At 52.2% G+C, this 69,150-nt stretch overlaps 3 protein-coding genes across 5 annotated transcripts; 2 read left to right on the plus strand and 1 right to left on the minus strand.

Annotated features, from left to right (window-relative positions):
* Positions 1-19,919: 19,919 nt before the first annotated feature.
* Positions 19,920-28,447, minus strand: ZSWIM9 (zinc finger SWIM-type containing 9). Of its 2 annotated transcripts, none has more exons than XM_056135837.1 (4): positions 28,325-28,447; positions 26,921-27,205; positions 23,579-23,891; positions 19,920-22,340 (listed from the first exon to the last, which is right to left on the minus strand). In XM_056135837.1, exons 2-4 carry the CDS (start codon positions 27,193-27,195, stop codon positions 20,184-20,186), a joined length of 2,745 nt encoding a protein of 914 aa, XP_055991812.1. In that variant the 5' UTR covers positions 27,196-27,205; positions 28,325-28,447; the 3' UTR covers positions 19,920-20,183. The 2 variants fall into 2 exon arrangements, with proteins under 2 accessions (XP_055991812.1, XP_055991813.1); XM_056135838.1 differs by having other exon boundaries at positions 28,321-28,419.
* A 201-nt stretch (positions 28,448-28,648) lies between these two features.
* On the plus strand, positions 28,649-48,304 carry LIG1 (DNA ligase 1). 2 transcript variants are annotated; one of them, XM_056136045.1, is made up of 28 exons: positions 28,649-28,764; positions 29,377-29,440; positions 30,276-30,356; positions 31,602-31,737; positions 32,995-33,178; positions 34,436-34,534; positions 35,877-35,951; positions 36,505-36,624; positions 36,759-36,834; positions 37,169-37,249; positions 37,399-37,455; positions 38,023-38,195; positions 38,522-38,688; positions 38,855-38,931; positions 39,399-39,490; positions 39,679-39,778; positions 41,486-41,571; positions 42,056-42,171; positions 42,609-42,704; positions 43,715-43,825; positions 44,238-44,309; positions 44,420-44,564; positions 44,665-44,747; positions 45,597-45,749; positions 46,722-46,775; positions 47,138-47,281; positions 47,906-47,998; positions 48,094-48,304. In XM_056136045.1, exons 1-28 carry the CDS (start codon positions 28,731-28,733, stop codon positions 48,175-48,177), a joined length of 2,853 nt encoding a protein of 950 aa, XP_055992020.1. In that variant the 5' UTR covers positions 28,649-28,730; the 3' UTR covers positions 48,178-48,304. The 2 variants fall into 2 exon arrangements, with proteins under 2 accessions (XP_055992020.1, XP_055992021.1); XM_056136046.1 differs by having other exon boundaries at positions 31,605-31,737.
* A 2,653-nt stretch (positions 48,305-50,957) lies between these two features.
* CABP5 (calcium binding protein 5) lies at positions 50,958-55,820 on the plus strand. The gene is made up of 6 exons (XM_056136873.1): positions 50,958-51,091; positions 52,186-52,216; positions 52,856-52,999; positions 54,057-54,166; positions 54,433-54,580; positions 55,748-55,820. The coding sequence occupies exons 1-6, from the start codon at positions 51,029-51,031 to the stop codon at positions 55,771-55,773; spliced, it is 522 nt and encodes a 173-aa protein (XP_055992848.1). The 5' UTR covers positions 50,958-51,028; the 3' UTR covers positions 55,774-55,820.
* The last annotated feature ends 13,330 nt before the right edge of the window (positions 55,821-69,150 follow it).

The following is a 69,150-nucleotide window of genomic DNA, read 5'->3' on the forward strand; positions in this document are numbered from 1 at the left end:
CTTCATGAAATCTAGGGCCTTGTGCACCAGTCAATGGTTTTGATCTCATGGTTCTGACACTCAGAGTCATTGCAGTTTCCTTTTGCTTTACTTATCCTGGTTTATTTATTTATTTATTTATTGAATCACCATGAGATACACGTTACAAAACTGGTCATGATCGGTAGGGGTTCAGTCACACAGTGTAAAAACACCCATCCCTCCGCCAGTGCACATTTTCCACCACCAATGTCCCCGGTTTCCCTCCCGCCACCACAGCCGCACCCCTCCCCCCCAGTCTGTCTCTATGACAGGTACTTTTCTTCTCTCTCTATCTTTCTCTCCCCCTCTCCCTCTACCTCTCTCTCTCTCTCTCTCTCTCTCTATCTATCTCACGTGTGTGCACCTTTTGGGCATGCAATGTAGATATTGAGTTATCATGTTTGTTCCTTTGCCTACTTTCAGCACACAGTCCTTATCCAGAGTGATCATTTCCAAATATCTTTGTCATGGTGGTCCCTTCTCTATCCCAATCCCAATTGCTTTTGCCCTCAGCACTTGAGGCAGGCTTCCAAAGGTGGGCCAATCCTCCTGCCTGGCTCTTCTTTCAACTGTCCTTGGGTAATATGAGTTTTAGTCTCATATTATGGTTTTGTTTTTTTAAATATATATCTCACAAATGAGTGCATGCATACCATGTATGTTCCTTTTCTTTTTTCTTTTTGGGTCATGCCCAGCAATGCACAGGATTTACTCCTGGCTTTGCACTCAGAAATTACTCCTGACGGTGCTTGGGGGACCATATGGGATGCTGGGAATTGAACTCAGGTCAGCTGTGTGCAAAGCAAATGCCCTAAACGCTGTGCTATCACTCCAGCCCCATATGTATGTCCCTTTTCTAACTCATTTCAATCAGCATAATACTCTTCATGTCCATCAATTTATAAATTACTTTCATGACTTCATTTTTTCCAAGAGCTACAGAATATTCCATTGTGTAGATGTAACAATTTCTTTAACCAGTTGTCTGTTCACTTGGATTATTTCCAGATTTTGGCTGTTGTGAATAGTGCTGCAATGAACATAAAAATGTGTATGACATTTCTGCTGTGTTTTGGGGGCCTCGGGGTATATTCCCAGAAGTGGTATTGATGGCTCATATGGAAGTTCAATTTTTAGCTTTTTGATGAACGCCCATACTGTTTTTCAAAAAGGCTGGACCAGGGGTTGGAGCGATAGCACAGTGGGTAGGGTGTTTGCCTTGCACGTGGTCATCCCAGCATCCCATATAGTCCCCTGAGCACTGCCAGTAGTACTTCCTGAGTGTGTGAGGCAGGAATATCTCCTGTGCATCGCCAGGTGTGACCCAATAAGTGGAAAAAAAGGCTGGACCAGTCAGCGTTCCCACCAAAAATGAAGGAGGGTCCTTTTCTCCCTATATTCCGTGGTATATGTTTTCACCTCTGTCAACGTTGGCCTTCATAGACTTCCAATATAATGGATTTGTTAGCATATTTTTGGGACATGAACAATTTGAGTCTCAAATTCTCTGCCCTGTATCTGCTGCTTCTGTGAATGACTGTTTTTATTCACTAGTTACCTGGCAAGAGGTAACCTTGTGCTTACTGATCTTCTCTTTCTTAATTGCCATTTTTCAGTTTTTCTGTTGTGTAGTATGTTGAGTATTGGTGGTTAAGGTAGAAAGCAATCATGAAATCATGCAGAGGGTCTTCCTAGCACTTACTCCCTGACCCCAAGGTTGGGCTTCTTCACAATGGATTAAGGATGTGCCTAGATGGGGGACATGTCTGCCCTTCGGTGTGTCTATGAGGAACAGAATGAGCTGACCTGAGCTTTGGTATGTTCTTGGGGTCCCTTGAATATCCTAAGTGAACTGCCACACAAAATGACACAAAATTAAATCACCAAAGGGAGTTGCTTGTCTATCTTGGAATAGTTCCAAAACCAAGCCTGGTCAGAGTGATCAATTCCAGAGAACTTTCTGAGGGAACATTAATTGATCATGGGGTCCATCTAAGTGATGTAAATGTGGAGACTTCAAACACCCTACAAACACCCTACTTGATTTATCCAGAATGGAAAATCCATATTAGAAAAACTGTATGATGACCCATATCTCTCTCCAAAGTTGTTTTTACCTCAGCCAGAGAGAGAATTTTACCATCCTGAGTCACTCGAAGGGATGAAATCCATCTTGTTCCTGAGGAAGAAAGCAGACACACCGACTAACATTTATTATTTAAGTTTCCCCCTTTCTCTCCTTCCAAGGTGATTGTTTTGTTTTGGGTGAAGCAAAAAAAAGAAACCCACACATTTCAGTAGCTAATTGGCACTGATTCCCACTAGTCATGGGGCAGCAACATACCACTATGGTCCCCATCGGTGAAGGTTTTATTGGAAAGACCTTATGGAGTCCACGGATTCATTCACCCATGGATATTAGTCCAGTTCCTTATTTTATGGCTGTAATAAACAGACATCGCTCACAGACTCTTCCAGTTGCTGTTTAGATAAAGCCTATTCTGGTCAAAAAAAGGTCAAATGGAGTTCCCTCCAGTTGTATTCACGTAATCAATAATGAACCGGAATCAATCCTTGTTCTCAGAGTCATTTTACATGAGCCATTTCCCTTTGGAGGGTTTGGAGGACACCTGGGCAATGGGTCTACACACATCCCTGCCCAATTCTTGTCTTGATTCCATCTAGAAGACAATTGCATTTTGGGAAAAAACATAATTATCTGGAGAACAGAGATGACGAGGGAATTCTCTTCATTGGGATGGGGCAGGGAGAGGGGTTTTCAAAACCATAAGTGGTTTTCAGAAGGCTGGGGTCCCCTCTTATAGATTCTGAGTGACTTGGAGCATTTAATATGAGAGCTGGAGGTAGTTAGGTGAAATGTGGCCTGGGGGAAGAGACAAGAACCCATTCGATTCCTATTGGAATCGAACTTTTGTAAGCAAAACTTATTTTGTCAAGAGCTTAACACTGGTCAAGAGCTCCTGGAAAAAGTTCTCTGAAAATGTCTGCATGGGGTCTCTGAGACAAGGAAGAGGTGACGGTCTCAATAGCCTGTCCCAAGATGCTGCTACTGAACATGCTGTGTGCCCTGCTTTACATGTTCATTCACCTTAGAATCAGCTTATGCTTCACATGAGGCCTGGGGGACTTGAGTAAGACTTTAGAGCATCATGAAGTCAGTGCTACCAACTGATGTTGGGGGTACTTCCTCATATCTCATGTTTGTGCTGGCTTCCTGGGGAACCTGCTTGTCATCATGTTGAGTTTGTCCATGTTCTTCGCTGAGCTGTGCCTGACCCAGTCTGTAGACTTGATATTCATGATGTTGAAATTGGTCAATGTCTTGGTCAATACATTCAGGTTGATACCTGTTGTCATGTCTTCTTTGGGAAGAAAACATTTCCTGGATGATGATGGTTGCAAGACAGTTATATACATATTCTGCATTATCTAGGGCCTTACCATCACTACCACTTTGTTCCTGAGTCTATGTCAAGCCATCACCATCAGTCCCAGACATTCGAAGGGGACAAGGCTCAAATCTCAAACTCTCCATATGCATTTGCCCTTCTTTCCTAGCCTTTGGGATCACCCACATGCTTATCTACATCACTATTATTACAAGCCTTTGTGCCACTGCTAATATCACATGGCCATAATAAGATATGATCAAATATATTGACAAAGCCAGTATTGTGGATTTCCTAATTCAGTGGCATTTCCAAGTCCTATGATTATTCATGATGGGATCTTTGTGTTCTTCAAGGTGTGGTCCAGGCTCTACATGGTGATTCTCCTCTACAGAAACCACAAAGAGTCAGGTGCATTTTCAGCCCCAACCATTCTTCCCTGTCATCTTTGAAGATCAAAATCACCCAGAAGGGCCAATCTCCACACACTTGGGCCAAGCCTCACCCATGAGTAAATCTCAAAAAAAAAAAAACCAACCGAAAAATAAAACAAAACCCAGGTATGCAGGACTTTGTGACTGAGAACTCTGGGCTCAACGGGACTGGGAATGGAGATCCTCTGCCTGTATCCCCGTCTCTGGCAACTCAGCAGTCACATCCATAAGTCACCTCTGCTGGCACCAGATAATCCCATCATCAGCAACCATCCAGATTGCATGTCCTTCTCTCTTGGAAGGGAGCATAACATGATGTTCGCCATAACCGTGCCGCCAGATCCTGCACCAGGCTGTTTTACTAGGGGGTCCCCAGAGGGGTCCGGTGAGACCTTTTCCTGCCCCAAGGGATCCAGCCCCAGCAGCCGAAAACCTCCAAAACCCAGTCCAAAACCCATGCTCACAGCTGCTCTCCACACGCTCAGGCGAAGCATCACCTGTGAGTGAATCTACTCCTGGACCAATACTTCAAGCCACACACCCTACTATACTCCAAGATTACTGCACCACATATGATAGAGTTCAAAGTAGGAGGCAACCAATCTTAGAGGGAAATATACATTTTTTTACAGATGCATATATAAAAAGCACACAAGTCACAACCTTTAAGAACCTGTTAGTGATCTCTTATAGAAGGACTTGATGGTCTCTGGGTGAAATAAAACAATCTTCACACTCTTTCCTATAAGGATACTTTTTTTTGTAGCATTTTCAGCGGTTTTTCCTAACAAACAATATAAAACATATTATTTTGGTTCTGCTTTGGGGCAGGGATTGGGATTGGGATGGAAACACCTGAAATATGGTGATGGGAAGGTGTAATGGTGGTGGGATTTGTGTTTGAATATTAAATGTAACCAAATATTGTGAACTACTTTATAAAATAAAACTATTTAAAAATATAACCACCCAGAGGATAGTTCTTCTGGTCAGCTGCTTTGTATTCTTTTATTGCACAGACTTTATATTTGACTTTTGGAACTGACAAAACTCTGAGACTGGAGAGAGATGGTGGGAGCTCCTTATCTTGCTACCCAAACATCTGCCGATCTATACTGCTGGAAAACAATAAAATGATTTCTAATTTTTGGCCTTGTCTTCCAAAAGTTAGAAAGGTCTTCTGTAATGAGCACTTAGTGACTGATCTGGTCTCCACAAATTCATTTTGTGATAGCAGGTGGTCCATAATGGAGGTTAACCAATGTTAAGTAGTGATTAATTAACCAACTTGATCAGTTATTTCAAGGCACGGTGAGAAGCCTAAGAAGAAATCATATATGCTACCAAGTTCATCTATAAAAAAATGCACAGTAATCTTTTGCATACTTTCATAGGAAAGCTGGCACATTGTTAAGGAGGTTGGAAAAGAATCAAGATGATCTATGCATATAACCCAAGGCTTAGTGGTTACTTTTTGGAAAAGGTGCTTTTGGGGATCTTTTGTTTGTGTTTTGGATCATACCTAGTAATGCTCAGGGGTTACTTCTGACTCTGTACTCAGGAATCACTCCTGGTGGTACTTGGGGGATACTATAGGATGCCTGAGATTGAATCCGGATTGGTCGCAGGCAAGGCAAATGCCCTCCCCTCTGTACTAACTCTCTGGCCCCTACTTTACCTTATTTGTGATGTGTTAGACCCTAAGGTAAGATCTGGGGCATCCATCATCACTTCATTATTTATATGATTTTTTTTTATTTTTTGGGTCACACTCTGTGATGCTCAGGGTTACCCCTGGCTCTTCACTCAGGAATTACTCCTGGTGGTGCTGGGGGACCATATGGGATACCGGGGATAGAACCTGGGTCAGCCGCATGCAAGGCAAATGTCCTACCCGCTGTGCTATCACTTCAGTCCCTGTTTATATGAATTTTAAACAGGCATGTCTGATGCTGGCTTTAGAAGACTAAAATTCTATTTGTGGGATATTTTCTCCAGTTACATTCAGGGATGACTTACAAATAAATATGCATTGAAAAGCCTGATTTGATGTCTAGCTCATGAAACAATCATTAGGCTCAGTTACTGCATCTGTCCTCATGCATAACTCAGGTACCTGGCATGTGACGAGAAGACTTTGGAGTCGCTCTCTTCACGGATTCCAAATGTTTGAGCTGGAGCCATAATATAGCAGGGAGAGTGTTTGCCTTGCACGCCCTGACCCAGGTTTGAGCCCCGACAGGTTTGACCCAAAACCAAACACTCAAAGCCCTCCACCAGAACAAAAACAAAGTGCCTCACAGTTCTGCTAACTGCAAACACTATGCTTACATCTCACCTTCTGATTTACTCTTTATGATTTTTTTCCTTTTATTTTCTGCCACACCCAGCCATACTCAGGGATTACTTCCTGGTTCTGGGATCAGGGATCACTCCTGGTGAGGCTCAGGGGATCCTCTGGGGTGGCAGGGACGGAACCTGTTACATACAAAAAGAAAAAATCTATCCTGTACCAGTTGAAATTTCCCAGTTCAAGGTTTTCCCAATTCAAACATCCCCCTTTCAATATGGGTTAGGTACTATGAATGAATGAACAAGTCATAGAGGTCTCTTAGAAAATGACAGTTCATTGTGGTTTGATGGGGAAATGCATGTTTGTGTGTTTGAGGCCCAGGATTCTGTCCTCAGCCACAGATGAGCAGAAGAGAAGATGCACTCATATAAAAGAAGTAAGGCACCAGGTTGTTTCAAACCCAAGACCCAATGCAGGTATTTATGCATGTATATCATTCTTTTTTTGGTTTTGTTTTGTTGCCCCACCCCCTCCACCAGCAGTACTGGGGCTTACTCCTGGCTCTGCGTTCAGGTATCACTCCTGGCAGTGTCCTCTGCAGTGCAAGGCAAGCATCTACCCCTTGTACTATGGTTCCAGTCATTCCACATCGTTCTGAACTAAAGAGATAGACTTCAAGTGCATTGAAACAACAGAACTGCCAAAATAATCAGAGTTACAAAAATTATTTGTGGGGGGGTGCAGAGTCATAGTACAGTGGAAAGGGCGTTTTTTAATACTTAATATCCCTTTTATTAAGAAATAGTGATGTCTTACTAATTTTTATTGAACTAGACAAAATAAACTTTTGAAAATTAACATACTAAAAGGTTTGTTATACAAAATGTTTTGTTTTACTTTTTTTTTCTTTTTTTATTAGTGAAACACCATGAGGTACAGTTATAGGCTTACAAATTTTGTGCTTGGGTTTCAGTTATACAATGATCAAGTGCCCATCCTTCCACCAGTGCCCGTCATCCATCACCATGGGTCCCAGCATTCCCCCCCCATCACCCCCACCCCTGTCCCATCCTGCCTCTGTGGCAGGGTATTCCCCCTTGTTCTCTCTCTCTTCTTTTGGATACTGTGTTTTGCAAGAGAGGCATTGAGTGACAATCATGTTTGGTCTATAGACTACTTTTAGCATGCTTCTCTCACCCTGGGAGGGTCCTCACAACACCCTTCATTTGGTGCTCTCTTCTCTATCTGAGCTTCCTTTTCACCTAGCATGTGTGGCTGGCCTTCAAGTCATGGAGCAAAATTCCTGGTACTAATCTCAGCCATTCCTGGGTGTTAGTCTCCCTTTTTGTTGCTTTATGTTCCCCAGATGAATGCAATCTTTCTGTGTCTATCCCGCTCTTTCTGACTCATTTCGCTTTGTTTGTTCATTGCAGCACTCTTTACAATAGCCAGAATCTGGAAAAAACCTGAGTGCCCAAGAGCAGATGAGTGGTTAAAGAAACTTTGGTACATTTACACGATGGAATACTATGTAGCTGTTAGAAAAGATGAAGTTATGAAATTTACATACAAGTGGTACTACATGGAAAGTATCATGTTTTACTTTTTTAAAAAAAATTTTTATTAGTGAAACACCATGAGGTACAGTTGTAGACTTACACATTTTTGTGCTTGGGTTTCAGTTATACAATGATCGAGTACCCATCCCTCCGCCAGTGCCCATTCTCCACTACCACTGATTCCAGTATCCTTCCCACCCCCCATACCCTCCTTCCCACCCTGCCTCTGTGGCAGGGCATTCCCTTTTGTTCTCTCTCTCATTTTGGGTGCTATGGTTTGCAAAAGAGGCATTGAGTGGCAATCATGTTCGATCTGTAATCTACTTTCAGCATGCATCTCCCATTCTGGGAGGATCTTCTCAACATCCTTTATTTGGTGCTCCCTTCTCTATCTGAGCTGCCTTTTCTCCTAGCGTGTGCGGCTGGCCTCCAAGCCATGGAGTAACCCCCCTGGTACTTATCTCGGCTATTCTTGGGTGTTAGTCTCCTATTTTGTTACTTTATGTTCCCCAGATGAATGCAATCTTTCTATGTCTGTCCCTCTAAAGGGCATTTTTTTTGTTTTTCCATGCTAATTTTTTATTAGTGAAACACCATGAGGTACAGTTGTAGACTTACAAATTTTTGTGCGTGGGCTTCGATTATACAATGATCAAATACCCATCCCTCCACCAGTGCCCATTTTCCACCACCACGGATCCCAGTATCCCTCCCACACCCATCCCCCCCATCCCACCCTGCCTCTGTGGCAGGGCATTCCCTTTTGTTCTCTCTCTCCTTTTGGGTGTTGTGGTCTGCAAAAGAGGCATTGATTGGCAATCATGTTCGGTCCATAGTCTACTTTCAGCATGCATCTCCCATCCTGGGAGGATCTTCCAAACACCCTTTATTTGGTGCTCCCTTCTCTATCTGAGCTGCCCTTTCCCCTAGAATGTCCGGCTGGCTTCTAAGCCATGGAGTAATCCTCCTGGTACTGATCTCAGCCAGTCTTGGGTATTAATCTCCTATTTTGTTACTTTATGTCCCCCGGATGAATGCAATCTTTTTATGTCTATCCCTCTCTTTCTGACTCATTTCGCTTTGCATGATATTTTCCATGTAGTACCACTTGTATGTAAATTTCATGACTTCGTCTTTTCTAACAGCTACATAGTACTCCATTGTGTAGATGTACCAAAGTTTCTTTAACCAGTCATCTGTTTTTGGGCACTCAGGTTTATTTCCAGATTCTGGCTATTGTAAAGAGTGCTGCAATGAACAAACAAGTGCAGATGTCACTTAGATTATACATTTTTGACTCTCTGGGATATATTCCCAGGAGTGGTATTGCTGGGTCAAATGGGAGCTCAATTTCTAATTTTTGGAGAATCGTCCAGAGTATTTCTTTCATCATGTTTCTTTACCCCTCAACAGTCAAATGATGGCATTTAAAAATGTCTTCAGTAGATTTTTCATATTTCCTTTTATGTTCATTTCTTAATGTTTTTTCTTTATGAGCTATTATAAATAGGTCTTTTCTTCTGTTGTTGTATTACTCCTTTTTATATGGAAATTGTATGTGCAAGATATATAAGTATCAGTATATTTATCTCATATTTAGCTATTCACTATATTAATTTTCCTATTGTTTTAAATAATTTTAGTCACTTTGAATATTTAGGTATAAAACTGCAGATGCAAATAATGTTTAAATTCTGCATTCCAGTTTATATCTATTCTCTCTTTTATTTTCATTTGTATTGCCAGACAATATCAAGTTATATCAATTATAGTATGCATCTTTTTTTCATTTTGCATTTTAACAAGAGTGACTATGTTAAGGTAAAAGGTAAAGGCCCTCCCGTTGATCGTCGATTTGCTCGAGCGGGCCCAGTAACGTCTCCATTGGAGACTTTTGTTGTTACTGTGTCTGGCATATCGAATACTCTCGGTAGCTTGCTGGGCTCTCCGAGAGGGGCGGAGGAATCGAACTCTGGTCGGCCATGTTGGCCGCTTGTAAGGCGAACGCCCTACCCGCTGTGCTATCGCTCCAGCCCTTAACTATCCTAAGACTATTTAATTTTCCAATATCTAGTGGGCCTTTTGTCTAAGTCAAAAAAGTCAAATATCAGCAATTTCATAATGTTCAGTTTAGGGGTATTTTGTGATAGGGCATGAAAAGTTTTTTTTTTCTACAAAATTTTATTTATTTTTATTTTATTTTTTAAATTTTTATTTTTAAAATTTTTTTATTAGTGAAACACCATGAAGTACTGTTATAAATTTTTGTGCTTGGGTTTCAGTTATACAATGATCAAGTACCCATCCCTCCACCAATGCCCATCCTCCACCACCACAGGTCCCAGCATCCCCCCCCATACCCCCCCATCCCACCCTGCCTCTGTGGCAGGGTATTCCCCCTTGTTCTCTCTCTCTTCTTTTGGGTACTGTGTTTTTCAACAGAGGCATTGAGTAGCAATCATGTTTGGTCTATAGACTACTTTTAGCATGCTTCTCCCACCCTGAGAGGGACCTCACAACACCCTTTATTTGGTGCTCTCTTCTCTATCTGAGCTTCCTTTTCACCTAGCACGTGTGGCTGGCCTTCAAGTCATGGAGCAAAATTCCTGGTACTAATCTCAGCCATTCCTGGGTGTTAGTCTCCCTTTTTGTTGCTTTATGTTCCCCAAATGAATGCAATCTTTCTGTGTCTATCCCGCTAAAGGGCATTGTTTTTTCACTTTTTAAAAACATTGTTTTATTGAAGTTTAGGTAACGTGATTATAATAGTGTTAACATTAATGTTTTTTTAAATCACCATAAGATACAGTTACAAAGCGTTTATGTTTGAGCTTCAGTCATACAATGATTGAAAACCCATCCCTTCACCAGTGTACATTTTCTACCATCAGTGTCTCCAGTATCCACCCTGCCCCCCATCCCACCTCTCCCTCTGCCTCTATGGCAGACAACTCCCTCATACTCTCTACTTTTGGGCATTATGGTTTGCAATACAGATACTGAGAGGTTATCATGTTTGGTCCTTTATCTACTTTCAGCACACATCTCCCACCCTGAACTATCCCTCCAACCATCATTGATTTAGTGATCCCAGCTGCCTTCTCCCCCACCTCATGAGGCAGGCTTCCAACTGTGGAGCAATCTTCCTGGCCCTTGTCTCTACTGTCCTTGGGTGTTAGTCTCATATTATGTTATTTTATATTCCACGAATGAGTGCAGTCATTCTATATCTGTTGCTCTCTTTGATGCTCTCCATGTCCATCCACTTATAAACAAATTTCATGACTTCATCTTTCCTAACACCTGCATAGTATCCCATTGTGTAGATGTATCAACGTTTCTTTAACCAGTTGTCTGTTCTCAGGCACTCAGTTGTTTCCAGGTTTTGGCTATTGTGAGCAGTGCTGCAATGAACATACAGGTGCGGATGTCATTTCTACTGTGCTTTTATTGCAACCCCGGGATATATTCCCAGAAGTGATATTGCTGGGTAATATGGAAGCTCAGTTTCTAGTATTTTTGAGGAATACCAATATTGTTTTCCAGAAAGACTGGACCAGTCGGCATTCCCACCAACAGTGAAAGAGAGTTCCTTTCTCCCCACATCCATTCCAACACTGGTTGTTCTTGTTCTTTTTGATGTGTGCCAGTCAGTGTGGTGTGAGATGATATCTCATTGTTATTTTGATTTGCATCTCCCTGATGATTAGTGATGTGGAGCGTTTTCTCAAGTGCCTTTTGGCCATTTTTTTTTGAGGAAGTTTCTGTTCATTTTTTCTCCCCATTTTTTGATGGGGTTGGAGTTTTTTAAAAAATTTTTTTATTAGTGAATCACCGTGAGGTACAGTTACAGACTTACAAACTTTCGTGCTTGTGTTTCAGTCATACAATGCTCGAGTACCAATCCCTCCACCAGTGTCCATTCTCCACCACTGATGATCCCAGTATCCCTCCCACCCCCCAACCTCATCCCCCAACACCCCGCCTCTGTGGAGGGCATTTCCTTTTTTTTTCCTCTCTCCTTTTGGGTGTTGTGGTTTGCAATAGAGGTACTGAGTGGCCATCTTGTTTGATCTATGGTCTATTTTGGGCACGCATCTCCCATCCCAAGCGGGTCCTTGGGGTTGGAGGTTTTTATCTTGTACAGTCTACTAATCCTGGGTATTAACCCCTTATTTGATGGGTAAACAATCTTTCCCATTCTGTGGGCTCGGAGAGGGTATTTGCCTTGCACACAGATGGCCCAGGTTTCACCCCTGGAACTACATAGGATCTCCCAAGGCTTGCCAGGAGTGATCTCTGAGCACAGAGTCAGGAGTAAATTCTGAGTACCACTGGGTGCAGCACTCAACCCCAATTCTGTTTGAAAGCTACTTTAGATAACAGGATTGCAGTAGTATCCAGCTTTCTGGTCCTGATGATGTACAGAGTTCCCACCCACCTACTACCAAAGAGTCCCTGACCCTGCGTCCATCCTTAGGTCCATCCCTATGTCCAGGGGGTCATGTGCCTTCCCTTCCAGCCCCGCCCCTACTGGTGATTGACAGCCCTGGATTTGGTGCCTCCCTGGCAGTTTAATCATCCCCCCTCCCGCCCCCCTCCGCTGCCCACCAACCAGGATACTCCCTGTATTATAAATTCTTCTTTCCTATGCCCTTGACTTGTTTCTCTCAGGCCACAGCTGAACAATAGTTAATTATGATCTCATTGGTTAACACAGATCCTCCAGCTCCCACGGAGCAGATCCCACTAGAAATAAAAATGTATTTCGACTGCTGGGCAGACTTAGGGGACGAATACGATCTTAACCCCATTTTTACCAGTGAGGAAATAGAAATCCTGGGAGAATTTAGCAATGAAAATGAATTCTGCAGACCCCCACCCCAAGTCGCCCCTCCTTTATTCTCCATTGTCCTGAAACATCCCCCCTCCTCGCACTTTGTGCCCCAATTCTTCCTTTATCACCCTGAGTCCTAGCACCGATTTCTCCCCAGCTGCCTTACCACCCCCATCCGCGCTGTCTCATCTCTGCCCTGGAATCCTGACTTGCTCCCAATTCATTTAATTAACAAACGATCCAGCTGAGCGGCTGCAGCAGGCAGATTCCGCCAGGGATTTTCCACTGTGAGCGGGCCAACGTTGCCCTCTAGTGGCTAAATGGACAATTACAAGGCGAATGAGAAACGCCTGTGATTTCAACTGCCACTCTACCAGCTCCCATCCCCCCCACACCCCCAATTGAGGGATGGTTGTTTACAACAATAGGTCTGTACTCAGAGAGAGTGCTTCACGTTTCATCCGCCCTTACCCCACAGCCCGAGATAATTTAGGTCAGATTTACATCATTTATTTTATGTTTTTCTGGCTTTATGAGTCACACCCCACGATGCTCAGGGGTTAACTCCTGTCTCTGCATTCAGGAATTATTCCTGGCGGTGTTCAGAAGACCATATGGGATGCTGGGGATCAAACTCAGGTTGGCCGCATGCAAGGCAAACAAACGCCCTACCCACTGTACTATTGCTCCAGCCAGAAAATTTAAATAATTTCACATCTGAGGCTGGCAACCGTTCACAGACTAGCACTAAGGCTGGAGACCAGGTCTCACCGTGCCTACACCAGCAGGCCAACATGAGTGCTGACTTAGGACTGAGATGTTTCCTGACCTGAAAGAAATACTGCTGGGAGGGGAGGTTGGGGGGCCACCAGAGCGAGAATAGGGATTAAGGTGCTGCTTGCTTTGCACATGGCTAACCTAGGCCTGAATCCCAACACCACATAGGATCCCACAAGCCCTACCAAGAGTGACCCCTGAGCACAGAGCCAGCCTTGACCACTGCCAGGTGTGATGCCCCTCTCCCCGCCAAAAAATAAAACCCCAAAATCCAAAATCTGGAGCAGGCAGCTGGTGTTGGTGGATCAGGGCACCAGCAGAGAGGCAGAAAAGCAGGAGGGAAGAGACAGCATTCCTATTCAGTTACGCCCTGTCTCCTAAAACTTCTGCAGCAAGGGAATATTGTAGATCCTGGCAAGTGAGTGTGTGTAACTTAAATCATTGAAATGTGGTGAGTGTAGAGGAACTGAATTCTCCTCTTTCTTTTTCATCAACCTGGTCCTGCCCCCTGGAGCTCCCTGTTGCTGCTATATGGGTGGACATAGCTACAAACAGGCTCCTTGGCTCACCCTGTGTCTTCTGTCTGGAAATAGGGTTGATCCAGAGCAAAATGATGTTGGGGCTGGAGTGATAGTACGGGGGGGGGGAGGGTGTTTGTTTGCTAAGCAAGTAGGGGGCCCGTGTTTGATCCCTGCCATCTCATAGGGTCCCCTGAGCACCTTCAGAAGTAACCCCTGAACATTGCTGAGCCTGATCCAAAAGTCCCAAAACAAAGAAGAACAATAAAATGATGTTGTTGCAAGTATGCTTTAAGGTGTTTGTCTTGCACATGGCTGACCTAGGTTTGATTGTTGGCACCCCATAAGCACATAGCCAGGAGTAAGGCCCCGAGCAGCCAACTGTGACCCAAAAATGAAAAAAAAAATGAGCTGGAAATTTTCTTTTTCTTTCTTTTTTGTTTGGTGGGGTGTACCTGGTGATGCTCAGGAGTTACTCCTAGCTCTGCTTGGGGGACTATATGGGATGCCAAGGATCAAACCTGGGTCGGCTGTGTGCAAGGCAAGTGCTCTCCTGCTGTGCCATTGCGCCAGTCTCCAGCTGGAGGTTTTATTAAGAGTCTATGCATAAAGATAAAAAAGACACTGAAATCAGTCTCAGAAATGTGATGAGACGTAATCCCTGGCCAATACAGGGGGAATGCCAGCTGGATCGGCCTCTCTGGTGGAACAGTTTGGAGATTTCTCATAAGATGAGGGCACCTGCAGGACCCACGGATTTCATTTATTGGCACCAACTCCCACCACACACACACACACACACACACACACATACACACACACGCATGAACTCTGAAGGCTGTTGGCATCCTTCTGTGTGGTGCAGCAAAGCAGCAGAAAAAAACCTCAGTGTTCAGGAAGAGGGAAACAGACGAAGGAGCTGTGGTCTAGAGACCAATGTGATGTTCTACAGCTCAAGCGAAAGATGAAGTTCATGCTCGCTGCGACTTGGTTGGAAGTGGAGGGGATCAGACTGTGGGAAGGCAGCCAGGCTGACAGAGACAAATGCCAGAGAATCTCACTCATCTTCAGAGCACACTTCCGAGACAGAGCAAGGGAAAAAGAAACTATCAGCCACAACCTTGGCTAACAATACTGATTACCAAGGCCAGGGGGGTGGGGACAAGGGAATAATGGGGGGACCAGAGGTGACCTAGGGCATGGTGGAGGGTTGAAGACAAGTTGGCAGTAGAAGGGTCCAGTCAAGTGGTACATAAATACCACATACTTAACCCAAACTATAATAAAACCACAAAGAGTATTATACATAACCATGCTCCTGCTATTTATAGACACCAGCTCAGAACTAGTCTGGACCGGCCCTGGGGTTTTGTAGCAGATAAAGCATTAGAAGTTGGATCACCAGTTTTAAGAGAAAGCAGGGCACTGAGAGACTTAGCTGTCCAGTAAACACCTCGTCCCTTTGGAGGTAGTCGTCATTTCTCTGAAATTCAGCTCTCACAAGGCATCCTGTATTTTCATTTGGAAACCCAATTCTGAGGGGAGATGAGGCATATGGAAAGAATGGATTATTAAGGGCACAGCGGGGAGGCGCTTGACTTGTATGCACCTGGGCTGGATCCCCAGCACCCCATATGGTCCCCTGAGCATCGCCAGGAGTAATTCCTGAGTGCAGAGCCAGGACTAACCCCTGAGCATCACTGGGTATAATCCAGAAAACTAAAAAAAATTAAGTGCAAAGTGAGGGAGCAGAGCAACAAGAGGGTTTGAAGTGACCTGGTGAACGGCACAGGAGGGGTCCAGCTAAGGACAAGGTGACTGAGAAGCCCGATAGAGGTTTTCAAGCTCATCTCTGCCTTGCAGGGAAAATCCTGAGTATCATATGCTCCACTGTGGTGTTACCACCTGGCTCCAGGAAACTTTGACTTTAAGTAAAACGATAGCAGTCAATTTTGGGGGATGCGGGTGGAAGACTCATGCACTCAACAGTGCTTGGAGCCACCCCTGGCTCATCTGTGGTGCAGAGACAAAGTAAAGGAATGGCGTTCATGGAAAGATGGCAAAGCCTTGCCTCCGGATTATAAAACAGAGAACGTCAAATTGCGGCGGGGAGGGTTGATGTGCGGAGAGGAATGACTAACTGAATTAAAAATAATACTAGAACATTGGCGGAGGGGCTCGTGCACCTTGAAGATGGTGGGGTGCAGTAATCGTACCTACCAAGATCATAAATGTTAATTCTATTAAAAACAAGTTACCCAGACTATGAACAGAGAAAGACTACATAATACCTATTCTCAGAGCCCTTTGAGAAGGAAAAGAAATTCATATGTCTAACATGGTTTTATGTTTCACTCCGTCCAAATCTCTGTGACTGAGTTCATGTCATTGATTGTTGGATGACACTGGTTTGTCCTTTCTCCCCCCCACAGGGGAGCTTAGGTTTATTGAGTTACTCCCATCACAGTGCTCCCGAGGCATACCAATTCTATCAGGAACTCTCATTTCTCTGTGTATCTTTTTTTTTCCTTTTTGGGTCACACCCGGTGATGCACAGGAGTTACTCCTGGCTTATGCACCTAGGAATTACCCCTGGCCATGCTCGAGGGACCATATGGGATGCTGGGAATAGAACCTGGGTCGGCTGTGTGCAAGGCAAATGCCCTACCCTCTGTGCTATCGCTCCAGCCCCTGTGTTTATCTTTAACCTCTCCTTAGTGCTCTTCTTCCCCTGTTAATTACTACATCCCAAAATCAGACTCTGTGACTTGTAAAGTCAAATTCTTCTGAGGACTCTAGATTTTTGTATATGTAAATGAAATATTGCTTTTCTCTTTCCTTTATTTTTGAAGACAGGCTTTTTTTGTGGCTTTCTCTCTCTTGGTGTTCCTCGCACTATCATGGAGGTGCTGAATTAGTTGATCGTATTCCTCGTCAATGTTGTCAACAATGGCATCTTCCGATGTTGCCGCAATAGTGCCAAAGAGCTCCCAGTTGGTGGTCGTTCTGGGAGTTCTCTTAAACTTTGCAGCCCTTTCTCCCCACTCTGTGAAGTAGAATTTTGCACGAAGGAGACAGTGGTCTGATCCCGTTTGGAATTTTGGGACAACAGCGACATTGGTCAGGCAAAACCGTCGATTGAATATGATGTGGTCTATTTCATTGTGGAATCGTCCACCAGGAGACTCCCATATCCAACGTTTAGATTCAGCCTTCTGGAACCTTGAGTTACCATGGATGGTCTTGGTCGACTCAGACAGTCTCTCACCCTGTTCGTTCCATTCTAGGCCATGGGTCCGGATGTGAAGTTCTTTGGCTGATCTTCTTGGTCTTATCTTGGCATTAAAATCACCCACAATGATCTTGTAGAAGGTGTGGTCTTCTTTATAGAACTTCTCCAGCTCCATGTAGAACTTCTCAAATTCTCCTTCATCATAATTGGATGTTGGTGTGTAGACAACGAAGATAGAAACTGCCGGCAGTGAGCCACATCTATTCAAATGTAAACATCCGATTCGGGTTGTTAAGCATTCGAATGAATCAATGCTCATGGCCAAGTTTGTATTGGCAAGGACACCGACGCCTCCGATACCTCTTTTATCACATGTTCCAAGGAACAATTCTTCTCCAGTGTAGAAAATGGCGTGATGAGATTGGTGCCATCTTGTCTTAGTCAAACCAATGATGTTGTACTTGATCTTTCGCGCTTGTACCATCAGGTCCTCCATGGATGCATCTGATGCTAGCATACGTGCATTGAAAGTACAGATGATCATTTTTGTCTTCCTTCGTTGTGGCAGCCTAGTTCGGCCTTGAGATTTTCGGCAGTTTTCTTTAGAGCAATGTCCTTTTTGTATAGACACAGGAAGACAGTTAAGCTATGCTTTTGTAATTTGGGAGTTAATTAACTCTGAATAATATCTATTTCTGGATGTCTATTATATTTACTTAAGCCTTAGTTGCCCTCAGTTCCTAACACCCCCAAAAGAGGTTCCTGGCTAGGGTGGACCCAGAGCAAGTCATAAGCTACCCTGGCATCGAAAAGAGAGAGGCTAAGTGCCATAAGAAGTATAATAAGTTAAGAGCACAGTCGTGGAAAAAATCTGTCATGACCCAAAAAGAAGTAACTGAATAGGGACCCTGCTGGGGTTAGGAAAGACTAACCTGGCCTGAGGACTATAGTCTGGGATGTATAGCGAGGTGTCCCCAGGAAGGGCCACCCCTCAAGTTTAATATATCTCTTACTGTGTTCATACAAAATGACTAGAAATAAAAGGATTACTAGCTAAGGAAAGGAGAAAGCAATATGCCCTTGTTGGAATCCTGACCTTGAGCAGATCTAGTAACTAGAGTGCTCAACCCCAGACGAAATTTTGTCTCTTGAGTTAATCTCCTAGAAGGACTTCCCTGGAAGGAGGGGCTCTACATCTGTTTATTGTTATGATAATGTTCAACTGCACCTAAGGGTACCCCCACCCTTCCTGATTTCTATATAACTAATGCTCTGAGACTTGAATAAACAGTCATCACTGATTACCAACTAGCCTGTGACTCCGTTCCTTCCTTTGTCTGTTGCTGGCTGGGGGAATGGTTCTTGGCCACAGAATGCACCTATTCTTGAACTCACAATTGACAGTTTTCTGCAGAGATCCAGGCTCAGAATGTTGCTGGAGGCAAACAGACACGTAGATGCATGCTCACACACATTCTCTCTCTGTCTCTCTCTGTCTCTCTCTCTCACACACACACATGCATGCACACGTGCACACATTTTGTCGCTTTTGGTATCTCCAGAGCTCAATTCCAAGAGAGCCCTGAGCAGGAAAGAGAAAAGACTAAAAATGACACAAAGGCTGGAGGGGCTGTGCTTTGTCCTGCTGCCTCGTTGCTATGGTGACCATCTGTGGAACCCCCATCCAACTCACTCATGGGCCACCTGTGTCTGCACCAGAAAACTACAAGTCCCAGAGGGCTGAGTGCCGCCAGTGCTTTGCCCGGGAGCCCCCCTGGCTTGGGTATCTAAAAATTTTAGGCACCGGGGTTCATAATGCTGCCAGTTACAGGCTCTGCATGCCACAACTCCACAGGGTGTCTGCTGCCCTCCAATTTTGCTCTTCGCCTCCCTAATCACTGCTCTAGTGACCACAGCATTCCCAAGGAGCATCCTAGTATTGCATGGAGGGAACATTCTAGAATGTTCCTACTGACTCGAACTCTAAAGTGTGGCACTGGTGCCTCCTATTCACATTGTTTGAGAAGTGCTGAACTTTTGTGACCTGCATTTCTTGCCCCTGCAGTGAGGCATCAACTGAAGCCCCTCTAGGTGCTTTGCCAGGTCTAGGCTGGCTGCTTCCTGGAGCTGAAAACCTTCCCTTTTCCCAGGCACTGGGGTGATCTGGGGCGAATCCTGACTGTGCTCAGGAGCATCCCCAGGTGGTGCTCAATCCACATGAGGTGTCCAGGGATTGAAGATTGAACCAGGGTCGCTGCTGGTGCTGCCACATACAAAACTGGTGCCACCTTTCAGCCCTCACACATGTCTCTTTTTGAAATTCCTTCCTGGCACAGTGGCCTCGATGGATACAGACAGGCCACTAGAGGGTGAAATTGGGGAGAGGCACACTTGCCCCTTTTCTACTTGGTCAGGTCAAGGGAACTGCTGGCCTGGGCTGCTGGTGAGTTCTCATTGTCCACTCTCCAGCCCCACATGGCCAAAGGGAGGAGGAACACGAGCTGTTTCAACCTGGAAAACCAAGAACTCGGCACACAGACCAAAATAGCGCGCTTTTATTCCAATCTCCAAGAGCAAGGATCAGGTGGTTGCCGGCCCCGCTGGGAGTGTCCAGCTGGCCTGGGTGGCTAGAGCGGGGGAGGGAGCTCTCTGTCAAGGAATGAGGCACAGGGGATCCAAAGCTTCAAGCCTCGGAGAAAAACCCCAAACTTCTCTCTCCATTTCCTCCCCACCATGGCTCTGGGTTGTGCACCCCTTAGCTTGCTGTGGCCATCCTCACCATGTCCCTCTGTTCCCATCCCTTTGCGCTTTTCTCCCCTCCCTCTCCCTCTTTGGGTCTTTCTTGCTCCCAAACCTTCCCGGCGTGGCCACATCCAGCCCGTGTACTCTCAGCAGCTGTGGCTTCTGCCCAACCCTGTCTCCACCGCTCATGACATGTGTGAGCGGCTCCCCCCACCGAGGTGCCCCCCCCAAAGGCGAGCAGCTAAGCTGAAGGGCTGGGGGGTCTGGGTGGAGGGTGCTGCCGGGGCCCCAGTCCTGTTATCTTTGGGATCAGAGACTCCCCTCCTGGAGGAGGGTGGCAGGTTGGCAGGTCCCGGGGGTTCAGGGCTCTGGGACTTGCCCCCAGCAGTCCCTGAGCAGGTCCATGTGGAACAAGGCAGCACCTGTCAGTAGGCGCGCAGCGAAGACATGTCGGCAGGGGAGGCGGCGGGCCGCGTGGATGGAGCAGCTGCAGCGAGTCAGCGCGCGGTCCAGGACGAAGTCTGAGGTGCCGTCCTGCAGGGCAAAGCCGGCTCCGGTCCAGCGGAAGCCCCTCGTGCCATGGCGCCGAGCGAAGGCCAACTCCTCGGCCACCAGCTCTGCCAGCTCTTGTCCGCAGGCTGCCCTGAACTTGGCCAGCGGCTCCCAGTCAGGACCCTGCTCCTCTGGGGGCCCTGGCAGGTGCTGGTATCCCTGGGGGTTCTCCCTCTCACCTGTGTCCTGTGGGTGCAGCCCTGTGGCTACGTGGATCCCGCCAGTGACTGCCCACTCCTGCTCTCCTTCAAACACGCTCCCCACCAGGGCACTGCACCCCACTCCGGGATCTGCCTCGGGCCCTCCTCTGCTCCCGGGGTCTCCAGGTTGGGCTCCCCGGGTGTCCCCATTCTCCAGGCTGGTCCCCCGCGCGTCCCCCAGCTGTACCAGCACCACCTCCTCCGGGTCTCTCCTGGGGAACCCCAACTTCACTCCTCTCTCTTCTCCAGTCTCTGCCCCTACCTGTCTCTCCTCTCTCCAGCGGGGGGCCCGCAGATCTCCGTTCTCCGGCACCAGTTCCGGGCTCGGGGCCAGGGGGCGCCCTAGCCAGAGTCCGGTCTCCAGGCCTCCACCCTGCCCAGCCTCTAGCTGCAGCGCCGGCCAGTCTCGGGCACTCGGTCCGCTGGCCCTTTCCTCGAGCGTCGCTGGGAGGCCGGTCCAGGAGATCCCCCCAACACCCCCGGGCCTCTGGCCGTCGGCTACAGCTCCTTTCCGCTCTGTGGCCTCCAAGCCCCGCGTCCTGAGTTCCTCCGAGGGCGCGTTCCTCACCGCAAACCTCTCGGCCACCCTCAGTGCCTGCGCCTCCAGCTGGGGTCCGCCCCTCCACACCGCCCAGTCCCCGCTCCACTCGTTCTCTCCCTCCCACGGGGGCCCCCTCCAGTCTCTGATCTCGGGAGCTGATGAGGTTAAGATCTCCTGCTGGCCGGCAATCCAGGGGCGCCCTTGCAGCGCCCGTGCCTTCGGGGATTCTACTGCACCCGCTCTGCAATCTCGGAGGGGCCAGCCCCTCTCGTGGTCACTTTCTAGCCGAGCTCCTGTCCGCTCTCGGCTTTCCAGGCCTCTGGCCCACTCCTTCTCCAATGGGGGCCCTCGCCAAAGACTTCCTTCTTTGGGGACCTCACCCCAGGCCACTGCTTCCAAGCTCTTGGCGCTATCCTGGTCCAGCTGGGCGCCTCTCCCGGGCCCACCCTCCGACCAAGGAGCCGTCCCCTCGGGGCTGTCGGGCACCACCTCACCATCCGCATCGGTCCACTGCATGGCCACCAGGTCGCGGAGGCACTGCGCCACACCCCGCGATGGACTCAGGCGGCGCAGCAGGCGCCTGCGGTGACTGCGCACGAGGGCGCACGCATCCAGATCTCGGGCCGCCTCGAAGGCACGGAAACGAACCCACATGTCCCGGCGCGGTGCCCAGTTACGCTCGAAGTAGTCGACAAAGGCGGCGGGGCCGTGAGCGCGCAGCTCGCTCAGGGCCTCGGCGTAGGCGGCTGGTGATGCCGCGCCGGCCAGACGACACAGGCGCGGCCACAGCCCAGGGTCCTCGCGGCCCGCGCCGCCCAGTTCCTGCGCCTTGCTGAACAGCGTCTCCAGACCCTGCGCGCGGCAGATCTGTACACGCGCGCCGGGCAGCAGCTGGCGCACGGCGGGCAGCTGCGCGGCCACCTCGGGCCCTGCCGTCAGGCAGCGCACGCGGCCCTTGACATCGGGCGCGCTCTGCAGCAGGGAGGCCAGTGCGAAGCGCAGCAGGCTAGGCGTGCCCGGGCGTGCCACGCAGCAGGCTGCCTGGCGCGCACGGCCTGCACTGTCCACACACAGCACGGCCAGCAGGTCCAGCGCACCTTGCAGCCCTGGCATCCGGTCCACCAGCAGCATGCGTGGGAAGCGCCGCAGCAGTGCCCGGGTGCGTGACGTCAGGAAGAACACCGTCTCCACAACCGCCTGGTCCTCCACGAACACCAGCTTCACCTGCAGGCCGGTAAGGAAGGGGAGGCAGGGCGTCAGAGTTCCATGCTTTCGGCGTCCACCTGCCCACCCATTCAATTCACTGATCTATCCACCCATCCATCCAACCAATCCACCCACTCACCACCCTTCCAATCAATCCATCCATTCAACCCATCTATCAGTCTATTCATCTATCCAACCAATCTACCCACCCACCCACTCATCCATCTACCGACCCACCTACCCATCCATCCACTCACCCATGCACCCACCTACCCATCCATCCACCTACTCATGCACCCACCTACCCATTCATCCACCCACCTACCCACCCATGCACTCACCTTCCCATTCATCCATTCACCCATCCACTGAACTCATACATCCATTCCACACTGTGTGTGTGGTGGGCGGGGGGGGGGGGGGGGGGGGGGTCAGGGGAGGGTTAACCCAGCTATGCTCATGCTTACTCATGGCAGGGGTCAGATGACCAAACCCTGGTGGGCCAAGGGCAAGACCAGTTACTTACTTTCTGACTGGATAGCTCAGTGCTCAGATCTGGGGTGCTGGCAGTAACCAGGATTCTGCTGGGAGGTGGGGTGCTGGCAGTGCCAGGAATTGAATTTAGAGTCTTGTGGCCCCTCCTTTTAGCTATCTCTCTGCCTTTTAATTTTTGTTTTGTTTTCTAGCAACTGCCTTCACTTTATGTTGGCTTCTAAGGCCCTAATGACCCCTGATTTTTGGGTCATATCCAGCGGTGCTCAGGGTTTACTCCTGGCTCTGCATTCAGGAATCACTTCTATGCTCAGGGGACCATATGGGATGCCCAGGATCAAACCCAGGTGGGCCACATGCAAAGCAAATGCCCTCCCGCCATACTATTGCTCGGGCTGTTACATGACCTTGGGATGCGGCGTCTCCCTCTACAATTTCCAGAGATTCCAATAGGGGGTCCCTGCAAGGCGGCCAACAGCCATAAAAGCTGCTGCTGAAATGCCAATTCGCGGCAACTTTGTACTCAGGTCCTCAGTGCTTAGGGGCCACCCACACCGGGCGCGTCTCCAAATCAGAGCTGGGCCGCCAAAGGTGCTACTGCACTACAGCGCCGCTAGGGGGCGCGAGCCTCGCCGGCGGTTGCACATCACACATCACAGTCTGCACGGGCCGAGAGTGTGCAGGGAAGCATCAAGGAACGCATGAATAAATGAATGAATGAATGGCCCGGGGAGTCCCTCGCCGCGCCTCTCCCCAGACCCCACCTTGGCCTCTGGGTCGGTGCGGAAGAGCCCTTCGAGCACGTGCAGCGCATCGAGGACGCCGTGATCGCGGCCCTTGCAGGAGGACAGCAGACGGCGCACATCGGCTGGGGCCACAAATTGTTTGGAGATCCGGTTGGTGGTGCGCACAGGCAGGCAGGCGTTGGCCAGCAAGTGGCCCGGCCGGAAGTAGTAGGCAAACTCCAGCGGGCAGGCGGGGTGCGAGTGAGTCAGCTGGCACTCGGTCACCACCAGGCGGTCCCGAAGCGGGCTCAGCTTGACAATGATGAAAGCCGGGCAGCCGGCCTGGGAGGGCCTGTGGGGACAGGACCACAGCAGGTTACACGGCCCTCCTCTGCATGCCCTCTTGCTTTTACTGCTTGCCTTCGTTTTAAAATTTGGTGGAGTGGGGTACTGGGTTGTGTGTATGGAACTCAAACGCATGCAAAGCGCATGTTCCTGACTTCTGCCCAGCCCTCTTTCTCTTCCAATTGTTGAAGGGGTGGGAAATAGCACAGCGCCATAGGGACCCCTGAGCCCCACCCTGAGCACAGAGCCAGGAGCAAGCCCTGAGCACTGCCAATTGCAGCTCCCAAAGACCCCTGATTGTTATTTAAATTAGTTTTTTCCCCAGCAGAGGCAAGAATGCTGGCAGTATAGACGCTGGTGGCCTCAGTTTCCCCCTAGATGAGAGGGAAGCCACACCCCTAATACATTTCTCCTAGATTTGTGCTGAGCATGAAGGGCTGATAGGTGGAAAGCTCTAGAAAACACAGTCCGGAAGCAGACCCTTCCCCTGGTCTGCTCTGGTTCTTATACACTCCCACCCTAAGTGAATGTTGGCCTAGGCTGGCCCCTGTTTTCAAAGTCTCCTGGGCTCAGCAATGTTCTGATTCTGAATAAAATTCAGAATATTACAGTTCAGCAAAAAACACATCACAGGTGTAGACTGTCCCTGAGCCTTGCTTTGCAACTGACCCAGGCTTGATCCCCAGCACCATACATGGTTCCCCAAGCCCTACCAAGGAGTGATTCATGAGCATAGCTGGATGTGGCCCAATGCCTCAGCCCCTTAACCCCCCTGCCCAAAAGAAGGTGTTTAAACACATTAGCCATCAAGGGAAAAACAACAGAAGGAAGTGTTGCCGGAAATACCCCAATGCTTGGGGAATAGTCTCCAAAGAAAATATTCACCTACAATTAGCATAAGTAAACTGTTCCTATACTCATCTCCCTGAACAGCAGGGCTCACAAACTGGTGAGGAACCAGTAAGGCACAAATGAGGCCCATCCAAGTGGTTTCTCTTTCTAATAAGTTCCATAATACACAGTCACCTCTGTTGTTGAGATGGAGCATTTAACCTAACATCGCTCACCCCTGGGGACGCTATGGTGGGGGGTGAGGTGGTGGCATCCTCCTGGCACTCGGATCTGCTTCTCTCTTGCTTGTGGGGTCCAGTATTGCTTTGGGAAAATTCATCACTGCATACTCAAGCATGAATTTTTCTGAAGAAGCACTAGGCTTTTAACAAGGTCACGGAGACACACATATGCAAGTTAATGGGTGTGGCTGCGTTCCAATAAAACTTTATTTACAAAAGTGGACTACAGGTTAGATTTGGCTCCAGGGTCTAATTTGCCAAGCTTTGTTGGAAAATTAAAAAGCAACCAAGCAAGCAAGCAAACAAACAAACAACATGCAGCAACATGGGATCATTAGAGCCAGGGCCCTAGAAGCCAACACAAAGTGAAGGCAGTTGCTAGAAAACAAAACAAAAATAAAAGGCAGAGAGAGAGCTGAAAGGAGGGAGCACAAGGCTCTAAACTCAATCCCTGGCAATGCCAGCACCCCCCTCCCAGTACCAGCCTAATCCTGGTTACTGCCAGCACCCCAGGAGTAAACCCTTACTATCCAGGGCCTGGCAGGTAGTTAAGAACCCCTGGATCCCAGGCACTAAATGCCAAATATAGCACACTCGTAGACATACAAATAAAACCTTTTAAAATGTTCCTCTTCCAGGAAGCCCTCCAGAACCACCCTGGGAGCTCTCAGGAGGCGAGAACATGACTTTTTGTTTTAGGCCACACCCAGTGATCCTCAGGCTTACTCCCGGCTCTGTGCTCAGGGATTACTCCTGGCGAGGCTTGAGGGACCATTTGGAATGCCAGGAATTGAATCGTGGTGAGCCTTGTGCAAGACAAGTGCCCTACCTACTGAGCACTATGGGTCTACCCCCACCCCCTGATATACTTTCCCTTTCTTGTGGTTTGCTTTTGCTCTTTGTCTCCTCCATGAGCCTCTGAGAAGCCCCAAGACTGGCTGTCGGTTCAAACACTCAGGACAGCTCTTAGCAGTGGCTCCGAGCAGGTTGCTTGGAATCATGTTTTGTTAAAGGCGATGCCAGCCCTGAGCTCAAGTCCATCCACGTTAGATGTGGACCTCCTGTCAGACATGGGTCCCTCACTGTAATCTTATTCGACAACCCCACTCTGAGGTTCCCCAGCCAGGGACCACAGCCCTGTCCACGCAGGGACCATGCTCTGGCCCCCACTTGTAGCATTACAGTAGAAGGGAATGCTTGGTTAGCTTGTTAATCCAAGTATAAACAAGCCAGTCTGAAAGTTCCAGAAGGACAGGGAATATATCACCAAACCTCTCCTCTTCACTCAGGAAAAGCCTGTCCCCACTGTACATACTGAATGGATTGTTTTTGTCCTTAGATCACACCCAGTAATGCTTAGAAATCATGGGACCTTATATGTCAGGTATTGAACCCAGGTTGGCTGTGTGCAAGGCCATGCACCCTACTGGCTGTACTATCTCTCAGCCACTGGATTTCTTCTTTATCCCAGGTTATATCTTTCCTTCCTTTATAATTTTTACTTGATTTTGCTTTGGGGGCCACACCTGGCAATGCTCAGGTTACTCCTGGCTCTGTAATCAGGAATTATTCCTGGCGGTGCAGTCCTGGTGGTGCAGGAGGGGCCATTTGGGATGCTGAAGACAGAATCCCGGGTCAGCTGTGTGCAAGGCAAGAGCCCTCCCCACTGGACTATGGCTACGGCCCCTGGATTTCTTCTTTATCCCGGGCTATTTCTGCAGCTCAGCTTGTGTGCGTGCAGAACCTAATTTCCCCCTGCTTCTCCGCCTTAAGTCTCCGGGATTCTCGGTCTTTCAAGTCTCCCAGTATCAGCCTGTCTCCGCCCTCTCGGTCTCTTTGGAACCTAAAAGCCCAGGTCGGGGTATCTCCCTCCTGGTCTCTGCGTGGGGGAGCTCTCGGGCCCCACCTTGGCGTCCCTCCCCCACCTTCCCCACGCCCCCAACACCTGGTCGGGCTCACGCACCCTACTGCTGGCCGGCTGGGCGCGCGCACGTCCTTGCACACGAGCCGCACGTAGCTGTACTTGAGCACGTCGATGAGCGTGTAGAGCGGTGGCGCGCTGGCCCAGCGGCAGCGAGCCAGGTGCATGGAGCTCTTGACGAAGAAGAGCGCCAGGCGCTGCTGGCACCAGGCGTCGAAGAAGCGGCTGAACTCGGCCCACGAGAAGAAGGCCCGCTCCCGAAGCTCCTGCTCCTCCTGCCCCGCCACCGTGCAGGCCGGGGGCTCCGGCGGCTCCATCCTGGGGCGCCTGGGAGGGAGAGGGAAGGGGGCTTGTCCATAGCTGACGTGTCCCCCGACCCCCCCAAGTCACAGCTCTGCCCCTGTCTCTCGGCTGCTGGGCACCGCTCTCCTGCGAGGATCCCGCGGGACACACTGTAGGAACCACATCTTGGGGCTCTTCTCAGCTCCTGGTTATTCGCTGGAGCTCACCATCCTGACCTCTCATTCCAATTCTGCTCCCCGCCAATGCCAGGTAAGCCCTGGGGTGGTGGGGACACCGCCCTCCCCCCCCCCATATACTCCAAATATGGCCCTAACTTTCGGGATGTAGCTCAAGCCGTGGAACACATGCGGGCACGTGCCAAACTCTGGGTTGGATCCCTGGCGCCCCAAGGTCTCCCCAGCCCCATGGGGTGTGGCTCCCCAGTATTACCCTTAACTCAGCCGTGAACTCGAGCTCGGATGTGTGTTCCCTACTCCCAGCCCGGCCCTCCTCCCCGTCCCGCTGCCTCCTTCATGGGCTTCAGCTCGTACCAGCCAGGAGAGCCCCCTCCTCAAAAGGTTTCACTTCCTGACATCTCCGGCCTGGAACCCATCAGGAATGCCCTGTCCCCCACCACAGCCTTCGCCACCTGTGGCTAACTTCCCCCCCCAGATGTGTCTGCAGCCTACAGCGGCTGCCCTGCCCCCAGGTGCGACCCCAGCCATGCTGCGGCCCCTGCTTCCCAGAGGCGCCCCAGTACCCGGGGCTGCTCTTCTCGCCCCGCGCCAACCCTTTGCCTACAGGTGTGCATCCTAGTGGCCAGTTTTCACAAGTATCACCAAATAATCTAACAACCCCTCCTGCCGGCCTGTACCCCCAGGTGCCGCGGCAGCCTCTTCCTAGCTAGTCACCATCGTCCCCAGATGTGCGTACTCGGCCTCGTCATGCCCCCCTGGTTCTCGAATGGGCCTCGCTACCCCACCGGCACCCCCACGTCCTGCTACGCCTTCCCGGCCTCGTGCAGCCCCTCCCAGCCCCCTCCCAGATCCCCAACCCCTCTCGGCCCCGCCCGCCGCAGCCCCTCCCATCGCCGCCGTCCCAGCCAGCTGTTGCCTCTCCCCTCCCCCAGATGTGCACCCTTCCCGCCCCTCCCCACTCACCTACCCGCCCCGGAGCGGCGTCCACCTCCCACAATGCCCCGCGCCGCGGCCCGACCCGGCCCTTGCTCCCGGGATGCCCCGCGCGGCCTCCCGCCTCTCTTCCCGCCGTGCCTCGCGCCGCAGCCGCTTCCCCCGCCCCGCCCCCCGAGGCCGCCGCCGCGGCCGCTCCGGCCCAGCGAAGGAGAGCGCGGGCCGTTTCCCGGCGTGCTCCGCGGGAGGGTGCAGCCCGCTGCCCAGCCGCCCTCGCGTCCCGCTCGGACTCCAACTCCCAGAGTGCCCCGCGCGGCCGCGGCTTCGCGGCGTCACCGGCCCGCCCCCGCGAGGTCCCGCCCCCTCCCGCCGACGTCTGCGCGCGAAGTCGGTGGCGGGAAACTGCGACGGCGGCCGCGGCACCCAGCGGCTCTCGGGCGATGCCTGGACAGCGGCGCGCAGGGCCGGCACGGGGTGAGCGGGCGCCGCTGAGGGGAGGGCGGTGCGCGACTCGCACCCTCGGAGCTTCGCGGGGAGCGGCGGGGCGGAGCCGAGCGCGGGGGGGGGGGTGGGGAGCGTCCGCCGGAGGCTGAGGAAAACGGGCCCTCGAGAGGGCTTGGGGGATGCCCAGGGGGGCTATGCTGGCTGCTGGCTGGCTGGCGGAGGCGGGGGGCTTCGGGGAATTTGAATAAGGGGCGGGGCGGCAGTGCACGGGGGCGTGGGCAGGAGTGGGCAGAGCTGGGGTCTGGGCCCAGGTGAAGGCCCAGAGGGTGGGGTCCCGTTGGAACTCTGCTGCAGGTCTCCGCGGCCACGGCCTGGTTTCGGGTCCGTAGTTCTCTGGGAGGAGGAGGTTTATGCTCGATTTCTTTAATTTTGTTTCTTTGGATTTTGAGCCACCCCTGGCAGTGCTCAGGTCTCCCAGCTCTGGAAGCATGCCCGCTGGTGCTCAGGGGACCTTATGGGCTGCGGGGGATCAAACCCAGGTTTAGCCGAATTCAAGGCTGTTGCCCTGGCCCTGAGGGTTATGTCTTGCGGCCTGCCCCAGCCCAGTGGGTCTCCTCACAAGGGGTTTGATTTCTGTCGCAGGAACAGGCAGCAGGCAAGGAGAGAAGCGGGAGAACCCCACCGCCATCATGCAGCGGAGTATCATGTAAGGACCCGTGACCCCCCACTAACCCCCAATCTCTCCCTGCCTCCAGTTTGTCTTTGGAAGGGAGTTGAACAGCGTGGAGAAGTGAGGTGTTTGTCCTGACCAGGACGTCAGCGCATCCCATGAGCGGGCTCCTTTGTGGGGTGTCTTCCCTGCTTCTCCCCTACCATCCCCCCACCCCCACCCCAAACCCTGCTGGGTGCTGGGTGGGATCCAGTTCTGAGCACTGTGCTGTGCTGTGTCCCTCCGCTGTGGCTTATTTTAGACTTCCTTTTTTCAGGATGCTGATGGTCCAGTCTGGTCCGGTGGATGGGATTAGTCTGGGGTGATAGACACCGAGGCGGGGTGCCCTCCTCCCTTGTGGCATGATGGGATGCTCCACACCCCTAGGACCTCTACAGTGGTGCCCCCACCCGCTTCCCTCTGCCCACATGCTCGGGACCGGCTCCCGAGTCTCCCTGGGCTCCGGACACCCAGTGGCTCCTTGCTTCATGGTTTCTCGGGCAGGAATGACTGCTGGCATCTTATGTCATTTGTCTCTCCGGCTAGTGTCGGCTCTGGGATTGGGTTTTTTTTCCGTGTCGGGACCACAGCCGACTGGCCCTGGCATGCTGTGGGGACTCATTTCACTCTGGAATGAAAATCGGAGCTGGAAGGACAAGCCAAGTGTGGCTGCCTCACTGCAGCTTCTCAGGTTCCTCGGTTGACCAACAGCCGCTGCTTGAGACCCTGTTACAGACCAAGATGGGAAGGGGCATTGGGAGCTGTGGCGTGGGGTTTGGGCTGCTGTTCACGGTGCCGCTATTCCTTGCATTACTCCCCGTCTGTTCTCCAGGTCGTTTTTCCAGCCCCAGAAAGAGGGTAAAGTGAAGAAGCCCGAGAAGGACGTCTCCCGAGAGACAGAGTCCCCGTCCAAGTAGGTCATGGGCTGAGGGCAACACTGGGCTCCAGGGATGAGCACCCCAGCTCTGAATGCGGCAGAGATATCCTCAGAAGGCCCTGGTCTCCCAGCCTCAGGCTTGGCTGGCCCTGCCTGTAGAGTGGTAGGTGGGACTCACTGAAGCTCAGTGCCAGCCTGGCCTTCCGGGAGACACGTGCCTACAGGCCCACAGTACCGGGTTAGGCCCATCCCTAACCTTTCTAGGTGTACTACTTAGTGGGTTCCCAGTGGAGGTTTGTTGAATGACGAAGGGTTGGGTAACAGGGATTGTTACTTATTTTTGGGTGGGGGGTGCACACTGGGCAGTACTCTAGGCTTCCTCCTGACTCTGCACTTAGTGATCACTCCGGGTGGGCTCAGGGGCACCGTATGGGATGCGGGGAGTTGAACCTGGGTTGTCCACATGCAAAGCAAGTGCTTGAGCTACTACACTGTTGCTTCGGCCTCTGGGACTGTCATTCTGGCCAGTTTCATATGTCAGGCAGTGGGAATGTGCCGGACATAATCCCTCGTCAGTGCCACACTCAGTTTCTCTCAGCTTTTGGACCACAGCTGGCAGTGCCCAGGGCTTCCTCCTGAGGGCTCTGCACTCAGGGCACAGTCCTAGTGGGGTGTGCCTCAGAGCATGGGTGCTCGAGAGAGCAGCGTGCTTTCTTGCTGCTGACCTAAGTGGCCCTGAGTTTGTTCAAGTAAACGGCGCTGTTCTCTCTAGTAAAGGTAAAGGTAAAGGCCCTCCCGTTGATCGTCGATTTGCTCGAGTGGGCCCAGTAACGTCTCCATTGGAGACTTTGTTGTTACTGTGTCTGGCATATCGAATACTCTCGGTAGCTTGCCGGGCTCTCCGAGAGGGGCAGAGGAATCGAACTCGGGTTGGCCATGTTGGCCGCTTGTAAGGCGAACGCCCTACCGCTGTGCTGTCTCTCTAGTAGGGGAGGCAGATGTGTCTTGCGAGGTCCAGCGACCTGCCTTCCTTTCTCTGTCCCACCCCGTGGGGCAGCTGGGAGGTATAGTTCCCGCCTGGTGGCTAAGGGAACTTTTGTGGTTTGGAAGACATCAGCCTCTGCTGCCAATGTCACCCAGTCTACGGGGGGAACACTGCAGAGTGGTGGGGTGGTTGGGGGTGGTGACTGGAACGGATGAAAGGAAGGGAGTGAAACGCAGCAAAGGGGCTGGTGGGTTGCGGGCAGCACCACCCACTGCCCATTGCTTCCCCCCCCATAGCAGGGCATTGAAGGAACGCAATGGAGCATTGCCCGAGGATGATTCGCCAGTGAAGAGACCCGGGAGGAAGGTGGCTCGAATGCTGGGCAGTGAAGGGGAGGAGGAAGATGAAACCCTCACACCCCCCAGAGGCCAGGTAGGTCCCCAACAGCCTGCTCTCCTTGTCTTTTGGACCACAGCTGGCAGTGCCAAACTGTGAGAAACTGTGGTCCTCACCAGCTGGGAGTGGCCTCGAGCTGCTGGAGCTGTGCCCTGGGGAGGGGGCTTGTGGCTGGTGGCCAGTCAGTGTGGGGCAAGCAGGGGCAGCCTGGCCTCCTGTGCCTGCGCAGCAGGAGATGCTTGCCAGTGCTCCAGAGCCCTCTGCACCCTGGTGAATGACCCCTGGGGCATCTTGTCTTCTGACATCCCGGCCATGCCCTCGATGTCTGGTCGCCTCGGAAAGCCCAAGTGCATGTCACTGCTAGGGCTCCAGCTTCCCCAAGTGGTTGCAGCTCAGGCTGAGCTGTTCTGGATGGATGGACAGATGGAGCCCTGCTCTCTCTCCCACCCCTGACTCTTCCCAGCCGCTTGTTGGTTTGGTTTGGGGTCCAGGCCTGGTGCTCAGGGCTGATTCTGGTTCTGCACGCAGGTCACTTGTGGGACTTGGGGACCCTTATGCAGTGCCGGGAATTTGAGCCGGGATCTGCTGTATGCAGGACCAGTGACCTCCCCTTGGTACTACCTCCCTGGCAGAACTCTGGGCTTCACTGCCCAGTCCCTGTGCCCTCTAACTGGCCTCTCACCCCGAGCACTTGCTGACCCTCCTTTTCTTCATGGTTCTACCTCATGAGACCTTCTCTGACTCTTGTATTAGTTTATTCTTCACTGCCTTGGTGCTTCACCCTGGACTTAGGTGGTCAGGAGGCAGAACCATGGCAAGGCCAGTCTATCCACTCCTTATGGGCAGGAGGGAACGTCTGTCCTGCCTCTCCCCTTGTCTGTGTTCTCCAAGCTGGCGGCCCCGTGCTGCTTCTCTCAGCCTCTCTGCTGCTACTTTGCCCCCTGAAGTGGCATTGGGCCCTGGAGATCACCTGGGGTGTCCCTCCTGTCACTTCAGAACTGAGGGCCACGCCCACACCTGGCTGCAGAGGGCTAGGAAGTGTGGTCTCTGCACATCTCATGCCCAGTTTAGAAAAATCTGAGGAGTCGCTCACATGAGGGAAAAACTATGGGTGTCTGGAGTGGGAAGGGTCTGAGTCCAGAACCCCACAGAAGGGTGGTGAGAGACTGAGGCCCAGGCAGGGGTGGAGAGGCGGCTGGGCTCTGAGGGTGGTTGGGTCTCACTGGGCTGGGTGGGCAGGTGGACCGACCCACCTTCCCTAACACCAGAACTCCTGGCCCTCGCTCTCCGCAGGCCTCCCCACCCAGTCCTGACCCCGTGGCGCCCAGCAGCCCTGCTCTGCCCAGCCTGTCTCCCGTGGACATCTCTCCGCAGGCCTCCCCACCCAGTCCTGACCCTGCGGCGCCCAGCAGCCCTGCTCCGCCCAGTTCGTCTCCCATGGACATCTCTCCATCAGGGATCCCCAAGCGTCGCACAGGCAAGAGCTGGGGCTGCCCTGCCCGCTGTCCATTCTTCACACTTGACCACCCGGCAGATCCATGTCCGCCACCCTTGAGCAGATGACTGTTTCTGCCTGAGACTTGGTGGCTCTCAGCAACACCAGTGACAAGAGTGAGGATCCTGCTCCATCTAGATGTGGAGACGCCTTGACCAGGCTTAGCATAGCGAAACACACACTCAGACACACACACACACACACATGCGTGCGCGCGCGCGCACACGTACATGCACACGCACACAGACACACGGGCTCAGCATAGCAAGACACACACACGGATACACAGACACATGGGGCTCAGCATAGCAACGTAGATACACGGACACACTGGGCTCAGTACAGGGAGACATGCAGACGCGGGTGGGATGGGTGCTGTCTACTGGCCCGGCGGCTGCTCTCCATCATGGTGGCTGTCCCTGGGATTCTGTGCTGTGACGGAAGGAGCCAGGCACGGGTATGACTCTGACCACATAGTGCCTTGCAAGATGAGCAGAGGGAGCCAAGGGGAAGGAGGAGGTTCTGGGTCCTGGGGGAAAGGGGCCAAGAAGGCCTTTGGGTGCTGTGGAGGGCCCACCCAGCCTGTGGGTGTTTGCAGCGCAGAGTGGAGGCAGTGAGTTTGAGACTGGAGATCTTTTGGAAGGCCAGCCTAAGGTGTCCTGGGAAGGTTTCGTCCCAGGAGGTGCGGAAACGGGGGGCCCCACTTGAGGCTGGGGAAGCCAAACCTGGCAGTGGGATGGGCACGGGCTTGCACGCCACATTGTTTGCTTCCTTATGGTGCAGCTCGGGAGCCAGGCGGGGTTTGCCTATTGCAGACTAGCCCAGCTTGACGGATGTGGGGTCATATCGGTGCTCCCGTGGGTAAACCGTTGCACACAAACCCAGATGAGACTTCTGAGACCCTGTTGCCCCTTTCTGAAGGGGGCCTGTGCGCAGGAGAGTGGGGACAGTGGTTTGCAGTCATTGGCTGCTCCGGGGGCCTGGTGATTCTCTGCTGCTTTGGGGCTTTAGAGGATCCAGAGATACTTAGCCTGGGGATGCAGAGGGGACCTGGGCCTGGGTCGAGTCTCCTGCTGACTTCCAGGCTTTGGGTCTATCTGCAGAGGTGGGCCAGCTGGGCCTTGGAGCAAAGGGACACTCTAACGGAAGGCATGACTGGTGTGTGGTGGAGGCCCAGGTCCCCCCACCCCCACTTGCTGGGCAGGCCGACTGTCACCCTGGGCACTTTGCTTTTTCCAGCTCGGAAGCAGCTTCCAAAACGCACAGTTCAGGATGTCCTGGAAGAACAGGGTGAGGAGGGACCTGGAGTGGCCAAGAGGAAGCGGAGCGAGAAAGCAGGTAAGGCCCTGGATGGGTGGGGGTGCTCCCTGAGGATGGGGTCAGATCTTTGTGCAGGATTGTCAGCTACTTCACCAGAGCCCTTCACCTCATGCCAGTGCCTGAGTCTGGCTTAAAAACATGGGACTCTCTTATCCTGTGAGAATTCCTCGGCCACATTCCCATTTCCAGTTTTTGTTTTTAGGTTCTGGAGAACACTTCACCCTGGTGATTCCTTCTTGTTAGTTGTATCAGATAGCAGGGTTCTGGAACCTTCTCGGTACCCTGAGTGTCTGTGTCACTTCGCTGTGGCACTCCTACCAGTGCTTCTTGGCTCTCTAATCACGGTGTGACAATAGCGCGGGTGTCCAAGGAGCCAGTGTGCATCCAGGCCCGGGACCCAAGAGCCTCTAGCTGTGCTCCAAGGTCACTGCCACTTCCAGCGGTGCTGAGTGGACTGGGTGGGTAGGGATTAAACTCCAGCCAGTCCTGTGAGCTTATTATGTTCCCGGTCCCAGGAAAATTGTGTTCTGGGGTCATTCTTAAATCATCCCAGGTCTCTCAGGAGCTGGAATCATTTGAGAGATTTCCCCTGCACCCCACTGCCCCCCATTTCCTGTTCCGGGCTGGTGTTCTCTGCTCACGTCACTGTGGTAACCTGGACTCAGATCTAGTCAAGACACCAGGGCACCTCATCCCTGCTCCCAAACCCTGAGCATGAGTTCCTCCAGTGTCCAGCAGATGTCACACTTCCCTGGGAAATGTCCCTTCTTGTGTCTCCGCCTTTGGGTGTCTGGGGCAAAACAACACGGTGGTCCTTGATGGTCTGGCTTGTAACTGTGGCCTTGGCACCTTTGGTGGTGGCTTCAGGAAAGGCCCGCTTCCTCAGGGCAGGTTTGAGTGAGGGCCATCTCCACGTCCAGTCCCTGACTCGCTTCCCGGGCAGTTGTGTGGCTTTGGCCTGTGTGTGTGTGTGTGTGTGTGCTTGGGGGTTTGGCCTCTTCCGCACCTGCCACCCCCAACCCCCCCCCCCCCCCCCCACCAGTTCATCTGGTTCATCTGGTTTCTGCTTCTGTCTGTAACAAGTCGCTGTGCATGTGGACACTCCAGTTTGGTGGTGGAGGATTATCCCAGAGTAGTTCAAGGCGGGCCTGTGGGTCTGCAGAGCCAGTGCCCAGACCAGCCACGGGGTGGTGGTGGTGGTGTGGGGTGGGGGCATCCCTGGAGGTCCCTGCTTCATTTAGGGCTGGTCCAGTGTCCAGCTGGCATGAGGAGGGATGGGGGGATGCGGGGAATGAACAGGGCTGTGTTGGGAGTGGAGTGACCTGGGGTCAGTGACTGTGTCTGACTTCTCTGTCTCTAGAAGCAGAGTCCCCGAGGCAGAGCCACCTCCACGCTGAGGCGGAGAAGGAGGGGGCCCAACCCTTGCCGTGCCCTGGTGAGTCGATCCGCCTGCTGCCCTGTCTCTGACTTCCCTCCCGTGTCTGGGGAACGGTGACGTGGGCTAGAAGGCGGGGGCGGGGTCCTGGGATTTATTTGTTTTCTTGAGCACCCCAAGCAGTGCTTAAGAGATGCAGGAGCCCCGCGAATGATTTCTCGGCCTTTGGATTGAGGGTGTGGTGTTGTGGGGACCCGGGGTGCGGGGAACACACAAGGCTGGAGCCCTCACTGCCGTGCTGCCTCTGGCCTCTTGATTTCATGTTTGTCAGGCAAGCAAGGGGGCAGAGCCCTCGGAGCTCCCAGGGAAGCTGGATGGGCATCCGTGAACCGTGGAGGGTCACGTCAGCCCATGTCCCTGTGTTGGAGCACGACCCTCGGGGCTGTGCTCAGGCTCGGACATGGAGCCGAGCTCCTGCCACCCCCGAGTGGAGGTGTCTCCCCCTCCCAGTGGCATGTTTTCAGCCTGTCCCAGTGGGGCCTCTGGTCAGATGTTGGTCCCAGCCCGCTGCTCGCGTCCAGGTTCCAATGGTGCCTGCCCTGCTCTCATTTAGAAGCCGAGTCCCCGACCCCCAGAGCCACAGCGCCTGCGGTGGCCGGGAAGCAGGAGCCCCAGGAGGACACCCATACCCTGCCACTCCCCAAAGCTCCCAAGACTCTGAGCAGCTTTTTTGGTGAGTGTGTCCTCTGGGCTTTCCTGCCACCACCCTCGCCCGCACCCCAAGTCCTGGGACCAGTGTGGGGGCTGCTGGGGCACTGATCTCGTGCGCCGGGTTCTCAGAGGCAGATTCCCTTCTTTCACCCCCAGCCCCCCGGAAACCGACAGTCAAAAAGGAAGTGAAAGAAGAGGCAGTGGAGACGCCAGGAAAGGAAGGGGCGAGGGGGTGAGTCGGGGGTCCTGAGGGTGGGGATGTGCCTGCTGTGGGGTGTGGGCGCCAAGTGTCTTTCCCCCTCCCCACTGCCACCTCCCCTGGGTCTGTGCCCAGGGCCTCCTACCAGTACCCGCCCCTTCATAACACCCCCCCCCCCCCCGCCCCGTTTTGACTCCTCATCCCCAGACAGCTCAGACTGAGGGGATGCTCATGAGGGAGGGCTCATTCCCTCCCTCTGGAGTGTGTCTCCGGTTCGCCTGTGCCCTGAGTAGGTTCTCATCTGACCTGTGGGCTTGGCATCCCTCCACGGGCGTCCACCCACTTGTGCTGCCCTTTTGGCCCACAGACCTCCGGAGCCAGCTTGCTACAACCCAGCCAAGGGCGGCTACCACCCCGTGGATGATGCCTGCTGGAGGCCTGGGCAGAAGTGAGCTGGGCCCTGGCCTGCAGTGGGGTTCCCCCCTCCCCCCATGTTGGGGACACAGCTGGCAGCGGGGAGGGGGCTGCAGTGGCTCTGAGTGTGCCTGGGAGGCCAGGGTGACTGGCGCCTCGTCTTCCCCGGTTCTCCGTCACCAGGGTTCCTTACCTGGCAGTGGCCCGCACCTTTGAGAAGATTGAGGAGGCTTCTGCTCGGTAACTGCCGCGCGTCTCGTCTGGGCTGGGGCTGTGTTGAGCTGGGGGCTCTTCCCCCTGCTCCCTGGGGCCTCTGCTGAAAGGTCCTGCCCACGTTCCTGCCATGTCCTGGGGCTCAGCCTGGCTTCGGGGAGCCAACGGGAGCCCGGTGTCCCCGGTTTGCTGTGGTTCTTGCTGGAGAGCGCTCAGCTCCTTCCCTGGCTGGACCTGCCCGGATGGAGGCCCTGTGTTCTTGGGGCACCTGGGGCTCTTTGCCCCGGCCCTGCCCCACGATCCCTTTGTGTCAGGTGCCCCAGCCAGGTCAACTCCCCGCTGCTGCTTTCCATCCTGCATGTTCCGGTGATGGGGAAAGCCATGGGGGGCTGCAGGGTGCGGGCGGGATGGGCAGCTCTCAGATTGACTCTGAGGTGACTCTGATGGCAAGTGCAGGGACTCCCGAGTCCTGGAGCCCTCCCGGGGCTTGGGACAGATCTTTGCTTTTCATCCAGGCCACTTTGTCCAGGCGTTAGGCGGGCTTTGGGGCCTTGGCTCATCACCCTGAGCCTGACGTGCAGCTCCCCCTCCCAGACTTCGGATGGTGGAGACACTGAGTAACCTGCTGCGCTCCGTGGTGGCCCTGTCGCCTCCAGATCTCCTGCCCATCCTCTACCTCAGCCTCAACCGTCTCGGGCCGCCACAGCAGGGCCTGGAGCTGGGCGTGGGGGACGGCGTCCTCCTCAAGGCGGTGGCCCAGGCTACAGGTGAGGGTGCAGGAGGCAGGCCCTGGGCTTCCGGCATGTGGCCGAGTGAGGGCGTGCCCTGGGGTGACCTGAGGTGCTTGGCCTCCATCCCTCCCCTGCATTTGCTGGTCAGCCATCTCTGCATGGAAGACGGGCACAGTCCCCTGCCCTGTCCAGCCCCAGCCCTATGGCTCTGATGGGCTCTGCAGAGCAGAGAAGCCCTTGGGCGGAGTGGGGCGGGGGGGCGGGGGCGGGGGGCAGCTGGTTTCCATGCTGGGCCCTCTCACTCCGCTGGGGAACGGGACAGGAGAGATGGCTGCTTTTCTCAGCTGTTCTCCCCTCCCCAGGGCGGCAGCTGGAGTCAGTGAGGGCCGAGGCCACCGAGAAGGGGGATGTGGGGCTGGTGGCTGAGAGCAGCCGTAGTACGCAGCGCCTTGTGCTGCCGCCACCACCCCTCTCGGCCTCTGGGGTATTCGCCAAGTTTCAGGACATCGCCCGGCTCTCTGGCACTGCGGTGAGTGGTGCCTGGCGCCCCCACACCTCTCCAGGTACCCGGGATCCGCTGGGTGACAAGCTGGCTACTGGGTCCACTGTGCAGGGCGGAACCCTTTTGGCCTGGGGCAGCAGGTGGGTCCCCCTCTCCTGTAGGCCATAACGGCACCTCTCCACCCCCTCCGCAGTCCACCACGAAGAAGATGGAAGTCATTAAAGGCCTGTTCGTTGCCTGCCGCCACTCTGAAGCCCGCTACATTGCCAGGTAGGCTCGGGGAGGGATGCGTCAGGGGACCCTGGACTTCAAGAGAATATACTTGGAGAGGGGTTCTGGGCCCGTGGGGGAGCCAAGGGGTGGGTGCCGCGGCCTGTGATGTGTGGGAGTTACTTGTGGACCCTTGGGGGCTGTTTGAAGGCTCACCCAGCTTTGGGGGATGGGGGTGCAGGCAGGTGAAGCCCGGTGCCTCTTCCTGGGGCTGCAGGCCCTGCTCTGGCCCTCCCCGTCCCATACCACTCTTGGGGGTGGCTGAGATGCAGGCAGGGTGGCAGGAGGCCCCCAGTCTGTCTTGGGAGGAAGCCCATGTCCCCACTGCCCCGCTGAGTCCCATTCCTGTGGGCGTCTCTGTGCCAGAACCATCTGTAGTGGGGCCCAAGCTCAATCAGTTGTGGCGGGAGGCAGGAGCGAGGTGTGGAGGTGGACCTTGGGAACATGCCTGCCCCCTCTCTCCCCAGAGCCCTGAGCGGGCGGCTGCGCCTGGGGCTGGCCGAGCAGTCGGTGCTGGCGGCTCTCGCCCAGGCCGTGAGCCTCACACCCCCAGGACAAGGTGAGCACCCTCCACCCTCCCAACTGCTTCCTGCTGCTGCTGCTCTGGGCCTCTCCCAAGGACAGTGTTCCCGCCCCCCCCCCCCCCCCCCCCACACACACACACACTCTAGATCGCCATGCAGTGCTCTTGCGGTGGCTGAGGAGCATGGGCCCACCCCAAGGCTGCTCCTGGTGGTCTTGTCTTAGAGACACCCCCCTCTGTGGTGGATGCTGGGAAGGGCAAGACCACAGAAGCTAGAAAGATGTGGCTGGAGGAGCAGGCCATGACCCTGAAGCAGACCTTCTGGTGAGTTCCAAGGGACAGGTGGAGGGCATCCGGGTGCATGTATGTGTGTGCCCGCCTCTGTGTGTGTGTGTGTGTATGTGTGTGTATATTCATCTGTGATTTTGTGTGGCCGCATGTGTGTATATGCTTGAGTGTGTGTGCGTGTATGTGCATGTGTGTACATATACGCGTGCATGTGTGGAGCGTTGGGCAGTGGGAATGGGTGGGCCTACAGAAGTGGGCAGGGTGTGGCATCCACAGGTGATGGGGGACAGGACCAATAGCTGACCATGTCAGTGGCCCTCCTGGGGTGGAAATGGGGGCACATCAGGGCTGGGCATGGGGAAGGTGGCAGATACCAAACTCTGCCCGTGCCGCTACTGGCAGCGCCTCCCTTCCCTCCAGAAGTCCTGGGGAAGGAGACCTGGAGGGGTGTGGGGCAGCCTGGCGAGCGCCTGGAGTGATGGGTGGCTCTGGGCATCATGGGGAGAGGCACAGAGCCGGTGGCTTGGAGATGCCTAGGGAGTCTCTGCTGAGTGGGATGACAGCTTCAAGGGTCCTTTTTTTCCCCCCTTAACTTATTTTTATTAACCAGTTAATTTTGTATGATATCTTAAAGTTTAAGTAACGTTGTTCAAAAAGTGTTAACATTTATATTAGGGTATACATATTTACTATATACCTTTACCACCACCAAAGTGCCCAAAACCTTCTAACACTGTTACTGTGTCACTTTTTTTTTCCCTTAAATTTTTATTAGTGAAACACCATGAGGTACAGTTGGAGACTTACAGATTTTTGTGCTTGGGTTTCAGTTATACAATGATCGAATACCCGTCCCTCCACCAGTGCCCATTCTCCACCACCACCAGTCCCAGTATCCCTTCCACCCCCCTTCCCCCCATCCCACCCTACCACTGTGGCAGGGCATTCCCTTTTGTTATCTCTCTCCTTTTGAGTGCTGTGGTTTGCAAAAGAGACACTGAGTGGCAGTCTTGTTCGAACTATAGTCTACTCTTATGACTCATTTCCCATCCTGAGAGGAACCTCCCAACACCCTTTATTTGGTGCTCCCTTCTCTATCTGAGATGCCTTTTCCCCTAGCCTGTGCGGCTGTCCTCAAAGCCATAGAGTAATCCTCCTGGTACTTATCTCAGTTATTCTTGGGTGTTAGTCTTCTGTTTTGTTACTTCATGTGCCCCAGATGAATGTAATCTTTCTATGTCTATCCCTCTCTTTCTGACTCATTTCACTTAGCATGATACTTTCCATGTAGTAACACTTGTATATAAATTTCATGACTTCATCTTCAAGGGTACTTTTGAGAGCAGGGGCAGCTCGGCCTTGGCACTTCATAACCGGGGCAAAGAGCAGGGGCCAGGGGCAGCCACCAGGCTGTTTCCCACGCTCACCGTGCAGCCTGGGACTTACTTGCTAACAGACCTTCAGTGGGGCGAGTCCTCAGCACATGCTGGGGCACATTGGGGGCAGGGAGCAGGAGCCACAAGCAGGTGTGGGGCTCAGCTGCCCAGTTTGGGTGTAGACCCCCTGCATTGTGCTGGGGCTGATTGGCAGCAAGGCCCGGGGCTTGCCTTGCGGGGTCTCCCAGGGTCTCCCAGAGGAGGGGAGATGCCAGGTGAGCCCAGAAAGAGCAACTGGAGCGGCAGGTTGAGCCTTGTCCCTGGGGGTGGCACTTGGGGACGACATGACCTCTTCCTGACCCTGCAGCGAGGTGCCCGACCTGGACCGTATCGTCCCGGTGCTGCTGGAGCACGGCCTGGAGCAGCTCCCAGAGCACTGCAGGCTGAGCCCAGGTATGGCTTCCTCCGCCTACACCCCTATCGGGACAGAGGTGGGGACGGGGTGGAGGTGGGGGAGGGGTCACCCTTCAGGACCTGCTGCTAGGGTGCAGAGCTGCTTCCCTTCCCTGCAGCCTGTGTAGCTCCTGGGGGGCTCCTGGTGCAGGAAGAGCCAGAAGTTCAGGGCGGGTGGACTTGCTTGCTTGTGCCTGAGTTCAGAGGGAGGGAGTGGTGGGTGGGGGCTGTGCCCCAGGAACCCCCTTGCCCAGCTGCTGGGGAGCAGGGAGGAGTCCCAGGAGGTCCCGGAGACCAAGGCAGTCTAACCCCAGGTCTCGCTGAGTGGGAGGCTGGGGGTGTTGTGTGGGGACCCAAGAAGTGCTCTGTGAGGTGATTCTGAGAATGAGTGTAGGACCGTGTACCCAGCCGTCCCTGACGTGGGCGGCCATGCCCAGATGCCCTGGCCCCTCTCATGTGTGTTCCTTCCGTGTCCCTGCTCCAGGAACACCCCTGAAGCCCATGCTGGCTCACCCCACTCGAGGTGTCAGTGAGGTCCTGAAGCGCTTTGAGGAGGCAGCTTTCACCTGCGAGTACAAGTATGATGGACAGAGGGCGCAGGTATGGATGGACCATCAGATGAACCGGGTGGGCAGATGAACCAGTGGGCAGAGGGTGCAGGGACCGACAGGTGGACTGACAGATGGACTAGATGGGCAGATGACCCAGGGACAGACGAATGAACAGGTGAACTGAGTGGACAGATGGTGCAAGGACAGACAGAGGGACAACAGGTGAAATGGGTGGGTAGAGAGTGTAGGGATGGATGGACAGATGGATCAGGTGGACAGACAAATGGATGGACCACTGGGCTGTGGGTCATCTCGACTTAGCTTCTGCCTGGATTTAGTGGGGCTGGCGGGGCAGATGCTGCTTCAGCCAGGCTGACCGCTAAGGGGTGTGGTCTCTGTCCAGAGGTTCCTGAAGCTTTCTCAGTGAGGTGGGGTCAGGAGAGCAGCGGGGTCCCCGGGCTGATTCATTTCCCTGGCCCCCTGCAGATCCATGTTCTGGAGGGTGGGGAGGTCAAGATCTTCAGCCGGAATCAGGAGGACAATACTGGAAAGTACCCCGACATCATCAGCCGAATCCCCAAGGTGGGCACCTGCTGGGCTGTGGGGTGGGGATTCCACGGCGCTGGGAGCCTTGGGTGCAGGGAACAGGACTCGCAGCCAGTGACTTTTCCTCAGCCCTGGGGCTGGGCACCCCTTCCTGTGCGACTCTGCCGTCTCCCTCCCAGCTCGTTCCTCTCCTCCCTGTGTTTCAGGACTGCCCTCGGCCCCCAGTAGCCCCAGGTGACTGTCACACCTTGAGACAGACTGGCTGAGAAGACCAGTTCTGTCCCCTTCCCTAAGGAAATGAGCCTAGGCTGACCCTCCAGGCCTGGGGTCATCACGAGTGTCCCGAGGCCACTGCAACCCGCCAAGTCCTGGCCCTGTGCGGAGTTGAGAAAGGGAGGGACCCAGCACCCCCTTGGACTCTCGGGCAGCTACGGGATTCCTGTATGTGTAGCCCAGAGGAGGCTGCGGGGATATTTCCCAGGGAAACAGGCACCTGTCCTGGGAGACAGAGGGTGCCCGTGAAGGGCCAGGGGGAGTGAGGGTGGGTGGGGGCAGGAGCAGCTGGCCCAGCATTGGGAACTGGGCACGGTTGGAGAAAGGTTGTGTAACTCTGATTCGGGGTTCACCAGGAGTAGCACCCCAGCATCTGTGAGGCTGCAAACAATGGGGGGGCAGTGCAGAGCTGGGAAGAGGGGGAGAGGTGGGCGCAGCAGGGCCAGGCAGGTTCCCAAGATGGGACGGGAGGGTGGGGAAACCAGAGCTCCGGGTGGAGTTGAAAGAGGAAGTGCTCTGAGAGGGTCACCTGCTTCCCGCCATGGGGTCAGAGAGGGATGTGAGAGTGTCTGAGGCTGGTGCTGTCTCGCCCTGTCTGATGGCAGCCTCCCTGTTGGGTGGTGCCAGCATCCCTGTCTAATGGTGCCGGCCTCCCTGTCTGATGGTGCCAGCCTCCCTGTCTGATGGCGCTGGCCTCCCTGTTTGATGGCAGCCTCCCTGTCTGATGGTGCCAGCCTCCCTGCCTTATGGTGCTAGTTTGCCCCTTCTTTCAGATCAAACTTCCCTCAGTCACATCTTTTATCCTGGACACTGAAGCTGTGGCGTGGGACCGGGAAAAGAAGCAGATCCAGCCATTCCAAGTGCTCACCACCCGCAAGCGCAAGGTAGCACCTCCACACACCCCCAACCCCCATCCCTCTGCCCCCACGTGTCCCCTGCTGTTCCCAGCCATCAGGGGCCCTTCTGGTCAGAACTCTGGACTCTCGATATGGGTGCAGTGCCCCCCACGAGACACAAACGCGCGCAAGTGCGCGTGCACACACGCACTCTGCATTTCAGCTCCAGCTCCCCCAGCAGGAAGGGACAGAGCCCTTCCTTTCTGCTTTGTTATCAGAATTCTGTGTGTCAGGAGCTGGCCTGTGTCCCAGCAGCCCTGTCCCCAATCATACTTGCACTATCACCACCACCATGGGGATGGGGTGGGGGGGCACCAGTGTCTGCAGAGGGCCAAGGTGGGGTTGGCTGGGGAACACCGTGATTGCAGGCCGGGGCGGCCCTCACACCAGTCCCTCTCAGGAGGCGGACGCGGCAGAGATCCGGGTTCAGGTGTGCCTGTACGCCTTTGACCTCATCTACCTCAATGGAGAGGTGAATGCGGGGCTGTGGGGAGGGGCGAGGGCCAGCCCTGTTGTCTCCTGCCCATTCTGTGCAGCCTGTCTTGGCCCTGCCCCTAACCTGCCCCCTCCCCCCCCCCCAAGTCCCTTGTCCGGGAGCCCCTGTCCCGGCGCCGGCAGCTGCTCCGTGAGAACTTCGTGGAGACAGAGGGTGAGTTTGTCTTCGCCACGTCCCTGGACACCAAGGACACAGAGCAGATTGCCGAGTTCCTGGAGCAGTCGGTGAGAGGTGAGAGCCGCAGCTGCGCAGATACACACACGGATGAACAGACAGGCTCCCGGGGCGGTATGGGGTGCAGCCTTGGCCGCCACGCCACCTCTCCCTGCAGACTCCTGTGAGGGGCTGATGGTGAAGACCTTGGACGTCAACGCCACCTACGAGATTGCCAAGAGATCGCACAACTGGCTCAAGGTGAGCCCAGAGCCTGTGGCTCTGCTTTTCTGCCACTGTCGCCTGCATCCAGTCTGGGAACCCCTGGGCTCTTGGGGTGACGGGCAGTATGGCAGGCTGTGAACTCAGGGATGTGGGGTCTCCGGAGGCCCATGGGAGCAGATGGGCCTGGGCAGGGAGGGCTGAGCAGAGCGGGATGATGGGGTACACACCACAGAGGCCTCCTTGGACAAGTGTGAGGTGGGGGGTGAGTGAGGGACCAGGTGTGAGATGGGGAGTTGGGTATGGGGTTGGCTTGGGTGTGAGATGGGGGAGGGGACGGGTGTGAGAGCATCTCGGGGGGCTGTCAGGGGCGGCACTCCCTGGAGCAGGTGGGGAACGTGGTCCGGGAGGGCCCTGGTGAGCCTATGGGGACAGGTCCCGTGTGACCCAGCTCTTGGCAGAGTTGCGTGGGCTCCCGATGTGTAGGGGAGAGGCAGGAAGTCCTGCATCAGCCCTGCGCCTGTTTCTGTGGGCAGGGGCTGTTGTCCAGGGGTGCTTGGGTACAGGAGAGCCTGGCAGGAGGCCAGCCAGGCCCCTACGAAGCCTCTGAACCTCACAGCTGCCTCTGGTCCTTCCCACTTCTGGGCCTGAGCAGGGCAAGGGAAGCGGCACGTGCCACGAGCCCCGCTCTTGCCTTACTCCTCCCACTCGTCCCTTAGACATTTCTGGAAAAAGCTGTGACTGTTCCTGTCCACCCGGACCCCCTCCCTCCCCACCATTCGCAGTCTCCAGGAGCAGCTCCTCTGGGGGTTCTCCCCCGTCCCTCTTCTGAGACCTCAGTAACGGGGATTGCAGTCACACCTCACTTCCCACTCTCGCCCCTTGCAGCTGAAGAAGGACTACCTGGAGGGCGTGGGCGACACCCTGGACCTCGTGGTCATCGGTGCCTACCTGGGCCGGGGCAAGCGGGCTGGCCGCTACGGGGGCTTCCTGCTGGCTGCCTACGATGAGGAGAGCGAGGAGTTCCAGGCCATATGCAAGGTGCGCTCTGGCCTGCCCCAAGGCTACTTTGGGCACTGTTTATTTTTGTCCTAAGACTGACCTGCAGTCGGATGGACTGCCACAGGGGGAATATGAGGACTTGGAGTGAGGGGAAATGTTTCTCCTGTGTAACGAAGGGGGCATGAGGGCACTGATGACCCATCATGTTCTTCTGGCCTCATCCTTACGGCATGGCTGCAGGCCCTCCAGCCATCATGGCCAGGGCTTGCACCAAGCAGCAGGAGGGAGGCAGCGGTGGGCCTCTGGGTCAGCCCCAGCCAGTGAGAAACTCCTTGGGGACTCCCCTGGCTCCAGCTTGGCCTGTGAGGGAGCCTGGGAGGTGCATCAGGCTCTGTCTCTGCTGAAATCCGGGCACACTGTGGACCCAGTGGGCTGGAGCCGCCCCGGAATTCTGCTCTGGGGAGAGGCAGCTGGGCCCCTGCATGCTGCACAGTGCTTTGTCCCTCATACCTGCGACTCACTTCCTTCTCGCCCCTACCCTGAGGAACAGTGTGTGTGAGGGGTGGTGTGTACACATTCTCACGCTCTCCCTGGGCCCCAGGACCTCAGATGGGGGCGGGGGGCAGAGCTCCAGAGGGCTTTGGGAGTTTGGTACCAACCAGAGTAGCCCTGCATGGGGGTCACCCCTGTCCACGTCATGTGTAGGTGACAGGAGAGTCACAGCCTACGAGAGCCGTGGGGACAAAGGGCTCCCACCTGCACCCCAGACTACCCCCCAACCCCCTGCCTGTTCAGAGCCTTGGGTGCTGTTTGCACCTTCTCTGTTCTGGGGGTGAAGGAACACCCAGTGCAGCTCAGGTGGGAGCTGAGCACTGGGGCCAGCAGGCACTGAGGGCTCCGGGTGCCAGTTCCTGTTGGGGAGATGGCGTGGAGGGGGTGGGGCTGGGGCTGCTGTGAGTGGGCCTTAGGGCCCTTGCCCTGGCCTTGCCGTCCACTCCTGCCTTCCTGCAGCTCGGGACCGGCTTCAGCGATGAGGAGCTGGAGGAGCATCACCAGCGCTTGCAGGTGAGGGGCCGTGGGGGGTGGTGGGGGCTGTGGGGCAGGAGGCTACAGGGGGCCCAGGTCCGCTGCCCCGCCCATAGTTGTCCTGGGGCTTAGGACACTACGGACCCTAGGTGGATTGTCGTAGAACAGAGAAGTCCTTCTGCTTAGGGTGGCGTGTGCTGGCATCTTGGCGTCCTGTCTCTGTCCCCCCACCCAGCTCTTGGCCCATCCTCTCAGTGTCCTGCTGGGCCCCTTCTGCCTGTGTCCTGCCCAGCCCCAGGTTTCTTTCTCCTTGCTCTCTCCTTCCGGGGGTGTGTGTGTCATCTCTGCCCTCCCCAAGTTTTGGCCACGACTGACCCTCCGTCCCACCGGCCCTATCGCAGACGCTGTTGCTGCCCGCACCTCGCTCCTACGTGCGGGGAGAGGGCGCCGTGGCCCCCGACCACTGGTTGGAACCCAGCACCGTGTGGGAGGTGAAGTGCGCAGACCTCTCCCTGTCCCCCATCTACCCGGCAGCCCGTGGTCTGGTGAGTGGGGGGCACGTCTTATTTGTGCCCCGAGTCTTTCTTGTTAGAGAAATGCTCTGGGAGCAGGTAGAACATGTGAGACCATTCAGCGGCCCAGCTCCCGAGGCCTTGTGGAGTCAGGAAGGGCCAACTCCTTCCTCAGACACAGCCGCATCTGCTTCAGGCTTCAAACAGCTGGGGGCCTCCTCCCAGGGGTGGTCTCTGCTGTGCCTCGGACCCACAGCTCCTACACAGGGAGCAGGGCTCTGTCCTGAGCGGTTCTGGCTGCGGGAAGCTGCTGCTCTGGGCTGGAGTGTCTTGTTCCTGCATCCCGTTAGGTGTCAGAGCTGTGGAATTGCCTGTGCAGATGGGCCCCCAGGTGGGAGGGGGGCTGCTGGTGCAGAACATCTCCCGGTTTAGAGGGGAACCTTGAGCCCCGGGGAGCTTTGGGTTTACCCAGTCTGGTTCAAGAACCTGCCCTGGCAGCAGCTGCCACGGCAGGCATTGGGGGCTCCTTGTTCCAGCATGGCCCCAGGTACTTCAGTGTTGGTGCCAAGTTGAATTCTTTGCCTGGGACTGGGACAGGCTCACTCTGGGGACCTGTGCTCTCCCAGGGTGGCCTGAGAACCCTGCCCCCGTCCCCAGGTGGACAGTGAGAAGGGCATCTCCCTTCGCTTCCCTCGGTTCATCCGTGTGCGGGAGGACAAGAAGCCGGAGCAGGCTACCACCAGCGCCCAGGTAAGCCCCAGGATGGGTTGGGCCAGCGTCTTCAACCGCAGATGCTGCCGGTGGGCCACCCCAGGACTTCTGAGTTGTCTCCCCGTCTCCTGCAGGTGGCTTGTCTATACAAGAAGCAGAGTCAGATCCAGAACCAGCAAGGCACGGAGTCCGACTCGGATCAGGAAGATTTCTACTAGGCCCCGCCTCTGGCCTGGTTGGACTGCAGGGCTACAGTTAGCACAGCTGGGGCCACCGCTTGGGTTCTATGAGGGGGTTTGGCAGGGCTCTGGGGTCAGTTTAGTTGAATAAATGTTGATGGCAGACTCCCCCTTGTCAGGGCTCCTGGGGCTGGGGTGCAGATCTGATGAGCAAAGAACCGTGTTCATGCTGGTTGTTGCCTCCTGGTTCCAAGGTGACGAATCCAGCTCCCACCATATCTGAGAAGGGCTGTCATCACCAGCTCCCCTTATGATCAGAAAAGTATAGTATTGATGGCATGCCAGACCTGTGTGAGACGTGAGAAACCAGGACACCTCAGTCTGCCCTCACGGACTGAGGCGTGACCACTTCTGTGGTGGGCAGCAGAACTGGGACTCACACAGGCCACTGTAGTGTGTACGCTGGAGCCAGTCCACCCAGCCACGCCAGGGGAAGCCTCATCCCTTTCTGGGATGCGCTGTCGCCTTGAGATACAGCTCTGACTCTAGTTCCTGGCAGGAGTGGATGCCTGCGCTGAATTTATACGAAGTCACAGCCAAGCGTAAGCCACCGGTGGTACTCATGAGTTCCAGCGTGTTCATGGATATCGCAACATTTGAGTCTCCCACCCTCAGAGGCACTGGCCCGTTGCAAGTGCTGCCTTGCGCTGTGTGGCTGCTGCTCTGCCCAGGAGGATGTGGACACCCCACAGAGCAGGAGGTTCTGTGCAAGGCAGAACCGGTTCAGGCTCAGCAGGTTCCTGCCCCTGCACTGTCCAGCTGTGAGGTGTTGGAGCTGCAGCCCAGCCCCACACAGCCATGTCTGCATGCGTATCTCGTGTGGATGCCACCATAGAAGGGCTTTTTATTTCTTGTTAAGAATTCCTCACACGTCTTTCCCTTAAAGGATGGCAAACTAACATGGGTTTGGATAATTAAGTTAGAATAAAAGCTTAAGGAATAGTTCTCATGAGGTGTAAAGGGATCCTGCATCAGGCACCACCCTGAATTCCTGCAGGGCCTGGAAACATTTATGCCTTCTCCCCGGGGTGGGGACACCCAGAGATGGCAGTGTCTGTGACGCAGGCTCTGGGGGAGCAGACACTTCTTTCAGTGCTCGTTCCTGCAGGCTGTCAACTTCACCTGACCCTGAACCAGCTGCCAGGCCTACCCACCTCCTGAGGTGACTCCCTTGAAACGAGGCTCTCCTAAGGTGGGACTGGCAAGTACAGCCGCCTCTGCTTGCCCCACCCCATAGAGCAGGCCCCTGAGCCCCCTGGACACAGCCGCCGCCCTTTCCAGCACTTGGCTGTCATCGGGTGGTTTTAGGGCCGAAGCCCCTGGCACGAAATTGTCTGCTCTGCAGATCTTGGTTCCTTTCCACGGAGACTGGTGTTTGGAAGTCAAGACTGGCTGCTCAGTGTGCTTGCTAATATTGGGGTGTTTCCCCTGAGAGGGGCTGGAGTGATAGCACAGTGGGTAGGGCGTTTGCCTTGCACACGGATGACCTGGCTGACCAGGCCAACCCAGGTTTGATTCCTCCACCCCTCTCAGCCCGGCAAGCTGCCGAGAGTATCTCGCCTGCACAGCAAAGCTTGGCAAGCTACCTATGACGTATTCGATATGCCAAACACAGTAACAAGTCTCACAATGGAGACGTTACTGGACCCTCTTGAGCAAATCGAACGGGAGGACAGTGACAATTCCCCCTGAGAGAAAGGGCACGCAGGGTCCCCAGCACATGGTGATCTTTGCGAGTGCTTGAAACCCAAGCAGACACACCTGCACCCCAAAGGTGGACCCAGCACAATGCTCCCCTCGCCAGTTGCTCCCTGTTCCTGCAGTAGAGTCCTTCACAGTGCCCCAGGGGAGGTGGGGAGATGGGGCATGGGACTCCCTTGCCCTGTGCTTCCATTTCTCCCCAAGCCCTTACTGGGGGCCATCTTCACTTTCCCAGACCCCAGCACTAGCCCAAACTGCCCTTTAGAGGGACACTGGCTCCCCCCACCCCCCATGTGGATTACATAATTTCCCCACCTTGGCTCACTGAAAAAAGGAGGGAAAGGGGCAAGCAGAGTAAGCACAAGAACCTCTGTCTCCTGTTAGATGTGGAGAGGCCTCTAGCAGTACTAAGGGGGCCTCACCTGGTGGTAATCAGCACATTCAGACAATTCAGTGTGCAGCCCAGCGTCGTGGTGCTGATCAACCAGGTGCAGCAGAGGCCACCAGGGATACCCAGTGGTGCTCAGGGCTCACCCCTGGCTCTACATTCAGGGTTCACCCCTGACGGGGCTCAAGGACCAAATGGAGTGCCAGGGATTGAACCCAGGGTTGACTGAGCTTCATTTCTTAAGCTTGTGATCTGAGGACTATTTTCAATAATGCTTGGATGGATCCTGGGCTCCTGCACCCAGAAGCACGTACCCCTTGCCAAGTCTGCACAGCTGTCCCTCTGTGCAAGCTCGATACTCAGCTGCCAGGGTGCTGGGGTCAGGCCCAGTGAATGAGGTCAGGCCCTGGGCAGAGGCCAGGCTGGGCGCCAGGTTTGTTGGAAAGTGGGGAGCACAGATTTCTTTGCCTAAGCCCCATCCTGCAGCTGCCTACCCAGATCCATCATGGGGATTGCAAAGCCCAGAACCCTGATCCTGGCCCCCCTTCCCGCCCTGCCCCAGCACAGATGGAAGGGTAAACCACGTGGGCCTGTCTCCCCCAAGGCAGATAGTTCCCTCCCAGATGTCCAGCTCTCAGATTCGGGAGGGGGGGCGGAGGGGGAAGGCCAAGCCAGCAGCACAGAGGCCCTGTGGGGGTGTCACTTTTGCTGCTGGACCCAGTGAGCACTGGCTACACCGCCATGCAGTTCCCAATGGGGCCTGCCTGCATCTTCCTGAGAAAGGGCATTGCAGAGAAACAGCGGGTGAGGAGGGCACAGGGGACTGTGATGATAGGGGAAGGATGGGAGGGGATGGGGTCAGGAAATAGAGGGGCTAGGGAGGGCAGAACTTCCAGGGAGCATGCCGGGGAGGAGGGGAGATGAGGCCAGGAGAGAAAGGGGGTGTGAAATGGAAAGGTGCGGGGTTGGGGGGCGGCAATACCAAAGACCTGTCTGGCCCATGGATGCTCACTGACGATGGTGATGATAGTGGTTGTGGTGATGGTGGTGATGGTGACGGTGGTGGTGATGATGGTGATGATGATGATGATGGTGATAGCCTTTGCTCTTTATTAAGCTGTTTCCCCGTGCCCTGCCCTGGGAAAGTTCTTTGTCTTCCTGGTACCCTTGTCTTCCTCGTGCCAAAGTTCTTTGCCTTCCTGGTACCCTTAAGCTGGGGTTGGTGAGAGTTTCATCCCTAATCTACGGATAGGGAAGTGGTGACCTACCTCAGGCAGCCCTTCCTGAGACCTATGTGGTTCCCAGGGGGCAGACTTCATTCCCTGAGGTATTAGATGACCCCAGGAGCATTTTGGTGGGGGGGGGAGGGTAGGGGCAGGGGCAGCAAGAAAGAGCTGGAGTCATAACTGACACTGGGGACATCTGGGCTGGGGCCTCAGCCTGCAGGTCACTGGACTCTGGGTAGAGTCCTGGGCAGAAGGTACAGAAGTGGGTGGGGAATGAATCATCAGGGGGGTCTGGAAAGAAGCCAGAGCTGGGGGTGGGTGGGTGACGGGAGGACCCATATGCTGCTTCTGGCCTCCTGTGTGACAGCCAGGGAGGAATGTCACGTCACTCCCTGGTCTGGGTGGGGATCTTGCAGCTTTGTGCCCTCAGGCAATTTCCCTACCCTCTCTGATCCTCACAGAAATGCTCTTTCTGCCCATCTGATAAAGATGGTCAGAAAAGACAGGACTTGGTGGTGGCAGGGTTTCCCCCCAACCCCTCCCCCTCCCCATCACCAGGGGAATGAGTTGGGAGGAAGGGAGGTGAGCCTGGAGTCAGCTCTGGAAGGATGAAGCATAAACGTGTGGGAGCACTGATGCATCCTCAACCCTCTCCCCTGCACCTCGCTCCAGGAGAGACCATTGGGACAAGATGAGATGGAAGGTGATGCACCAAACCTGCCCCACCCTGCACCTGCCAGCCTGTCATGTAAAATTCCCGGGAAAGGGTCCCTGCTCTTTCCCATCCTGATTACTCTGGAGCTTTCTCTCATGCCCTGGAAAAGCATTTCTTCCTCCAAGTGTCTCACAGTTCTGGGGGGATGCACCAGCTTAGGGAAATGAGAAAACTCACCCCAGACTTGGAAGGTGTGTCTGTGGCCCCTTCTCCAGTCACAGGAATGATTCCTCTACACAAGGCTCACATTCCTCCATTCACTGAAAAAACAAAACAAAACAAAAAAACAAAAAAAAAAAAACGGGTTTTTGAGCTGGAGAGATAGCTCAGTGGGGAGGGCGCTTGCCTTGCACACAGCCAACCAGGTTTGATCTCTGGCATCCCATATGATCTCCCAAGCACCACCAGAAGTGACCCCTTACTCCTGCAGAGCCAGAAGTAAGCCCTTAGCACTGCCAGATGTGGTGCCCAAGCCCCATCCCCCAGTCCCCAAGTTGGGATTTTTGAAATGTGTTCCCCTTCCTTAGAGCCTCAGGGATGTTTTCAAGGGACCCCACCATATCCTCTGATTGTTTCAATGCCTCCACCCCTACCCCCTGCCCGCCCACCTTCTCGCTCAACTTTCAGAGCTCCGGGAAGCATTTTTGGAGTTTGACAAGGACAGAGATGGATTTATCTCGTGTAAAGACCTGGGCAATCTCATGAGGACGATGGGGTACATGCCCACGGAGATGGAGCTGACAGAACTGGGCCAGCAAATCCGCATGAACTGTGAGACTGGGGATGGGGTGGGCCAGGGGCACAGGAACTGGAGTGAGTGGGAGGGGGGAAAGTCTGGAAGGAAACAGCTAAGACTCCACACAAGGGCAGAGACTGACTCTGGCTGCAGCCTCTGTGCACTGACTTACTATTCCTGGTCTATTTGAAAAGGAAAGTTGACTAGCACCTTCTTGAGCCTCAGTTTCCCCATCTGCCCAGTGAAGGTACAAACCCTCCTTGGTTCTGAGGCGGCCTTCAAGGGCGCAGGAAGGGCAGGTCCAGGCTTAGTGTAAGGCTAGGTCATCACCTCTGCCCCCACCCATGCTCCCAGCCTGTGGAGACCGAAGTGCAGGTCAGGATCACCCTTAAAGGCATAGCCAGGGGTCAGCTCTAGCACAGCTGAGAGAGCATTTGCCTTGCATGCGGCCAACCCAGGTTCAATCCCTGACATCCCATATGGTCCCCTGAGCACTACAAGGAGTAATTGCTGAGTGCAGAGAAGGAGTAACCCTTAAGCATAGTGTGGTGTGACCCAAAAAGCAAAAAAAAAAAAAATAATAAAAATAAAAATAAATAAAAGGGCGCAGCCAATCTTGGAGGCTATGGGTTTGGGCAGTGCCTGGCCCTGAAGCCGCTGTTTCCTTTGCTCCAGGTTATAGTGCAAACAGGCTGGACATGAGGAGTGTGATGGACAGACAGGCTTGCTGCTTTGTCTCTCCCAGCCCCCCTCCAGATGAAGTTGGATCACAGTGACATGCATGGCATCCTGGACCAGCCTAAACCCACCCCTGGCCCACTGTGCAGCTGAGGGGACCCAAGGACAGCTTGACTCAAGGAATCTTTTCTCAGCTTATGTTTATTCTTTGTCTAGCCAATGCAGGCAGTCAGGCAGGTGTGGGACAGATGACAGATGCTTGTTTGTGTCTGTCCTTTCACGCACCAGGATTTCTTGGGTCTTCTTTGGTACAGCTGTTAGCAGGCCGGGGAATGGGCACAGACCCCTCCCTTAAAGTCAGGCCCCCAGGGAAGGGGCTTGGACCCTCACAGGACCCTCTTCTGCTCTCCGTAGCAGGGGGTCGTGTGGATTTTGATGACTTTGTGGAGCTGATGGCCCCCAGGCTGCTGGCAGAAACTGCTGGCATGATCGGAGTCCAGGAGCTGCGAGATGCCTTCAAGGAAGTAAGTGGAGAAGTTGCTTCCTGTTAGAGGAGTGGTGTGTGTGTGTGTGTGTGTGTGTGTGTGTGTGTGTGTGTGTGTGTGTGTGTATGGTGGGTTCTCAACCAGGGTTGGTGCCCTACCAGAGCCCCAAAGGCTGGTGGTTGTCCTGCATGTGCATTCTGGAGGCTGATGTTTTGACTCCATGCTCAGCTGAGTTCCTGGCTCAGCCACTCTCGGTCTGGTGGAGGCCAGGGGGCTGCTAAATCCTCTGTTCTGCTCCTGTGCAGTTTGACGCTAATGGAGATGGGGAGATCACCCTTGGGGAGCTGCAGCAGGCCATGCAAAGGCTCCTGGGGGAGAAGCTCAGCCCCCAAGAGATTGCCGAGGTTGTCCAGGAAGCTGATGTGAACGGGGATGGCACTGTCGACTTTGAAGGTGGGATTTTTTTGAGGATTCACCTCGGGAACCTCCCTCTAATTTCTCCGTTGGTTTCCCCCATTCCCTCCAATCTGGCCTTTTCCTCTTTCTGTCTTTCTTCCCAGCTTAGGGTTCAAGCGTTGGGAGCACATGTCCCAGCCCTTTCTCCTCATGCCATCTCCAAGGGCTTCATCTCTAGGCTCGCTCTCACTTGGGGCTGCTCCTCAGCACCCCTCCTACGGAGTCCCCTTCCTACTCAGGGCAGCTGGCAGAACTCACTGTTACTTTTCTCTTCCCTTCCTCTGTCCCTGGGCACCTTTTTCTAGGGGGGTTGGGGAAGACGCAGTGCCCTACCTGGTGGAGAGTGGACAGTTGAGTCGCTGGGAACCAGGGTTCATAGGCGTTTCCAATTCAGGACCCTCTCACCTATGTGGGCATGTCCTAGTTACTCCGTCAGATTAAACCTCCCTCACTTCCAGCTTTGTAGAATAGGGTGATGAGGACACTCCAGGTTTCAGTGATAAGAATTGTGACCCAGACCTTGCTCATGTTACAGGGTGAATTGACATTTAGGCAGGGATGGAAAACAACTGGTTCATTTATCTTTGAGTCCCAGCCTGGTCAGAGCAGGACAGACTCACCATCGACCTTAGGTATATTGGCCAACCTCATGGCATCTGGCCAGTAAAATGGCCTTTATGCCTCCAGAATTTGTTGAGGAGAGGAAATAAAGAGACTCATTACACCATATATACAACACTTCACATGTCTTTTATTCTTGGTTCGTTTTTGGGGCTCCATGCCCGGCAGTGCTCAGGGTTAACTCCTGGCTCTGTGCTCAGGGATTACTCCTGGCAAGGCTTGGAAGAACCATCTGGGGTGCTGGAGATAGAACCCAGGTTGGACATAAGCAAGACAAGTGCCTTCCCTGCTGTACCATGTCTCTGGCCCCACACTTCACATGTCTTATGAACATTTGACTGTTGTAGCATTTGAAGAACCTTGTCAGTAACCATCCCATAATTCCCAGGTGTCAGAGAACGAAATTGAGGCTTTGGAGAGTCCAGTCATTCCCTGAAGCTCACTTTTGTTCCCCAACACATTGCATGGCTCAAAAACAAAACAGTAAGGATCCCACCAATGACTCCTACAAACAGGGGCCTTACCAGGAACTTTCCCTTGCAGAATTTGTGAAGATGATGTCTCGCTGAGAAAGTTCTGGACACCTCAGTCCTCTCCTGACTGGCGTGGAACAAGCACTTTGGAAGATTGACCCTGTGGCTCCTTCAGGCAGGGTGGGGAGAGTAGTTGGATTGGGATGGCTGTGTCCAGGCTACGGGCCGGAGGGCACCCACAGAACTGGAGTAAGAATGAAACATGTATGGGACGGACATGAAAGAGCACTTGGGGCCAGCTGCCACTCCAAACACCCCCAAATTAAAGATGTGCTTGGATCCATGTAACCTGATGTCCCTGTAACCTTCCTGGTTCTCCTTCAGGTTCCTTAAAGGGTAAAACAGTCTTTCCGTTCCCTCCTCCACTCCTCAGCTGCTACAAGTCTCCTCCAAAAGAGAGAGGCAAGGCCATCTGGAAACTAGGCTCCTGAATCCACCAGACCTGCAAAGGGTTAATTAAGGGTTTCCTTCCTTCCCCCCTTTCCTGATTTCTTGAAAGTATATAGAGTGCTTTCCCCTCTGCTCATCTACTTCCTCCTCCCTGTGTCAGATGCACAGGCTACCGATTTAAATCATAAATCTGGATTAACAAGGTTTAGGTCAAGCTGATCTCCTGGTAATTAATCCTCAACACCCTCCCCCCCCACACACAATCTCCCCAAAAAGTTACTGTGAAAAGAGAGTTCTTCAAATCCTCAGCTCTACAAGAGGGCTGCAGAAACATTCCTGGAAGCTTCCTCCCCCTGCATATGTCCATATATCATTCATCTACCCACCCACCCACTCCTCCTCTATCCACCCATCCATATACCCAACCACATATCCTTGTCTGCCATCCATTATCCACCTACTTATCCACCCATCCATCCATCTATTCATCCCCATCCATCATGCATTCATCCATACATCTTCATCCACCCACCCACCCACCCACCCATCCACAAATTCATCTATCATCAGTTCACCAGTATGCCATCCATCCATTCATCCATCCATCCACCCACCTGTGAGTTTCCAAGAAAAGTGTGGTGGAGCCCACAGGACTCGAGCATTCATTGACTGAGAGCTGCTGCGAGCTTCTAAAGAAAAGGCATGGGCACACAGGAGACTCTAGCATTTGGTGACTGAGAGCTGCCTCCCCAGGCTGGATGATGGCGACAGACAGATAAAGAACCCGGGGAACAGAGAAACGGACCTGGGCTGGTCGGCTGTCTGTTTATTTCTCTCTCCTCCCCAGGATAGTCAGATCTCTCCCCTTACGGCACAATCCTAGTTGTATTTTGGTCATAGTCCCAGTCATCATAGTTCCATCATCCTAGTCTCCTTGTAGTCCTCTACTTTGTTCTATTCTTCACTATAGTCATAGTCTCATAGTTCTCTACTTCCAGTCATTGTACTCATCTAGTCCTCCTTCTAGTCCTCAAAGTCTCAAAGTCCTAAAGTTTCAGTTCTCATCCTAAGTGCCAAAAGTCCCAAAGTCCCAAAATATCCAAAGTCTTCCTTCTCCTCCTTTACAGCAAAGTTATATAGGAATCATGAAGGGTGGGGATACACAAAGGTGGGATTGAACATTATCATGACAACAATCAGAGATAATACCCTTCCTTCAGGAGATTAATCTCATCTGAGGGTTCAGCACTCCATATTACTAGGAGATCTACTCAAGGGCGGGATTCCATCCAGGGTGTATTGCTTTCTCCTTCCCTCAGCTAGTAATCCATTTAAACAATCATAGTAAATTTACTTCTCATAATATTTCTAGTTTTTTTTGTATGAACACAGTTTATAAGGAAGAGTGTAGGGGGTGGGTATGGCTTCCTGTCCTAGGGGTCCATGTACGGGAATCACAAGCTCCCTATTTATTTACTTTTGGCTTTTGGGCCATGCCTAGAAGTGTTCAGAGCTTACGTTTGGCTCTACGCTCAGGGATTACTCTTGACAGGTTCAGGAGCTCATAAGGGATACCAGGATTTTAACTTGGGTCCTGCTGTCTCTGGCCCCAGTGAAGGCCTTCTAAACCATGCCTGATGGTCTGCATCTCAGTCCGCGTTGTGAATGGTCCCACATCTAAGCAAGGGTGAGGGAGGATTTACAGTAGAGAAATCTCACACCCATTACTGAGACTACTTCAAAGCAATAGCAACAATCTGTACTGACAATAGACACCATTGTAAAACATTGTGACCATCATAATATTTTCCCTATATTATCTCTCCCATCTAAAAGACCTGAAAAATGAATAAAGTGATCAGGCAGACCCCAATAGAGAGAATTCCACAAAGCACCTGACCAGTCCACCTTACAACTGTCAAGGTCCTCAATCCTGAGGAAAGTCTGACGAGCCTTTGGGACATGAGGACTGAGTGGAAGGTGGAATCCTTGGGTTTTGTTTGTTTTTATTAAAGAGGCATTTGGGGCTGGAGTAATAAGATAACGGATAGGGCATTTGCCTTGCACGCAGCTGATCTGGATTGGATCCCTGGCAGCCCATATGGTCCCCTGAGTGCAAAGCCAGGAGTAGGTCCTGAACACCACCAGGTGTGACCCACAAACAAAGCAAAAAAAGACGCATTTATCCCAACAATATTCTTCACAGAATATCTTCTTCTCCTCTTCTTTTTTGCCCCCCACCCCACTTTATTTAAGCACAGGGGTGTAAAAGTTGCTCATGATGATTTGTTACAGGTATTTAATATTCTAACACTAATCCCACCAAAGTTGCTTTCCTTCACCATTGTCCCCATTTTCCCAGCCAACCCTCAAGCCTGTCTTTGTGTAGGTCCACAAGAATTTATTTTATGCCGTGTCCTGGGCGGCAAACTTGAACCTTGGCCGGAGTGAGGGAATGAGAGCTAACAGGGCTAGAGAGGACTGCATGCAATATGCGGCATACAGCAAGTTTATTTTAATCCAAGCTGGTTTATATAGTATTATTTTAGCAATGATCAGCAGGTTACATAAGCTTCATTAACAATATTAATCATGCTGTGCAAGCAACTTTATTTTTGCCAATATTACTTGTTTTTCGGTTCCTTCTTGTTTTTCGATTCCCTATCTCAGCCCTGAGAAACAAGGAGTGGAGATGTGGCTTTGGGCCTGGCCAAGGCAGATACAAGCCAATCCTCCCTTCAGCCTCTTCTCAAGTCCAGCTGCCAGACCATGGTGACCCTTCAGCTTTTCTCTCGAGGCAGGTCGCCAGAGCATGGTGGCCCTTAGACCCCCTTTCCAGGCTGGCCGCCAGAGCATGGTGGCCCTTCAGCCGCCTGTCAAGTCCTGCTGTCAGGGGACGGCTCACTCTCATGCCAAGTTTCTTCACACCCATTCCTGTTCACAGGGACAGAGGTGGGAGTACCTAGGCCCCCTCTGCACCCAGTCCCTGTTTAGAAGGATAGAGGCAGGGGGTGCCTAGGTCCATCCCCAACAATTTTAAATTACTTGTTACCCATAAATTGCCAAGAGAATGATCAAAAATTATTTCCTTTGAAGAAAATTACTGAAAATTCTTGTATCTAACCATGTGATTATTAAGTCTTTGTCTGAGGGATCACTAATATATTACAAGTTAATCTCCTGTGTTAATGTTTTTATTAGCTGAAGTTGGTTGGTGTCTACATTACACCTCATTCAATCTGGTGTGCTACTACTGGATTGTCAGTGATGTAGAGTTTGGAAATGTTATGCAGCCACAAAAAAATTAAGAGGTTTTGACTAGTCAGTCGGCTGGAGTTATTATTATTATTATTATTTTTACTCTGTTTACATGGTGATGGAAGTGGTTGTGGGTGTGACTGCAGGGACATCACATCCAGAAGTCCAGGGAAGTGGGGGGATGTTGTCCATCCCAATTCCGAGAAGGTCCTGAGCTTTTAACAACAGGGACTCGAGTATCTGAGTTTTCAGCCAGTTAAGCTTGCTATGAGCCTCAGTAGTCCTGAGGTGATGGAGTTTGGCCAGTGGTGGCTTTGTGGTGTGTCCTTCTCCTCTTTCATTGCACTTTTTCTACTTTGCCACTAAAACCATTCTAAAAAACAAAGTTGATTAAAAACATTTTAAGCACTGCACCCCATATCCTTTCTTCTTGGGCTTGCTCTCGAATTACTTTCCTTCTCAGGATTCATACTCAGATTTCCACAGCCCGGCAAGTTACCGAGAGTATCTCGCCCACACAGCAAAGCCTGGCAAGCTACCTGTGATGTTTTCGATATGCCAATCACAGTAACAAGTCTCACAATGCTACCGGGCCCGCTTGAGCAAATCGATGAACAATGGGAGGACAGTGACTGACAGACAGTGCCCTAAAAAAGACCTATACCTCATGGTGTTTCACTAATAAAAAAATTAAAAAAGAAAGAAAGAAAGAACTGACAGTTTCATAATATCTTTAACTTTGAACCTGCCTATCATTGCAGTGAACTGGATAGAGATTAAAAGATGTAAAAGCTAGTACGAATTGTTTGGACTTTATTCTAATGTGGATCTTACAGTTAGTGGTGGAGCCTCCAATCATGGACCACAAGATCTTTCATGAAGACACAGTTATAAATCCTGGTGAAAATAAAAGGATTAATGGTGTATTTTTTCTGACTGTGGTTTTCACACCTGCTTTCCTGACAGAAGAGTGGGATAATTTTGTGTTTACGGATGCAGATGTCTTGCTGCTGACCTACTCTAAATCAGGTAAGAAAGTGGGGTCAGGTGCTGTGATGGGCTGTGGCTCTGTCTGTGGGCAGTGGGGAAAGAAGAGAGACTTTCTATAGGTCAGACAACCAGTGTCCAGGGGACTGGACATAGGCCTGGAACAGAGGCATCCTAAAAGTGTGGGTTGGGGGCTATCCAGGCTCTAGGGTAGTCCATAGGACAGAATCCTAAACCTTGTCAGGTTTTTTAACTAAGGACAGGATGCAGAAGTCCAGAGGGAACTTGTCATAGATCTAGAGGGGGAGCTTGATTGTTGGTTAGCTGGATTCTAGTCACATTTCTATATTCTACTCTGGCTCATCTGGAGGTGTGAATCATAGGAAATTTAAAGAGAGAAAAAATCCCATCTAAATTAAGATTCTACGTTTGTATGTGGTCAACAAGCACCCACCAGCCCAGTATAACGTCAATGATTCAGTAACACCATCGTAAAATTATAATAGTGATCACCAATTAACTTTTATTGGCCTAAGTTTGGATAATTACACTTGCTTTTGTGTCTTAACAAACCATAGGAAGTAAATTTGTTTGTACCTCCTGAGTGGGCCAGCTGGAACAGTGGGTGGGAGATCAGGGTTGTCGGTGGAGGAGAGGTCACACTAGAGATGGTGTTGGAACATTTAATTCCAGAAACAACTATATTATGAACATGGTGTAAGTCATGGTGTTTCAATAAATTTTTTTTAGAAAACAATTAATGTGAAACTGTTTTCTGAAAAGATTGTTTGCAGGAAAAGATATAAATGTGATAGCAGGGGCTGGAGTGATAGCACAGTGTTCATATGAACTGGGTAGAAAGGTCCTGCTTGAATGTTACATAAAGGGGCATAAAGTTACATTTTTTTACAAAGAGAGATTTTAAGTTGGACTATGTACAGGGGAAATGGGTGGGGAACTCTTGGCATGTACAAAGGACTGTGGTATTTGCTTGTTTCTTTGCTTACTGAGGTACCAAAGCATAAATGTTTGTGTTTAGGGCTATACTACACCACTCCAAATCCAACAATAAAATGCCAACACTCCTGCACTACTTCTCATCCCCCTAGTAACTTCAAATCTGTGCCACTGGCCAAAAGGGGTGGTTTTCCCAGGAGTTCGTCTAATTTATTTCCTTGTTTATTTTCTGATTTGCCATCTATCTGGTTACATCATCTGTCATTTGATTTCTCCATTAGTCCCTCATCAGATGGAAAGAATTTGCATCTCTTCTCCCAGATGACTAGGGTTACCCACTGTCTGCACAGTCCTCATCTTCTTATCCACTTATCTGTTTAGGGAAATTGGTTTGTTTTCAGATCTCAATTCTTGTAGATTGAGTTGCAGTGCACTGTGAATACAAGGGAAATGTACAGGGGAAAAGGTGGGGAACTCCTGGTATGTTCAAAGGACTGTGATATTGCTTTTTTTTTTTTTTTTGCTTATGGTGTGTTCTGTGTCTTGTATATAGTATATAGTATAATAATTTTTGTTGTTTTGTTTTTTAGCCCCACCAGCAATGTCAGGGGTTACTCCTGGCCCTGTGCTCAGGAATCATTCCTGGCAATGCTCAGGGGTCTATATGGGATGCCAAGGATTGAACCTGGGTTGGCTGCATGCAAGGCAAACACCCTCCCCACTGTACTGCTCTGACCCCAATAGTATACATTTTAAAAGTCAAAGCAAAATTCATGATCCTCATTTTCCCTCCTTTATTAAGGAAGAAATTGGATTGTGGAGATTCTTTCCTTGATTTGTTCCAAAGGAGATACCATGTGGATTCAATCTGTGCCTATCTGGAACCGTTCCCCCTGGTTAGGGTCAGAGAATGGATATAAGGTACTAAAGGATCAGAAAGGTCTTTATGTCTTTATGTCTTCCCACCTTCCAATCCAATTCCTGCCCAAGTCACTCTTCAATGCCAAAGTGAAGGTAAGTGTGGCTGATGCTTTTCAAATTTGACTGAACCCGGAGGTCAGCTGAGACTGAGACACAGAGTCTCTCTTGTGGGTCTGGAGTGGGGTGTGTGACTCTGTGTGTGTCACTGTGCATTCCTGAGTTTGCTGTCAATCATCCCACAGTGTATCTGGGAGGCAGGAGAAAATGGAAATAAACAGTCCCGTTCTGTACTACATCATCCCCCACTGTTAATCTAGCTAATTTAATTAGATCAGTGTGTCCTGCACTCAGGGAGCAGCCTAAAAACTATTTATAGGAGACAGCTGGAAACGTTTGCAAATTAAATGATTGCCTGAAGCAAGGGTGGGTGGTTGGCATCCCCCTAGATTTCTGCCCCCTTTGTCTCTACCCATAGTTGTCTGTCAGCAGTCTAACAGAGCTCTCATGGGAATGACAGGTAACCCACAGGGATTGCACCCAAAGGCAATTGACTGGGCATCTGTAGACAGGAGTTAGTTTGAGATGAACAGTAGAGGAAGGTGCAGAAAGAGTGAGTCCATGTGGATAGACAGGCACACCTCTGCCTCCTCCTCTCTGGGCCTCCTCCATGTGTCCTGGACTCACCTCCCCTCATTTCCTTATGGAATGAAACACCAGGGGACTGAATGGTGTTTTGTGTTCTGGGGTTTCTGATCTCTGTGTGCCTGGATGCCACTCAGTGTCCCAAACTCAGTTCAGGGAAACTCTGAACATCAATGTTGGCAGACGGTAACATTAAGATTCAGGACTGGGCATGTTGGAAACTTATGTTTGGAGGAGCTAATTCTTGCATGTGTTTTAAAAGTACTGAATTTCAATTGTGAAGATGAAACTTAGTCTCCCCCTCAGTTATTTTTGTTTTGCGTTATGTTTTCTTGGATTATACAAAAAGAGATGTGTGCATGTAGAATGGGAACTGACCTGGTTCAAAAATTACTTATTTATTTTTGTTTGGGGGGACAAAACCTGGTGATATTTGGGGCTTATGGTTCTGCAATCAGAGTTTATATCTGGTGGTATTCATGGGACTATGTGGGTGGTGGTAATCAAAACCAGGTTAGTCACATACAAGACAAGCACCATACTTGCTATTCTATCACTCATGCCCCTTGAGTGTTTTAGTTTTGTTTGTTTTTGAATTTTGGGCCACACCTGGTGATGTTTGGGTGACCCCTGACACTGCACTCTGGAATCACTCCTGAAGATGGTCAGGGAACAATAAGGGATGCTTTACTGGATGCCTGCAAAGCAAGAATCTTTCCTGTGTACTACCTCCCCAGCCCTTGGAGGAAATTTTTTGTTTGTTTATCTGCTGTACTATGTCTCCAGCCATAATTTTTTGTTTGTATGTTTGGAAATGTTTTTATTTGCACATATAACCTGAGAGTAGTATGTTATATCTCACAATATAGACAGTATAGACAAGATACATGACTTTATTAATTTAAACGATCACAATCATCCTGTTGTTTGTCAATTGCCTTGAGTAGGCCCCAGTAACATCTCCTTTGTCATAGCCCTGAGATTTTAAAAAGTGCCATATTCAAGGCACTTTCAGGGTTAGGAGAATGAGACCCATCATTGTTACTGGTATTTGGCATATTGGGTATGCCACGGGGAGTTTGCCAGACTCTGCCGTGTGGGCAGGTTACGTTTGGTAGCCTGCCAAGTCGTCCAAAGTAAGAATGAGATAATAAGATATCGTGAAGCCACGAATGTGGCCGCGCACTTCCAGGAGCTGTGTTTTATAGTCTCTGGGTCTTGCCATTGATGGGATTACATGGCGCCAGGGGGCCAGTTGGTGGGTGTGACCCCTGCCTACTGGAAGATGGAGGATCTGGGTGGAGGATGCTCAGCCCCGATCCGAGCAGGCTTGGAGATCTCAGCCCCGGGACCCACATTCCTTTGTTGCTCTGCCGGTACCTTCATGCATGCGGAGAGTGGTCTCAGCATGGTGGTGGCTGGTTCTGGTTCTGGCTGGTTCATTTAAACAACATTTCAAAAATGAGCAAACAAAAAATGAAAATAAACCTTTCGGTGGATAAAAGTACACACACATACATATATATATGTATATATGAATGTATGTATGTGGTCATCTCAGTGGGGTGAAGTTTGGGTTAAAGGAGTGATTGTTCGGCAATGCATGGAAGCTCAAGTTTGAGAAGAGATCACAAGGATTTCCTCTGCGGAATACTGGAAACACAGTCATGTTCTAAAATGATGCTCCTCAATATGAATGAATTTTCATAGGAAGAATAGAAGCACAATTCTAATGCTTATTTTTACCCCCCTTTTCTTTTGAAGATGATTTATGTCATCAGTACTTTTAAAACGCATGCAAGAATTAGCTCCTCCAAACATAAGTTTCCAGAAATGTTATTGTGTCTGAACATTTTTTCTGGAAAGGCTTAAAATATGTTCAAGAAGCAGAATCAATGGAACAATATTTTGATTGGTTCCTCGAAGGAAATGATGAGTGACTGTAAAATACAGTAGTTGGGTGGAGGATGCCAGAGTCCTTTATGAGATCTCATGTTACACCCAGATGGTAACTCAATGTCTTCCCAACAAAAGAGCACCCGGTTTGTCAGTATGGAGCCCAATTTTTCTAGGTCCAATTCTCTGCTGTAGTGCAGTCTCACGAACCTCGAGCCTCGGGACCTATTGGACACACTGGAGTATTAGTCCTCCCTTCCTTGTTCCCCTGGGGTTAGAGCCTGTGGGTCAGCTTTTCATCCAATAGCTGGATGAAAGAATCCCGACTTCCCATGACATCTTGGAGTGTATCTTCGCTATTTTTTATAAAGTTCTTCACAATAATTGATTGCATTCAATATTTCAACACCAGTACCACGACCATTACATCTTCCTTACCACCATTATTTCGAAATTCCCCCCCACCACTCAAGCCTGCCCCACAGTCAGAGGCTAGATAATTTATTTTGTATTGCTTGTTATGAATAGTATGAGATGTCTGTAAGGGTCTATCTCACAGTGATTCAATAACAAAATTTAAAAAATTAGTACGAGATGTCCTGGAATTCTAAAATTTTAAAGAATTGAGGTCCGGAAACAGTGAGCTTCTCAGTTCCGATATTCATTTGTGAGTCTCTGGATTATGGTCGTTAATTCACTTAAGTGACACCCGGAGGCAGTTTGTGGGTGTGATAAACCAGCACCCCAGAAGGGCAGAGAGATGGGAAGGAGCAGTCCATTCCTGATCCCTTGAAGCCAGGCATGCTCCAATGTTGAAAAGAATTGCATTGGCTCCTTAGATTCCTCTGTACTCTGCCATGCTTCACCCAGTATCATCTAGGAAATATCCCAGGGAAACAGAAGAAGGGTCAATATCACAGTGTCTCATCATTAATCCTTCACCTTCTTTATGGAACAGTTGGTTTACCCGCAAAAAATTAGCAGGAGAGGATAATTGAAGCTGAGGGGAGCACCGAAGACTGAGAAGTAAAGAAGGCATGAAGGTTTTTCTTCAAAGTCTCTTTTCCTGTCACTTAGATGCTAGGTAGAGCCGGGTCACTTTGCACCTGCAAGAATAGCTGCCGGTGAGCTGAGCTCAGTCGGGCACCATCTGCCCATTACACAGAGACAAGCATGATAATTCCAATAACAGTCCTTCCTGTCAGCGTTCCAAGACTCAGATAACTTATCAGGAAGATCTTGAGATACCTATTTCTCTTGAGACATCAACATGAACTTTCTGGATCCAGCAACTTTTGAAAAAAAAATAACACAATTGACAATGAGGATGCATTATAGAATACAGGGTGGCACACCAAGATGCAAATCATTGTAAGGGCGTGAATCTCTAGAAAATTGACCCAAACGTGTTAGAAATCATGCCTTGATTTCCCTGCTACATGCAGGAATGGAGTCAGTTCTACAGGATTTCTTATGGGAACTTTGCTGGGTAAATTTCAGTAAACTGAGACTTTAACCCAGAGTTTGTAAAACACTGTCCAATGCTTTTCTAAACTTGTTGTGGATGCGTTTGACAGTGGCCGGGGGGGGGGGGGGGGGTGGGGGGGCTTTAAATACTTTCCATATTCCAGGAAATGTTCAGGTTTGTGATAAAGTTATATGTTTAAAATGTAAAAAAATTTTTTTTAAATTATATGTAAGCCTGTTTGCTCTGGGAACATGAAGGGCCTCAAACCGATCGTTCATGATCTTGACGAAGAAGTCTGACCATCTGGTAGGTGGGCGGCCACGCGGTCTTTTGACATCCGTGGAATCCAGTCGGTAACAGCTCTAGTCCAGCGGTTGTCTTTAAATCTCATTACGTGACCAGCCCATCTGATTTTCGACACCTTGGCAAATGAGACAGCGTCCCTAATTCTTGATCGTCTTGGATGTCAGAACTCCGGATTCTTTCTCTCATTTGAGTGAAACGTGATATTCCAAGCATAGTTCTTTCTATTCTTTGGGAGACCTGAATAGCGTTCTCATCTTGTTTGTGTAGAGCCCAGGTCTCTGAGGCATATGTTAATGCAGGAAGAACAGTGGAATCAAAGAGATGTGCCCGGAGCCGGAGGTTCTTCGTCCTCTTAGCTATTTCTTCGACGTTTTTGAAAGCATTCCAAGCCGCTCTCTTCCTTCTGCGCAGCTCGGGTGTCAGGTCATTTGTCATGTTGACCTCTCGACCTAGGTACACATAGCTGTTGCATTCAGAGATGGTCGTTCCGTTGAGAGCGAATGGGGCGTCAGGAACGAGGCTGTTTCTCATAAACATTGTCTTCGTAAGATTCAGCTGTAGTCCTACCTTTCCACACTCATGGTCAAAGTCGGCCAGCATTTGTGCTTAATAAGTGATTAAGTGATATGTAAGCCTGACCTTGATAGAATGGTCTAGCTTTGATGTTCATTTTTTTTTGGTGGACACCTGGAAATGATCAGAGATAATTTCTGGCAGAGTTGGGGGACCATATGAGATGCAAAGGGTCGAATTTGGGTTGCGTATGTACAAGGCAATTGTCTTACCTACTGTGCTATAGTTCTAGTTCTACCATGAGGTCAATTTGCATTGACCAATCTAGTGAATGATGGATAAACCAGCCAGCAGCCTTTCATGGTTGAACTACTTTTGGGAAGTTCCTTATCTAATCCAGAAACATTTTTCTTCGGGACACTAGTGTATAATCTCCAAGGGGCGGCCAGGGGAGGCCCTGGCTGCTCTCCCCGTCACTGCCTGCATTCAGAGGGTCTCAGGCTGCTCCCCCAACCTGGGAGGCCTGTGCTATGGGGCAGACGGAGGAGGAAATGAGAGCCAAGCCGGTTGATTGATCAGTTGCCGTTTATTCCATTTTCCCTGTTTCAGTCTCTCTGAGGCCCCCATTCTAGTCTCACACTGCCCCTCATTGTCTCCTCTTGTCCCTCCCGCTCAACTCTCCACCATCCTTCTTGCTGCCTGCACTCTCTCGGCTCTTTCAACTCCTCTCTCCACCCCCAGCACTCTGGGCCTATGCCACACCCAGTCTGGGTAGCAAAATCAACATAAGAAAGCCCTTCCTGACTGCCCATCAGACTCAGGGACAGAAACACCACCTAGGGGTATTCCTCTTATACCTTAATTAACATCTTAATATTAGTTATTTTGTATGGACACAGTAAGAGAGACATTGAGGCTTGTAGGGCAGCTCTCCTGGGAACATTTTGCCACAGACTCAGACTACAGTGCTCAGGCCAGATTAATCATTCCTAACCCTAGCAGGGTGCGAATCTAATTATTGCTTTTTGGATCATGACAGCATTTGTCCATGACCAAGCTCTTAACTTATAGTTAAGCATTAGGCACTGTGGCCAGCCGATCTCCATGTCAGGGTAGCACATAGCCCAGCTTGCCCCGAGTCCGTCCAGTACCTGGTTGGGACCAAGTTTTTGGGGGTGCTAGGAAGTAAGGGCAGCTGAGGCTTAGACTGAGAGAACAGATGTCCAAGAGGAAAATATAATTTAGAGTCAACTGACTCCCATGTTACAAAAGCATAGCATTTACTGTCTTCCTGTGTCCATACAAAAAGGACATTGCTCTGAATAAACTATGCAAAGGACTTAAGGGGAAGAGAAAAACAATATTTACAAGTCAACAGAGCACAAAGAAAGAAGTTACAAATAAACACAGAGGAATGGGAGCACTGTGATGGGAGTAACCCAATAAACCTAAGCTCCCTGCAGCAAGGCAGAAAGGACAAACCAATGTTATCTTATACACTAGGTCAGAATAAAAGTGCACATACATGAACTTCCACAGGTATCAATCTATTTTTACTCAGTCCTGAGTTTTAGGTCTCCCAAAAGATGTGTCAGATTTTCATCCTCTTTGCCCTATGAAGAGTAGTGGATGTGTGTGCGGTGATGCATCTCAGTAAAGCCAATCAGATTGGCACCTTTGACCTCTGTTTGAGGCAAACAGCAAAAGAGATGGATGCAGTGGCATGTCCAAGTGTGACACTGGCCTTGACATTCCCAAACAAGCTGCCCAGATGGTCATTTGTTGAACACAGTACCTGCACCCCACCCTGTGTCTCTGGATCCAGATCCATAAGCCATTGCTTTTGGTAACAGGCACATGAAGGGCATTAATGTGTACATGGATGTGGGAAGCCAAGAGCCCTCTCATAGACCCTGGCCATGGTTCCCATGTTACAGACATTGGTAACAGTCTCCCAGGACTTCCTGATCTCAGCAGATACCTGATCTATAGCCACATAACATCAGGTTGACAGTTATCTTATCTGGCCTTATCTATAGTAACCTCCAGGACGCATCTACTGCCCTAAGACCCTT

The sequence above is a fragment of the Sorex fumeus genome, unplaced genomic scaffold (assembly GCF_029834395.1).
Source record: "Sorex fumeus unplaced genomic scaffold, SorFum_2.1 ptg000122l, whole genome shotgun sequence".
Lineage (NCBI taxonomy): Eukaryota > Metazoa > Chordata > Mammalia > Eulipotyphla > Soricidae > Sorex > Sorex fumeus.

Bases quoted from the DNA above. Each gene is read 5' to 3' on its own strand.
- ZSWIM9 (XM_056135837.1), bottom strand. From the start codon at position 27,195: ATGGAGCCGCCGGAGCCCCCGGCCTGCACGGTGGCGGGGCAGGAGGAG. The intron at 23,892-26,920 runs GTGCGTGAGCCC...CTGTCCCCACAG, and splicing joins CCCAGCCGGCCAGCAGTAGG to GCCCTCCCAGGCCGGCTGCC. The intron at 22,341-23,578 runs GTGGGGTCTGGG...ACCGGCCTGCAG, and splicing joins GCACCGACCCAGAGGCCAAG to GTGAAGCTGGTGTTCGTGGA.
- LIG1 (XM_056136045.1), top strand. From the start codon at position 28,731: ATGCCTGGACAGCGGCGCGCAGGGCCGGCACGGG. The intron at 31,738-32,994 runs GTAGGTCCCCAA...CGCTCTCCGCAG, and splicing joins TCACACCCCCCAGAGGCCAG to GCCTCCCCACCCAGTCCTGA. The intron at 37,250-37,398 runs GTGAGCTGGGCC...CTCCGTCACCAG, and splicing joins TGCTGGAGGCCTGGGCAGAA to GGTTCCTTACCTGGCAGTGG.
- CABP5 (XM_056136873.1), top strand. From the start codon at position 51,029: ATGCAGTTCCCAATGGGGCCTGCCTGCATCTTCCTGAGAAAGGGCATT. The intron at 53,000-54,056 runs GTGAGACTGGGG...TGCTCTCCGTAG, and splicing joins CCAGCAAATCCGCATGAACT to CAGGGGGTCGTGTGGATTTT. The intron at 54,581-55,747 runs GTGGGATTTTTT...TTTCCCTTGCAG, and splicing joins TGGCACTGTCGACTTTGAAG to AATTTGTGAAGATGATGTCT.